The sequence below is a fragment of the Miscanthus floridulus genome, chromosome 2, assembly GCF_019320115.1.
Source record: "Miscanthus floridulus cultivar M001 chromosome 2, ASM1932011v1, whole genome shotgun sequence".
NCBI lineage: Eukaryota > Viridiplantae > Streptophyta > Magnoliopsida > Poales > Poaceae > Miscanthus > Miscanthus floridulus.
In genome coordinates, this window is record NC_089581.1 from 145,314,517 (window position 1) to 145,385,292 (window position 70,776).

Sequence of the window (70,776 nt, forward strand, 5' to 3'; positions counted from 1 at the left end):
TCGAGAAACAAGCAAGAACGGGATGAATGCAATCTGAAATTACAAATAAATATGAGGCTTATGATAACGAAAAGGAGTTCAAGTCTTTATTCGAAAGGACTAATTGCCACAGCCAAACAAGATCAATAACAGGGGCCCTAGTTCACAGCAAGCGGCCTTGGCAGCACAGTTGCAGCAAACCGATGTCTGTTTCATGAGAAAATCAAGAACTAAACAAAACGCAAACCCTAAGGAGAGCGACGACTGCTAATTATAGAGCCCCAGACATCACCCCCTAGACGTGCCCCCTAATGGGCTCTAAGACGATACACGGCCCAACGGACCAAAAGACGGTGTCACAGCACCCTGGCAGATTCTAGACGCTGACTTGTTTTGATGATTTCTATTGATTTCGAAGGGCTTTTGATGTGAGACCACTTGAATTAGATTTCTTATCTAATTAGCTTTCCATCCATATGTGGATCGTCAAAAACAGAGCCCGAACGTGCCTGTGTGACCAGTTTTATGATAGACTGGTCCTGGAACCCGAGATGGGCTCGACTTGATTTGGGCCTTCACCTTGGTGACTCAAACCGGATGAGCTTCGAGCCTCCTTCTTGGTTAGGACACCCTCGCTGATCTCCTCGTTCTCTATCTCCAAGCATGGTCATATGCATGGAGCTCATGTCCTTATCATCATCCCTTTCTTGATGAAAAGTCATCCTCGGCGTCGATTTTGCTTAAAGTCGATCCTACACAACAGGAGGACAAACGAGGTTTCCAAAATAATAGGAATGGACAATATTGTGAGAAAGAATATGACCACATGTCCAGGTTTGTAGCATGTCTTGTCCTATAGACATGTATTCTGCTCGATTAAAATACACACAATCTTTGTCAATACTATCCTGCAAAAGATTAGTACTAACAAGAAATATATGCTCCCTTTCTTTGGATTCCACTTGTGTTCGAAAAGCAAAACTAGAGAAATATAGCATAACAATAGTGTTGATTTTGTTGTCCTCTAGTTGATCATTACTTTGCACAACAAAAGGAGAATTCGGATTTATACAAATATAAACTCGTTGTATCAAATATTGTCCTTAGTTGTTATATTTACCAAAAACATGATATGTATGTCTAGAGAACTATGGCAAATCAGTATATGCATAAAGTTTCTCTTCTAAAGAACTAAGATTACACAGAACATCAAATTCAATGTAACCCAAAGTATTTAAAGAAGACAATAATTTTAGCTCATCAACTTCACTAGCATTATGAATAACAAGTCTATTTTAAGCACAAGTATTCAATTTCAGCACACATATAGCATGATCATTCTTCAATGATTGCATGGGTATAATATAAATATCATCATGCAAGTCATCTTCGTCACAAGGAACATCAAGCAAATCATCTTGTAACAAAGGTAAATCAAGCGAAGGCTCCACTAAAATTTGCTCTATCATAGCATGATTGGTGGAAAAATTCAGCACATTAAGAGAACTCTCACCTTCTGTGAGTTTAGCATCATGGGCATTACCTTTGCTCTCATGTTCAGCAGGAGTAATAGTTGATGGTTTTGAATTTTCACATGAGGCTGTGAGCATCTCATTTTCTGTCTCGTCATCCTCGCTCTTTTGTCCTGCAAAAAGTTAGGCATAGCAGGAGGAATAACAAGTGATTGATCTAGTTGATGTACCTCATCATTTGAATTAATTACAAGAGATGGATTAACAAAATTTTCTCTCATAAGATCTTTCATATCATTCCATGTGTGAGGTTTATCTGAAAAACTTAAAGACTCCCACCAAGTTGATGCAGATTGTCTCAAAACACTAGTTGCATTTTTTATTTTCCTCCATTCGCACATATAACTTTGTGCAAAAATATTATCTATTTTAGTTTCTCACTTACAGCCTATTCGCTTGTTGGTTTCAGCTAGCCCAAACCAGCCAGCCAACAGTGTTTTTCTCTCACAATAAACCAGCATCAGTCAGCCCAAACCAGCTTAGAAACCAACCAGCGAACGGGCCGTTAATGTACTCATCAGCACCAATACCATCATAAGTAGGCGGGGAAGAAAGAATAGATTGACCTATGGGAGAAGGTGTAGAAGCAATAGTGTGTGGCTTATGCATCATTGATGTCTCATATCGGTACGTGTTGTAACCTGTCATTGTTAGCATCAAACAAGAAAACACACAAGTATGTATTTTTCTATCAGCTACTATAGGATGTGGTCAAGGAGTAAAGACACACACTCTCAAGCATCTTACCACGGTCTTACAAGTGTTCTTACCAAAGCAACAGGCGGTGCAATCGGTCGGTGACTGTGATACCGTTATAGCTTGAGTGTAACGGTTGCAAGGCGAACATATACTTGGTTAGAAGAAAGTAGAGCTTGGACAGGCACAATATAGTAGCAAGGAATAGCAATATTCGCAACTAAATAGCAAAGCTGAATAAGTATCCCAAGTACTTGTCTTAGTTGCTGGCCTATTCATGTTCCAAGTATCAGATGAATCAAGTGATGTGAACAGCAAGAATATGATTAGGAACAAGGTGGAAATTAGCACACGCAAACATAGCTCAAATGGCGCTCTCTATGTGCTCCTCTAGATATTATTCCACTTTTGCCCCTCTTTTTTCTCTATTTTTGGGCTATAGTTGTTTTTTGGGATTCTTTGACTTTTTCTTTTTTGATATTTTTCTTCACTTAGGAGCATAAAATAAGTAACCATAGAAAATATGAGCTTAAACAAGTGAAAGACGTGGCCTGTGAAAAATTCAGAAGACGTGCTCAAAATTAACAAAAAGCTTGTGACCACGAAAAGAGAATTTTGTGACCAGTTTTTGGCTAAAATAAAAAATTTTGAACCCGACAAAGCAGGGGACAAACGGATCCAAAAATAATTTCTGATCGATTTTGATATATGGAACGTTGAAATCCGAGTTCGTATGTGAAAACTAGGCCGGTTTTGAGAACTGACTCCGAATTAGAGGACAAAACGGGAACAATACATGCAAAAGTTATTGCGGCGGCTATGGATAGATGCAAACAGTGAAGATAAGTGTAACAAATCTGATGGCATAGACTAGGGTTTGATGGATACAAAAGAAACACAACAAGACTTGAAGTTGTTCACAGATTATGATAAACAACAAAGAAAAAGATACAAACGGGACTCAAAAACGATCTATAACCAGCGACCAGAATTTGCCCCAGGACATAAACTCAACAACGCGAAACAGAGGTGAAATTACACGGCACAACGAGGCTATAGGATAGGGAATATGAGGTGGTGTATATATTTTTGGCTTTTTGTGGACTATAGGTAAAGCAAAAACAGTAACAATCTAAAAGAAAAAATAAAAGTATACCTAATAGGCAACAAGGTCTCTGATACCACTTAATATAGATAAGGCCCGATCTTTCGATAGGTACGATAGCGTCGATTAGTAGAGACTCGACGTTTATGATCTAGGCTTCGAACTAAGACTGATTAGGACCCTCGCAACCGTTACACCACTGCTCCGTTGGTTATCAACCACGCGAACGCGATTGACCTCGTCGAGAAGGCTTTCCTACAAGCGAATCGAGAAACAAGCAAGAACAGGATGAACGCAATATGAAATTGTAAATAAATATGAGGCTTATGATAACGAAAATGAGTTCAAGTCTTTATTCGAAAGGACTAATCGCCACAGCTGAACAAGATCAAGAACAGGGGCCCTGGTTCATAGCAAGCGGCCTTGGCGGCACAGTTGCAGCAAAACGATGTCTGTTTCATGAGAAAATCAAGAATTAAACAAAACCCAAATCCTAAGGAGAGCGACGGCTGCTAATTATAGAGCCCCGGACGTCACCCTCTAGACACGCCCCCTAATGGGCTCTAAGACGATGCACGGCCCAACGAATCAAAAGACGGTGTCGCAGCACCCTGACAAATTCTGGACGCTGACTTGTTTCGACAATTTCCGTTGATTCCGAAGGGCTTTTGAAGTGAGAGCACTTGCATTGGATTCCTTATCTAATTAGTTTTCCATCCATATGTGGATCGTCGAAAACGGAGCCCGGATGCGCCCATGTGACCAGTTTTATGACAGACTGGTTCTGAAACCCGAGATGGGCTCAACTTGATTTGGGCCTCCACCTTGGTGACTCGAACCAGATGAGCTTCGGGCCTCCTTCTCGGTTAGGTCAACCTCGCTGATGTCCTCGTCCTCTATCTCCAAGCATGGTCGTATGCATGGAGCTCATGTCCTTATCATGTAGGGACCTGCATGAGTGATCTAGAACTAGAGCGAGTAGTGGCTACTAGGATCATCTGTTATACTAATCACCTTTGCTCTAGTGTTGTGCCTTTGTAGAAAAAAAATGTTTATAAGCTATTCACGTCCTCTAGCCATCTAGATCCTTTCAGAGCCAGACACACACAAGTGCACAACTAATGTAGTCATGCATGCTTGAACAGAGGCACAACTCACAACAAACATAATAATAATAGACTACACTAATTGACACCATTTCTTCGTTCAAACTCAACAGCTTACGGGTCTTTGAAGTCATTCATGACATTAGGATCACTTTCTGCATATTCTTTGTACTTAGTTATGACAACTAGGATTACTTTGTTGTGCTATAGTGTGCTTAGCCATGAATGTTACTTGTCATAACTAAGGACCATATTCTTAATGTGATCTTGACTAAGGACATGTTGGATGGCTTTTTCTAGAAACTTATTTCAATCAAGTTTTCCAATGATGTTGTACAACAAACAGGGTTCCAAAAATAATTTCCTAAATAAGTTGGTCAACGAAAAACTATGTAGAAGTTTCCTATGATAATGTTCTCATGAAAGTTGTGTGAAGAAAGTTATTAGGAGAATTTATCTGATAAAAAGGTTAAATGTTGTGTATAAATATATAACTTTCAATTCAAAAATGAGAAGTTGTTTGTTTATGAAAGAATATTTGGGTGACAACTAGGATTACTTCTTTGTGCTAGAGTGTGCTTAGCCATAGACTTTAGTTGTCGTAACTAAGGATCATATTCTCAATGTAATCGTGACTAAGGACATGTTGGATGGTTTTTTTTCTAAAAACTTATTTGAATCAAAATTGTCCAAAGATGTGCAACAAACGGGGTTCTAAAAATAGTTTCCTAAATAAGTTGGCTGACAAAAAACATATGTAAAATCATTTTTATAAGTTCCCTACGACAACGCTTTCATGAAAGTTGGGCAAAGAAAGTTATTTTAGAATTTATCTAATAAAAATATTATATATTAAAGTTGTGTATAAATATATGACTTTCAATTTAAAAATGAGAAGAAGTGGAAATGAGAAATTTTAAAAAGTAGAAGGATACCCCATGCGTTATTGCAGAGATCATGAATAATTTAGAATAAAATTAGACAACTCATATTTACTTGTATGAAGGGATGTGGGTTGTTTGGTATGCTAACATGGATAACTAAATGTATGTTGATATGGATGAGGTGGCTTGTTGACATAGTTAGGTACCATAATTAGCGGGTATATTATCATGCATATAGTTAAGTGTCCGTGGTCGTTACATCTGCTCCGCACGGCAAGCAAGGCCCCTATCACTCCCTCGTCTCCCAAAGTCCCAAACAACACCAAACAAATCGATGTAGAATTAATTCTAAAAGTTTGCAACATCAAGCAATGCTCATGCGTTTCAGTACTTGGTTCCTATGCCGCTAGGGAAAAGCACTGGCTTGCTTCCGATAAATTCATGTGGTCATCTACATTAACTCGGTGACCACTTCACCACCCACCCAAACAGAAGAAATCCAGATAGAGCAAGGCCTTATTTTACCCCACTTCGGGGATAGCTCTTATTGCTAGTGTTATAAACACGGCTGCAAGGAGGTTCTCTTTCCTCCTCCTTAGTATCCTTTATATATAAATATAAATATATAGCTAACTAAAGGCGGTACAACTCATCAATAGACGTACGGATCAATAGTAGAATTCCACACACTGATGATACCAATTTTTGACCAAGCAACGGATTGAACAGCTATATCTGAATGGTGCAACCGATATGTTAACTATCTTGCAGTTTGCGCGGCTTCTCTTGGGAGATCTTAGATCCATCGTCTGTGGCTCCTTCAGTATCAGATTCGATCTCTACAAGTTTCTGTTTGACACCTAATCCAGATGACCGTTCTCCCAGTTCTGCAGTCTTCGCGCTGTCTCCTGTTCTATTTGGGTCCATGGTTGCACCACTATCCTTGTTTGCAGACTGGTTCAGAATAGATGATGGTTTTGCCGCTGTATCCCTTGAGGATGGATCCTGGACTTTCTCCGTGCTCGATTGACTCTGCTTTTCAAACATCATCTGCAGATACTTTCCTTGCTCTTCAATCCGCAACTGCAATTTTCTCTGAATCTGTAATATAGGAATATATGTATCATGTTAGGATAAAGTGAGCTTCATTGGCATTAATGTTGGGCACATGCTGCATCATGTTAAGAGAAAAAGCACTTATGGAATCAACACCAACTAAATTTAGAAATAGTACCTCAAGCTGTTCATGAAGACGTTTCTGGACTTCCATCTGAAGGCGCAGTGCTTCAGTAAGATCCATGCTCCTATACAAGAATAGCCAATATCATGAAAGAGTATTCCAAGAAGTAACCAACAAAGATGATGGCATGATGCAATTTAACATATAGGAAAACCTCAAAATTAGATTTTTTGTTTCAAAAGAAGCAAGAAAAGAAGTGAATGCAATGGGCTCAATACGCATCATGACAATTCCAGAACTAGAAGAGGGTGTTGACACATGCATCTACACTCAGGGCATGATCTATGCTCGGAGTATCTATTACTTGTTAAATTTCAGACCATGATTGTAATTGTAAAAGCATTGCTATTGTAAAAAGGCCCTTCAAGAATAGATTTGAAACAGCTTGTAGGCAATTCATAGCCCTCAAAATTCTTTAATGCATGGTAAATAATGCAAATCAATGGATGCAAATGTGTCAATTGAGAACAGTCCGGAAATAGATCAATTCTAGGGCAGCAAACCTTACAAGCTCAGACACACTTTAGTATCGTTATGAACAAAAAGCAAAGCATATTCCTAAAAACCACTATCATCCGATTAGACATGCATAAATTGGCAAGTAACTAGCAATCCAAATGGCAAAGACGATCCTTTTAATACTCTGCCATCATTTCAAGAGATGTACAAAGAATAATTTCCTTTAATTCATACTCCCTCCATTCCAAATTATAAGACGTTTTGGCTTTCCGAGATACATAGATTTTTTTATGCACTTACATATACCCTATGTCTATATACAAAGTGAAAGCAATGTATCACACAGCAACATGATACCAGTTACCACCAAATGAGACAAGTAGCACACCAGAAAGTGAAATTAGGGATTACATACGGTAATTATTCACTCACGTTTTCAGGTCCAGGACCAGCTCTTCAGCGGCTGTCCTTTTTTCCGATGTACCTGCATAATGAGTTACAAAAGTATAATATTAACACTAACAATTCACAGTTATTTTGATATTGCTACACGTATGCATGCTGTCTGCAACACAGAATTCCTCACGACATGGTTATCATGACACAAATAAATAAATTAGATGAAAGTTTCATGACCCCTAGACATTTGCCATGCAAAATGTAATCCACAACACAAAGAAGATAGGTTGGGAAGAGTCCAGGCGAGATATACCTTCAGACAGGTCTGGTTTATAGCGAGCTGAGCGGTACTTCTGCAACACAAACCAGTTCAGATAAGAAAATGAAAAGGTCTCCTTTGGACATGGATACTACTTAGAAAGCTAAACAGCAAACCTGCAGATGGCTTTTGACATGATATATAGTCAAACCATCAACTTTCATAAGCTTTAGCACGCCCTTGGGAGTAGCTTCTGAATAGGAATAAGAGAAAAGAACATATGCATTAAATGATGTGATATAGGGTTCATAACTTAAACTATTTGAGGGAAAATGACAACAGGGCAGACATACTTTCGCTACCGCCAAGCTGATTTACAGCATCTACAAAACATTCATGGAGTTCTGGGGTCCATCTCATCCGTTGTTTAGCAACTGAAGCATTGCTGCTATTGGGAGGACTAGCAACAGGGCAAATCTCCATACTATGAGATGAAGCTGACTGGTTTACTGCAGGTAGTGATGTAGCTGAGTTGGAAGTTTGAATCATGGCCTATAACAGAAAGGAGTAACAGTCATAAAAGAAACATAAGTCATTACAGCTAGTGTCACAGAAATTACAGGGCTACGAGCCTACGACTATCTTAAACACAGACAACTGGGTGCCTATATTGTACCAAAGAGGAGATGCGGCAACAGCACTTTAATTTTCCAGCGGTAACCATTTAGCGTTAATAACATGAAAAGTTCTTAAAGGATTCTAACATGGTACCTCCAGTGGTCAATCTAACATGTACAATAACACTATTCAAATGAAATATGTTGGGAATCACTTCTGCTATCTTCACCGCCAATTCAATAAGACATCTTAAACAACTAAAAACTGGAGCTAGACCAAATTACTTGTACAACATTAGGGCTTCTCAATTTCTCCTAAGGGGTAAGGGAACCTTCATTACAGATGTATGTCACAGAAGTATGTGCAAAGCAAAAAAAATCTCCAGCTTCAATGACTAAAATACATAAAATATTTGCACAAACCTAACAGTACGTTGAGTATCAAAACTAATGCCATAATAAAGAAGAGAGTATTTCTAAACTTCCAGAACAGAAGATGGAGCTACAAGTTTACTCATTATGGTTCTGCAGTTGCGTACTTTTGAGTGTGAATCAGTAGCTGTTGCGTCTAGAATATCTTTCCAATCATCATTCATTATATCTGCCCACCAATCATTCTGTTTAGCAGTCCCATCAGATGTCATAGCAGGACGTATACTCTGGATTCGATTATCATCAGGAGCAGCAATATTATCTGTGTAGAGTGGTGAAACATCCATAGAAGATGTGAACCAGGCTGCCTCAGTGTGTGTTCCTGGGGTATTATCAGATAGAGACTGGAAAGCTTCAAAACTGGATGACTGAGAAATATAGGGTGCGACCATTGACTGGCTGTCATGGTTAGACACAGAATCAAGTGGACTAGCAGAGTAGCCTGAATATGGTGCCCCGATAACACCAGCTCTTGGGTGCAAACTAGCAGACTGATGTATGTCATTACGCAAGGGCATAGAGTCATCAGGCAGCTGCCTCGACATAGGAATATGCTGGGGGTTACAAGGCCTTGGGAAGCTCCCTTTCAAAGGATTTGGCAGAATAGGTAAAGAGGATGACATTGCTCCCAAAACTCTGCTCTTTTGAGACTGCATCAGATTAAACCTCCTCTCTAAGAACAGTGAACAAGCTTTGTTTCTTTCCCATAAGTCACTTTTGGTACCTTTCATCACCTTGATAAAAGCATTAATCCATTACTCTGCAAACAGAAGAGAAGTTCAATTAAATAAGGGTAAAATATTGAGAAGTCATGAGAAAATAATGTAACTGAGCAAACATAATTAGTGTCAATGGCATTTGGTGATTGGTCATATGCAAGGAATACTTTGATCAATGTGGGTTCAACATCTTTGCAATTGAGGCAATAAAGAATCAGTAAATATTTTTTTGCCAGGGTCAAGGTATCATCATTCAATCCATACTTTCTTAGAAGATAGAAACCGGCACATTATGCCATAATAACTGATACCTTGACAAGGTTGCACTGACCTCAACTGTCATGTGGACCGTGGCGTCTCTACGATGAGAGGCGCAAAGAGGTAGGCCAGGTTCCTAGGTGAAAGCCTACTGTCAGAGCCATCAGGCCAAGTACAGGCCTGATGCTTGAATATCGCAGTTTACTTAGCAATTTCTTTGGCTTGTTGGCATGTTATTTGGCTTCATGGCTAAGTTTGGAGGTTTGTTATTTCCCGGCCGGTGTCATTGCTAACCCAAGATGTCAAGAGCGTCGAACCCCTGACGAGCAGGACCTCGGCTACGCAGCTCGTAGCCCTCGGCCGTCTTCTCCGGTGAGGTTATTCCCCTCAACCGTAGGCTTAACAGAGAGAGAGAGAGGTATTAGGATAACGATCTTGCTTAGCCTCCTTTCAGGTCCGGTTACAGGAATATAAGGCCTCCCGGCCACACACGCATGGAGCTAATTGCTCCTTAATCCTAGGCATGCAAACAAACCTTCCAACTAACTATCAATTTTCCAATCTTAGCCACTGGACCCTGCGGCTGTTGCCTCTTGGACGCGTTCAGCGCGCTCACGCGCACGCCGCATGTCACGGGCGCGCCGTTGCCTGACGTAGGGGCGGCCGTACATGACATCTCTCCCCTCCTCGAAGACCAGCTCGTCCTCGAGCTGGAACGCTGGATGCCGGGCGCGGAAGTCGTCGACGTCCTCCCATGTCGCTGACTCGGCCGGTTCGCCGCGCCACTGAACAAGCACCTGGCGGACACCACGAGCCAGGCGAGCCCGCACCACCCGGGCTGGTTCAGGCACCACCGCGCCGTCGATGGTCGGAGGCAGGACTGGTGGCGACGTCGGTGGCGCACCCACGAACTTTTTCAGCACGCCAATGTGGAACACATCATGAAGACGAGCGCCGGCCGGAAGCTCCAAGCGCACAGCCACGTCGTTGATCAACGCCGAGACGCGGTACGGGCCGACGTAACGGGGCTTGAGCTTCCCAGCTACCGTGCGCGGCAGTGAGGCAGCGGCGCGCTGGCGGAGACGTAGAAGAGCCCAGTCGCCGACCTGGTAGGTGACCAGCCGGTGCGACTTGTCGTAGTGGTGCTTCTGGACGGCCTGCGCCTGCTGGAGACGGTAGCGCACGTCCGTGAGAAAGGCCTCCCGTGCCTCCATCTCCTGAGCCACCGCCTCGACCCTTGTCTCGCCCGGCTCGTAAGAACGGATCGAGGGGGGGTCACGGCCGTAGACCACCCGGAACGGCGTGTCGCGGAGGGAAGTCTGGTACGCGGTGTTGTAGATGTACTCAGCCCATGGCAGCCAGCGCAGCCATTGCCGGGGGCGATCTCCAGTGAAGCAGCGCAGGTACATCACAATGACGCGATTGGCCGCCTCCGTCTGGCCGTCGGACTGCGGGTGGAACGCCGAGGACATGAGTAGCTTTGTCCCCATGAGCCGCATAAGCTCAGTCCAGAAAGAGGACGTGAACACCGGGTCCCTGTCGGAGACAATGGACTGCGGCACCCCGTGCAGCCGGACGATGTCGGTGAAGAACGCCTGTGCCACGGACTCAGCGGTGTACGGGTGCGCCAGAGGGATGAAGTGGCAGTATTTGCTGAAGCGGTCGACGACGGACAGGATCACCGTCTTGCCATGCACGCGGGGAAGCGCCTCCACGAAGTCGAGGCCAATGTCCGCCCAAACGGCGGAGGGGACCGGGAGGGGGTGCAGCAGGCCGGCGGGATGAAGGTGCTCCGACTTGTACTGCTGGCAGGTTGCGCACGCCCGCACAAAGTCCTGCACCAGGCGCCTCATGTTGGGAAAGTGAAAGTCGCGGCGCAGTCGGTGGAGTGTGCGGTGAACACCCTCGTGGCCGTCCTCGTGGACAGCGGCGACGATCTCCGGCAGTAGTGGGGAGGCGGCGGGGATGTAGAGGCGCCCGTCGAAGGTGACCATGCCGTCCGTCACGGCCCATGGGGCAGCGCGTGTGCCGGCGCGTACTTCGTCGTGGACAGCCACCAAGGCGGGATCCATGGCCTGGGCATGGCGCAGGCGGCTGATGAAGTCGAAACGGGGCGCCGAGACAGCCAACAGCTCGCCCTCCTCGGTGTCGCGGCGAGAGAGCGCGTCCGCCACGATGTTCGTCGCACCCGACCTGTACTCAACAGAGAAGTCAAAGCCCAACAGCTTGCCGACCCAGTGATGTTGCGGGATCGTGGCCAGGCGCTGGTCGAGCAAGTATTTCAAGCTATAGTGATCGGTCTTGACGACGAACTGCCGACCCCAGAGATACGGCCTCCAGTGCCGCACCGCCTGGACGAGGCCGATGAGCTCGCGCTCGTAGGCCGCGAGAGCGCGATGCCGGGGAGCGATGGATCTGCTGAAGAATGCCACCGGATGGCCCTCCTGTACAAGCACGGCGCCGAACCCATGTGACGATGCGTCACACTCGACGATGAATATCTTCGCGAAGTCCGGCATGGCCAGCACCGGTGCAGAGGTGACCGCAGCCTTGAGGGCCGCGAATGCCGCAGCCGCCCCATCGTCCCAGGCGAAGCCATCCTTCTTGAGAAGCGCGGTCAGCGGGGCCGCCACCGTGCCGTAGTTGTGCACGAATTTGCGGTAGTAGCCCGCCAACCCGAGGAAGCCACGTACTGCTCGTACCGAACGTGGAGCTGGCCAGTCGACGATGGCCTGCACCTTGGCCGGGTCCATGGCCACGCCCGCCGCCGAGATTACGTGGCCCAGGTAGGCTACGGACGGGGCAGCGAACGCACACTTTGTACGCTTGACGAAAAGGTGGTGGTGGTGCAGCTCGTCGAGCACGGCGCGGAGGTGTCGAAGATGGTCCGCCCATGTCTTGCTGTATATGAGAATATCGTCAAAAAAGACAAGGACGAACCGGCGGAGAAATGGGCGGAGGACGTCGTTCATGAGCGCCTGGAACGTCGCCGGCGCGTTGCAGAGGCCGAACGCCATCACCAGGAACTCGTACAGCCCATCGTGAGTGCGGAACGCCGTCTTGTGGATATCTTCAGGGCGCATGCGCACTTGGTGGTACCCAGAACGCAGGTCTAGCTTGGAGAAGTACCGCGCCCCATGGAGCTCGTCCAGCAGCTCGTCGACCACAGGAATGGGGAAGGCGTCCTTCACCGTGAGCGCGTTGAGGGCGCGGTAATCGACGCAAAAGCGCCAGGACCCGTCGGGCTTCTTGACGAGGAGGACCGGCGACGAGAAAGGCGAGTCGCTGCGGCGTACGATCCCTTGCTCCATCATGGCGGCGCACTGGCGTTCCAGCTCGTCTTTGTGGGCAGCCGGGTACCGGTATGGCCGGACTGCCACAGGTTGCGCGCCCGGCTTCAGGGTGATGCGGTGGTCGTGGGCGCGCTGCGGTGGCAGACCGGTCGGCTCGGCGAAGACGGAGCTGAAGGAGTCCAGGAGCGCGTCGAGTAGCTGCTCGCTCGCCACAGTGGCGCTGATGGCTGTGGGGCTGGAAGGAGAGACGCCGGTCCAGCAGATCGGGCGCCCTTGGAGGTGGAACGACATGCGCCGGCTGCCCAGGTCCCACACAATAGGACCCAGCGCGCCCAGCCACCGTGTACCGAGGACGACGTCGTACCCAGCCAGCGGCATGACGTAGAGATCGGCCGGGAACGGGGTGCCGTCGATGGTGAGGGGGGCGTCACGGAGGACCCCGGCGCAGGTGACCCGCTCGCCGTTGGCGACCATGGCGATGAGACGTGGCCGCTGGTGAAGGGGCAGTCCCGTGCGCTGCGCCGCTGCCTCGGAGATGAAGTTGTGGGTGCTGCCGGAGTCGAGGAGGGCGACCAGCGAGGCGGCACCAAGCGCGACGGCGATCTGCATGGTGTCAGCCACAGGCACCCCGGCAAGGGCCTGCAGGGAGAAACAGGGGGCTTCACCGTCGGCGTCCTGGGCCGCTTCGTCGGTGTCGTCAATCTCCACGCCCTCCACGAAAAAAATACGCCTGCAAAACCGGTTGTGGCCACGCGTGTACTTTTCATTGCAGTTAAAACAGAGGCCCATGCGGCGCCGCTCTGCCATCTCGTCGGGGGTGAGGCGCCGTTGGTTGCCCGCGCCGCGGCCCGTCTGGGCGGCCACCGGTGGTGCAGGGAGCGCCAGCGGCTGCTGGGCCGCTGGACATGGCGCCGGTGCGGGCAGTAGACCGCGCGGGGGCGCCCGAGGTGCAGGCTGCACCAGCCGGTCGGCCGCCATCAGGTCCACTTGGCGCGCCAGGCTCATGGCGGACGCGAGCGACTCCGGATTGTGGATGCGGACGGCATGACTGAGTGGTGGCAGCAGGCCGCCGGTGAAGAGCTGGACGCGCTGGTGCTCGTCGAGACGACCCGCGCGAGGGAGAAGGGCCTGGAATCGATTTGCATACTCTTCCACGGTCCCTGTGCGCCTGCACTCTGCGAGCTCGAACAGCGGAGCCGATCGGAGGGGAGGCCCAAACCGCAAGTTGAGGAGGTCCTTGAATCGTCCCCAGGGCGGCGTGCCCTCGTCCTCCTGGAGTTGGATGTACCATAGCTGCGCGACGTCCTCCAGGTTGTACGAGGCCATCCACACGCGCTCCTCCGCCATGGTGCGCTGCTGGCGGAAGTATGATTCGCACTTGTTGATGAAGAGCATGGGATCGGACTTGCCGTCGTAGCGGGGGAAGTCCAGCTTCTGGAATTTGGGTGGGCGATCCAGATCGCGCGGCACCTCTGAGCGGCCCCCGGCGCCGGACTCCGACGTCGAAGCCGACTTCTCCTTCATGGCGGCCATGTCAGCCTCCATGGTGGACATCTTGGTGGTGATTGACTTAAGCATCTCCATCACGTCCTTCATGGACGGCTCGGCCATGGTGGCTGGTTGCAGGACAGAGGCGGTGGAAGATTGGGGTGAAGGTGGAGGGCTGGTGTAGCGAGTGGGAGAGGATCGCCGGGACCGTGATACCAGGTTGTCAAGAGCGTCGAACCCCTGACGGGCAGGACCTCGGCTACGCAGCTCGTAGCCCTCGGCCGTCTTCTCCGGTGAGGTTATTCCCCTCAACCGTAGGCTTAACAGAGAGAGAGAGAGGTATTAGGATAACGATCTTGCTTAGTTCCTTTCAGGTCCGGTTACAGGAATATAAGGCCTCCCGGCCACACACGCATGGAGCTAATTGCTCCTTAATCCTAGGCATGCAAACAAACCTTCCAACTAACTATCAATTTTCCAATCTTAGCCACTGGACCCTGCGGCTGTTGCCTCTTGGACGCGTTCAGCGCGCTCACGCGCACGCCGCATGTCACGGGCGCGCCGTTGCCTGACGTAGGGGCGGCCGTACATGACACAAGAACAGTACTTTTAGAAGCCAAGCAGAGATTGAATCTATTGTCCCCTTCCTCCTTCCCAATCTCCTGGGTGCAGTGATTGACCACAGCACCATGGCACCTTGGTACAACCCCGCTCCTAGCTTCTTTAGAGCGGATTCTTAAGAGCCCTACCAAATAGTTCAAATGCAGCTGGATTCTGGTGGGAGCTGACGAGAATCACTTCTCCATTTACACTACGAGCTAAGAGCTAAAAAACCCGCTCTCCATAGCTCCCCATTCAATCACCATTAGAATCAATCTAGAATCACTTCTCACCTGCTCCCCACCAGAATCACTCCATCAGAGAATCAAAAGTGAAGCTCAATGATCAGGAAGGAGACCTCTACCAAACTGGCCCTAAGCCACACTGAGGTCTAGAGCCACATCCTACTACCTCCCACAACAAAATTCTATGCCGTCCTCCTTCCAGCAATATCCCTATTCATAACAGGAGCTCTCTTACTGCTAAGAAAGAAGGCAGTAGCATTTTTTATCTAATTACTATCTTATCATCACAAATCCAAATTAGTGTGGTATTTAATATTATGAAATTATTATGCACAGATAGTCTGTAAGACGATACAATTGGGAAGTGGCCACTGAGTGAATGACACGCGGGCCCACCTGAGTCTATGAATTGCGGATCGAGTGCTAAAATATATACATGTGCAATCAATTCACAGGACTAGGACAAGACCCTGATTGCTGGATTAAGATTAAAAACCCTTGGGGGCAAGCAAGATATTCCACCAGTCAAGGACACTATATGGCAGGTCCGCAGATGATTGAAGATATCACAGTACAGCACCTAATAATTGACCTGAAATGACCCCCGATTAATCCTACCCCACCCAGTCTGACATCGCTTTCCGTACCGCGATCACACGTTCACACCATCACAATCCCTAACCACGTGCACTCTCCCCCCACCAAACTCGCACGGAGCTAAGTCCCCGACCCGCATCCCCAGTCGTGATAAAAAAACCCTAGGTAACCCCTCCACTACTGTTGCATCTGGTCCGACGAGTCCACGACTCCAATCGGGATCGCCCCAGCGAGCCGATCGCACCCCACACGGACTTGGCGGCGTCCGCCAATCGAGACGGCCCGGATTGTACTGGATTGGACGGGGGAGACCTGACGGGGGGGGGGGGGGGGGGGGGGGGGGGGGGGGGGGGGGGGGGGGGTGCGATGTACCTGGGAGAGTGCGAGGAGGCCGGCAGGCCGCCGCGACCGGCGCGATGATAGAGCTGGTAGGAGGTGCGTGGGAAGGGGGAAAATTCTGGGTGGGACGATCGCCTTTTGCCGCCGATCGCGGTGGTGGAAAGAGAAGCTGCCGGGAGGGGGAGGCGAGAACCTGTGCTGCACAAAGAGGACGACGCCCACCAGTTCCAGTTGCCCGGCTCACGGGGAGGCGCACCTCTCTCTCTCTGGAGTCTCAAGTCTGGACCATGGTGGGGTACTAGGGTGGAGGTTTTTGCGGATAGGCCCATGCAGCATCGCCGTGGCCGTGTGTAACCTCTTGCCGTTGCCGTTGTGGTGCGTTTGGACTTTAGACGGCTTGGATGGCTTGTGAAAAATATGCCAATGACAATGAGCATCTCCAAGAGTTTTAATAAAGTCTCCCGTTAAAAAAATCTAGAGCATGTTTAAATCCTTGAATTGAATTCATTCTAATAATTATAATTTAGACATAAATTAATTAAACTAATATAATTATATATAAAATATATTTGTATATTTATTGTTAGGCATATAAGGGACATACTTATATGTTGCATTTCTATTATAGGGAAATGAGTTGAAGAGTGTTGTCGGGTTCATAAACCCGGGGTCCCTTGGGGACCGGCTTCCACGCCAAGGCTCGACCCAGAAGAACGGCCTTTTCTTCTTCTGGATCGGCCCAAGAGTCTAAACTCAATAGACTGAAGCACTCGTTTCAGGCCCTGGCTGCCATCGGCCCATCTTTCCGACCGGAGCACCTCAGGCTTATGCCAACTCCGAATGGCCTCTTCGATCGGAGCGTTGGCTTCAGGCCCCGGACGCCTTCACACGGCCTCCGCTCGAAAAGCCTGACCCGAGGACCGCCTCCAACCTCGACCCCGTGTCTCCGATCGGGGTTCATAGAAAAACACCGCCATCACTATTCTTCGATTGCCGCGCCAGAACCGACTGGGGACCATCCGATCGGGGACGTCCGCTCGAAAAAAACCAGGAGGCGTGCGGAGAAAGGCAAGGCATGGCTCACAAGTCAACACCACTGTACCAGGGACCATACCTTGCACGAAACAGTGCTCTGCAGCCACCCTGACACAAAGTATTGTAGGGGCCGCTAGAAACTCCCATATGATAAGTCCCCCCGCGTGTCTCTGGACATCGATCGCGGTATGGGCTCCAGGATTTGCCATACCGGGTAAACATAGCGCGGTTCCTCACGTGCCACTAGGCATCCAGAAGTATTTGTAGGTACCAGCGTCCATCCTTCTTGAAGAAAATAGCTCGACCTCCTATGCACATCTGACATCCTACAGCGACATCGACAGTATTGGGGGCGTCAACCATTATCCAGTTTCCCTCGCCGTAGACAGCGAGGCTTAGAAATGTCTGTACTCTCCCCCTCTCATCTGTAAAAGCCATCATCTTCATCTATAAAAGGGGATGCACTCCCTCCAATAAGGAGGGATCAACTTCTTTAAGCTCAGACTCACTAGATCGACATCAACACTCCCAACCACAGGAACACCCAGTTCTGACCGTGACCCTTTCGGTCGGAGCTGACCGAACCTCTTATATCCCCCCTCCTTTCTCCTTCTCGTTTATAACCCCACTACAGACTTTGAGCACCTGGACTCAGGAATAAAGTCACCGACCGACCCCGACTGGACGTAGGGCACGTTGCCTGAACCAATATAAATCCTGTGTCATTAAGTGCTAGGCCACCTTCGATCATAACGTACAGCAAAACTATAAATATTTACTAGTTGGTCACTTTCTGCACCGACAGTTGGCGCCGTCCATGAGGAAGACGTCGTACGTTCAACACCTTTTTGTCATCGGATGGCCCATTTTTCCACCACTCCCGCCATGGCGGGCTCGGACGATACGATTCGTTTTGGCTCGCTAGAGTTCCCCGTAGTCTCGCCCGTCGGGATGCGGTTTCCACCCATCTTCGAGCCATTCCAGGCCTTCCGCTTCGGAAGCCTGGACTTCGTCGCCGACCGGCTCGGCGTACTCCACCTCTGTGAGGAGGCTCACGACCCGACACCCATTGGAGGGATGTCCTCCATCGATTCCAGGACGCGCGACTTCGACGGCGCGGCATCTGCGCTTCATTCCGAGCAAACTCTCTGTTCAAACCCTGTTGTGAGTAATATACATGTTGTTATTTACTTACTGCGCTCTATCTTCCGCCAAATACCTGGTGGGTTACCGTTGTCCCTATCGCAGCCGCCATACGGCCAGTTCCCTAATGGCCTTGCGTCTTCCGTGGACGCATATGCCCGGAGACTCCAAAAGGTGCTGGCACCGCACCCCCTCATGTCTGAATTCGTGGGGATGGCGAGCTATGCTCCCATCTGTTTCCTCGACATCATAGACGATGACGTCGAGAGTGACGGCTCCAGCATCGGTGACGTGGCGCTTAGCCACCGTCGGTCCTGGGAGTACGCTGTGGTAGATGCCCTAGAACAGCTGCTGGGGGTAACGGAGTCCCTCCGGACCCACGCCCCACCGGGCCCCCACACGGGGACCCCTGAGCTCACACGTGAGCACGGGGAGGATCTACGATGACAGTGGTCGCACAACCACCAACTGCACCAACGCTCTCGGTGCACCACACTGTGCCCTGTGCGCATAGACCGGCGAGCGGCGCTCGGGGTCGCGCCCGTCAGCCCTAGCGTAATGCCCCAGTTTGGGGGACCAACCCCCGCAGTTCGCTCGGGCTAGTCAGAACGTTGCCGCCACGGCAATGCTCCTGCGTGACCTGTCCGAGCCGAACGACCCTTGTGGACGAGCAATCCACCAGAACCTCCGGGCACTGTTGGAGACCGTCGCCGTTCAGCAAGCGAAGTGCTCTGTATCGCGACGTCGACTCGCGACCTTACTCTCTGTCTAGGGAATAGGGACGCAGCAGATGGGGCACTACACCCTATCATCGCCACAACCACCGATTGCGGCACAAGAAGCCACAACCACTCCTTGTCTTGACTTGACGACCGCCCCATGCCAACCGCCCATCTATGTGCGGCTCGGGCCGAACCAAGACGCGCGCAGCGTCGACCAGAGTCCCAGCCCTGATAGCCTAGAACCACGGACCTTTGTCCAACACCCCCAACAAGCGCCTTTTTTGCCGCACTTCAATGTGGGCTACGACAAAGGTAAGGCTGGGCTCTAGGATCAGGACGAGGGCCCCTCCATGCAGAGGGGAAAAAGAACAGAAAGGATCGCCGCCAACTGGCTAACTTCACGTCGGCCCCCGCGGTAGATTACGTGGGCACTCAGCCCTAGCAAGACCCTCCGGGCCACTTTCACGAGCTCATAGAGAGCCCATGCACCAACCACAACTATCCCGTCAACCATCTCTACAAGGACTGCCAGCTCCTCAAGCGCCTGCTGAGGTAGGCTGGCAGGCCAAAGGAGGAAGAAGATGGGGAAGCAGCAACCGAAGAAGGGGCCACGGCGGGTAAGGATCTAGACGACCGAGGTGATCCAACCAGAAGCCTACCGACTGAAGAACGACGATGACGCTCTCTCCAAGGACCTTGGAACAGCTATGTCTTTTCTTCTTTTCCTAAGTTTCAGTCTTACCTTTACTTAGCGAATGCTCCTATAAGAGCACCTCGACCCAAACACTTTTTAGCTCGGGGCACTCAGGGGCTCTACTACCCCTTCGTTGTTGTTTTTACCTTAAGTACTCTTTTGATTTTGTATGAAGAAACTCCCTCCTACCTAAATAAAAGGGTAATTCGTTCCTTTGTTTTACCTTACGTAGCTTTGCTTTGAAACATTCCGACTGATCGCACCCCACCTTTTCCAACGGCTATGACCAGCCGAGCCTCGCGGGCCACGCCCTGAGCTCACAAAGTTGTGACCTACGGGACAAACGGGCAGGTACGAGATAGAAAGAAATTAAAAATAAAATTATGCTAAGGGAAAACTAAGGAACGAAAGGGAACAAACTTCCCTGAACGGAGCGACTCCATCACAAGAACAAAAACCAATTGCAGTCATTAAAACACACCATGAAACGTCTTACACAGGGGTTTCCCCCCACGAACTTAAAACTTCCTACATTTACTAACTACTATTATATTTTTACATGCTACTGGGCTGCCCCGGCGACATCCGATGATGGTGCAACGGACGAAGGCGCAAGCTGCTCACTTCCCGACGGCACGACATCTGGCTCGGCCAAGACTGGGGCAACATTCACCTCCGACCCAGGCTCCTCGCCACCCGAGAGCTCTGCAGCATCCTCTCCACGCGCGCTTTTGGCTAGGTCTTCACGATAGATGTCCATCACCCACTCGGCGGAGACTTGGTCTGCCACCAGCCGTGCATACGATAGCAAGCTGTCCCTGATGGACTAGATGTCCACCATGCTCATGCCTTCAGCATATCCGCTACATATGGTGGCGAAGTCTAGGTACGGATGGTGCATCCCCACCATGGTCAGCACCCCCGACGCTCCATAGAACAGCCTGGATCTAATAAGATCCTAGACCTCCCCCGGGACCTCCGCTAGCTAGATGGCGGGTGCGCTAGTGCTCGGCGCTGACCCAAAGATCTCTGAAATGATGTGCTGGGCAATGTTGCGGATCTGGTCAAGATCCCCCTCAAGAGCACGATGCTCCTCACGGGACTTGGCCAGCTCCTCCGTACGTCGGCCAAGCAATGCCTTGGTCATCTCCAGGTCTCGCTCTAGCACCTTCGCTTTTCCGCCCAGCTCTGCGAGAAGATCAACGAGCTCAGAAACAGGCTGAGGGAAAAGCCAACACAACAAAAAACAAAAAGGGTACATACCGACGTGAGAAGTCTCGAGGGTGGAGAGATCCTCCGCTTGCTGAGCCACCTACTCGCGTAGCTAGGCCACCTGCTCACGCAGCAGGGCACTCGCGTCCTCTGCCTCCATCACCTGGCCTCGGAGCATGACCACCTCTCGATCCGTCTCTGACTAGGCCCTCCGCTCCACCTTCGGGGCCTTCTCCGCTGACTCCAGGGCGGCGTGCTTAGGATCAAGGGCTGCCAAGGCCTCTTGAAATGCCACCTCGATGTTCGCTAGGGACGCCCACAACTCTGCCTCAGTCTCTGCCTGGCAGGCCCTTGCCGCCTCGATCCCTTGCTCGGTCACAGTCGCCTGCTCCTTCGCACACTGCCCCTCTGCCCATGCCACGGCCGCCTCGGCCGCTCGGTCCCGAGAGTCACGGTAAGCGAACTCCGCTCGATGCTCGAGCTCGGCCATCCAGGCGTACTCCGACCGGAGGAAGTGGGACTTGCGGGACGACGTCTTCCTTATCTCCTATGAAAGGTAAGCACGCTAAAAACAACCGACAAGGGATTCAAAGGGTAAAGGACAAGTACCAGAAACTCACCTCCGCCGTGAGCTGCATATCGCCCTCAACCAACTGCCGAGCGAACAAAGTCCGCTTTCGGGCGCTTTCAAGCTACGCGGTTAGCTTGGTGAGTTCTGATACCGCAACGTGCCCTTGCCCCCCAAAGATGTCCTAGAGCTGATGCTCCTGGGAGTCCCGAAGGACGAACCACGCGCTCACTAGGTGCTCAGGGTAGGGCCACTCTAGGTCACCCTTCGGCACCTCGCCGGAGGGCCCAGCCTCCAACCGTGCCACCGCCAAGTCTCGCAATGACACCACTGGCCCGCCAGAGGTCCCAACCACCGCCAGGCTCAGCGACGGCACCAATGGCTCCACCGCAACATCACCGACGGGTTGCTACAACAGCACCGATGGCTCTATCAGGACATCCGCCTCATCGTTAGACAGGATCTCCACCACCTCATCGACCTGGGCCACCGCCGGGCATCTCGACCCTAGCCCAGCCATGTCTTCCCTTGGTGCCTTCGGCTCCGATGGCAAGGGCGAGCCACGCGACCCTCTACCCGGCAAGGCAGGAAGCTCGATTTCCCTTGCCTCCGCCGTGAGAGTCACCTCCGATGCCACCGCCACCATCGGCATCAGGATCACCACTAACACCGACGCCATAGCCGCCGCCTCCTCAACAGCCGAATCAGAGGGCACCATCCCCGAAACGGAAGGTCTTGCCACCGCGACACGCTGCAGAACGAGCTTCTAGGTCTCTTGCACGGCAGTCAGGGCAATACTCATCCCCGGCATCCCCAAGCAACTAACGGAAGGTATGGGTCAGTCACACTCCAACAAAAAGCTCAGCTAGTGAAAAACCAAAAGAAAACAGAGAAAGACATACCGGGGGGGCGAGCGGCACAACTCTAAAGGCCGACCCTGATCTCGACGCGCCTGCGCATCGAGGACCACTCTTGGACCGCGACCCACACTCCTTTACTTTGGCGGGGGGCAAAGTCATCCCTACCGGCTCCTGCCCGACCTGCGGGTCATCCTGACCCCCGGCTCAGGAATCCTCGACCAGAGCAATAAGCGCAGTATCCTTCGACTACGACTCATGCAGCACACGTGCCCCGGTCTGCCCCTTAGATCGCCCGGCATGCTCGACTACGCCCGTAGTAGGCAGGTCCTCCTCCCACCACGAGTCATGCATTGGCGCCGGTCCGAGCGACACGTGAGTGTCAGTCCATCCCTCAGTAGACCGCTCGCCTTGCTCCACCACGCCCACAACAGGTGGGGGCGGGGCCGGCGCCGCTGTCAAGGGGCACGGTGACCGCGTCCGCTTCGACGTTCGCTCATCGACGACGTCCGCGCCTGCTGCATGTTTCCTCGATGAGGGATCCGCCGCGCGACGCACGACCACTAGCTCATCACCAACGGACGACATCGCGGTATCACGATGATCCACCGAGGTCACAACGACCCCCCCCCCCCCACTCTCCTCCTCATCGAAGAAGACCATATCATCCAGATCCATAAGATCGTCTGACATGAGTTCCAACTCGATGTCGCTCCTCGTTCCCCGGCCCTCATGCGCCGGACGATCTCCTGCTCCTTCCCCTGCTTCCATAGGATCTCCTTATTCTTCTTCTTCTTCCAAGCCTCGACCACCTCTTCTAAGCGGTCTACCGAGCCACGCCCTCTGGTCCCTTGGGAAGGTGCAGTCAGGACTTATACCTCCCAAGCTCCTACGGAATGAATGAACCAGATCAAAGAAATAGGAAAGAGCAGAGAAGAAGCACAAACAAAAACAAGGGAACACACCAATGTGGACGCGATCAAGGCGTTGAGCGGTATGGGTTTTCTCGCAACTGTCTCCCCAGGCCTCAGCTGCAGCACCCGGCCGATGCGACTCCAGACCTCACCCTCCGGCAACTCCTCCGATGATGCGTGGTTCGGGTCCGACCGTCCGCCGTACTCCCACATCGGCTGTGTCCTCTCCGCCAATGGCGCAATCTGGCGGCGGTAGAGGGTGTAGAACACCCACACTCCGTCGAGGCCACACCTCACGAGCTTCTAGAGCTCCTCTTCGATGGCCTCCACCTTGTGCCTCCCCTTACGGCCGCAACCCCACGACTAGCTTTCCCGCTCCTCCGGCCTCCTACCGGTGAACACCGGAAATGGCACCGCCTCTAGGTTCCTGATGTAGAACCACTCCCCGTGCCACCCCCCGGTTGGAACTATAGGGGGTGTACGTGGGGTATGAACCTCCTACGCTTGGCTTCCTCTGAAGGGTGAAACCCCCCACCGGCGCGGCCTCAATCGAGCTCCCCACCGTCAAGGTCCTCCTGGAGAAGAATCGTTGGAAGAGATTCATGTGCGGCTCCATCCCGAGGAAGGCCTCGTAGGCGATGATGAAACCAGCTATATGCAGCACCCCCATCGGATTGAGGTGTTGCAACTCTAAATCCCACTCATTAAGGAGCCCACGTAGGAACTAGTGTGCGGGGTATCCTAGCCCACACTCATGAAAGGTAAGGAAGGACACTACCTTGCCAGGACAAGGTCGTGGGAACTCCTCTTCCCTAGGGACCCTCCAGTGTGCCACCTCCTGCGGTGGTAGAAAACCCTTCTTGACGAAAGACTCCAGCACTGACCTCCTCACGGTGGACGACCTCTAGTCCGACATCTTGCTTCGGCTTGCAAAAAGGATCCGTAAGTTCTCCTCTTCTCCCTTGCCCTCTCCCCCTTCCTTTCCTAGAAACCTCCGTAGCTCTCAGGAACGCTCTCGACAAGGAGGAAAAAGAAAGGCGGTGGCGGCAGACGATGAATAGGCAAAAGAACAAGGCGAACACCCTCTCTCTTCTCCTACTTAAAGGAAGAGGGGTAGCAGTTAGGAAAGGACATGCCGATCGAGAAGGTGAAGTGGCAGGCAAGAAACTCTCTCTCTCTCTTCCCATTTAATGCAGGTGGGATGCCCCCTGATCGATGAGACGTGCCCAACGTGATGAAATGGCTCCTAATCAGACAGGACACGACCAGGACATGGCCCACCACTACCGCACATCGGGCACAAAAACCAAAGCATCACCACACGCGGATGGCTCCCCATCTCCCCAGGCATGACCTAGAGAGATCCAACAGTTAAAACCTCCGCCGGGAGAGACCAACTGGCCTCCTGAGTCGATCGATTCACTCAGGATAAACACCTGAGATACAAGTCCTAGTCGGACGTCTCTAACTGGAGCTCTTCGAACACTGTCTCTTAGGTCACTAAGGTGAGCATGTGTTCATTAATACATACAGTTCACACAAGGGCTAACCCATGATTGACGAGCGTAGGTACCGGCCAGACATTTTCGACTAGAGCTCTTCAAACTTCGTCACTCTAGTCGTGCAGGCGCCACCACACGAAATCTCCATCGAGAGACAACCAGACCTCCCTGAGTCGATCGAGTAACCCAGGATAGATCAGCTAGCCTCCTGAGTCAATTGATTCACTCAGGACAAGCACCTGAGATACAAGTAGGAAGCGAAGGGGTGCCCCATGTGGGCCATGCTGACTCCGTCTCGAATGACGAGCATGGGGCTCGGTCGGACATTTCCGAGTAAAGCTCTCCGAACCCCGTCTCTCAGGTCATCAAGGTGAGCATGTGTTCATTAAATACAAAACTATTCACATGAGAGCTAACCCATGATTGACAAGCGTAGGTACCGGTCGGATGTTTCCGACTAAAGCTCTTCGAACCCCGTCACTCTAGTCGTGTAGGAACCACCACACAAAATCTCCGCCGAGAGACCAACTGGCCTCCTGAGTCGATTGATTCACTCAGGATAAGCACCTATGATACAGGAAGGAAGCGAAGGGGCGCCCCATGCGGGCCATGCTGGCTCCGTCTCGAATGACGAGCACGGGTCCTGATCGAACATTTCCGACTAAAGCTCTCCAAACCCCGTCTCTCATGTCATCAAGGTCCTAGACGGACGTTTCTAACTAGAGCCCAACGAACCCTGTCTCTCCAGTCTTCAAGGTAAAACACTATCAAAGCCCCTCTATTTCAATTTAAAACATTCATACATCCATACACGCATTTCATTCCATACGCCTGAATCCCCTGGACGGTTAGGGCATGAACCGCCCGGGGGCTCAGGAACTAAGCATCGCATGTGCAGCAAAATGCACCAGAACGCTCCGTGTTGCGCCACGAAGCGGTGGCTTGCCTCATTCGACATGAGCAACCAAACAGAGCCAGGGGAGAAAACCATAAATGAGCACCGTGCGGCCTTCGCCTGGTCTGCCAAACCGGGTCATCTCAACCTTCTTGTTCGATCCTGAACCTCTCACCAAGCCCACAGAATCTCCATCGAGGGGAGGCCGTCAGGCCACCCAGGTCGCTCTATGGAATGACCTAGGCATCTATTGGGCTGTAGGTAAAGGAGTAGTGGAATGCCACAATGGGCTATGCCGACCCTGTCACGAATGACGGGACTGGATTCCGCTCGATCACACCCGTTAGCGAGCTCACCTAGCTAGTCTTCGAGCCCGAGCGATTGGGATAGGTGACGAAACTCAGCCCCCTCGGTTGTGAGGAACCGGATGGGGTAGTGCAAAAACAACTCACAACCCCCATGAAGGCCCAACAGGGCTCGGTGGTTTAAAATGCCATGGGACCGTGACTCTGAACTCGCATCGATGGGATAGGCGACATTTGGCTACGGCTCTTGGGACCACGACTCCTGAACTCGTGTCGACGGGATAGGCGACATCCAGCTATGGCTTGGGACCGTGACTCCTTAACTCGCGTCGTCGGGATAGGGGACATCTAGCTACGGCTTGGGACCGTGACTCCTTAACTCGCGTCGACAGGATCGGCGACATCCGGCTATGGCTCCTGGGACTGCGACTCCTAAACTCGTGTAACGGCTTCCTGAACTAACTAAACTAACTCTCTCAGTCCACGGCAAGCACCGACGCCTAGGACTACTTGCGACTCCACCTTTCCCGATCCCACGGCGCGCACCGACGCCAAAGATCGAACTCTATTGCATCCAAAACTAAGTTATTTCTGTTCACGGCGCGCACCGACGCCAGGGCTTGTTTCAAAACTTCCTCATCCGATCCCCGACGCGCACCGACACCGGGATCATTAAGTTCTGTCCCAATCCAATCCCCGCGCTTAAAAACACCTCGGCTGCACAACGACACCATGGTTAAACAAAATTCCGTCTCAAACTAAAAAACATGCATACACGCCTGCTGAGACAACACCCCCAACCGATTCAGCCTGAACCGCCTGGGGCTTGGGGGCTACACCCGCGGGTGTGCTCACGTGCACCCGCCGACAAGATAAAAATCCCCAGACGATTCTGTCCAAATTGCCCGGGGGCTTGGGGGCTCCTGTCGGGTTCATAAACCTGGGGTCCCTCGGGGACCGGCTTCCACGCCAAGGCTTGGCCCAGAAGAATGTCCTTTTCTTCTTCTGGACCGGACCAAGAGTCTGAACTCAATAGACCGGAGCACTCGCTTCAGGCCCTGGCCGTCATCGGCCCATCTTTTCGACCGAAGCACCTTAGGCTCATGCCAACTTTGAATGGCCTCTTCGATCGGAGCGCTGGCTTTAGGCCCTAGCCGCCTTCACACAGCCTCCGCTCGGAAAGCCTGACCTGAGGACCGCCTCCAACCTCGACCCCGTGTCTCCGACCGGGGTTCATAGAAAAACACCGCTATCACTATTCTCTGACTGGCGTGCCAGAACCGACTGGGGACCATCCGACCGGGGACGCCTGCTCAGAAAGAACCAGAAGGCGTGCGGAGAAAGGCAAGGCATGACTCACAAGTCAACACCACTGTACCAGGGACCATACCCTGTACGAAACAGTGCTCTGCAGCCACCCTGACACAAAGTATTGTAGGGGCCACTAGAAACTCCCATATGGTAAGTCCCCCACATGTCTCTGGACATCGATCGCGGTATGGGCTCTAGGATTTGCCATACCGGGTGAACATAGCACGGCTCCTCACGTGCCGCTAGGCATCCAGAAGTATTTGCAGGTACCGGCGTCCATCCTTCCTGAAGAAGATAGCTCGACCCCCCGTGCACATCTGACATCCTATAGCGACATCGACAGTATTGGGGGGGCGTCAACCATTATCCAATTTCCCTCACCGTAGGCAGCAAGGCTTAGAAATGTCTGTACTCTCCCCCTCTCACCTATAAAAGTCATCCCCTTCATCTATAAAAGGGGATGCGCTCCCTCCAACGAGGGGGGATCAACTTTTTCAAGCTCAGACTCACTAGATCGACATCAACACTCCCAACCGTAGGACCACCCAGTTCCGACCGCGACCCTTTCGGTCGGAGTCGACCGAACCTCTTATATCCCCCTCCTTTCTCCTTCTCGTTTGTAACCCCACTACAGACTTTGAGCACCTGGGCTCAGGAATAAAGTCACCGACCGACCCCGACTGGACGTCATTGAGTGCTAGGCCACCTCCGATCATAACGTACAGCAAAACTATAAATATTTACTAGTTGGTCACTTTCTGCACCGACAAATGTGCTATAAGTTGGAGAATAGAATTATAACATAGAGATCTATAGAATCTATTTCCATCTCCTACCCTATGAATTTCAGATAGGCTTATTTTTTAGCTTGATAATGTTATAGAATGTCAAATTCCAGGACAAATAGTCTAATCTATTATGTAGATTTTAATTCCTCCAAAATGAAGGGATCCAAACGGAGATTTTTGATAAGAATAAAAAAACTCATCTGTAAGAGTTCCCAATCCCACCTCCCAATCTTCGCAGATATCCACGCGTCTTCCACGGTCGTATCGGTCTTCCAGCCTAAGATAGAAGGACGTGGAAAAGAATAAAGGATAAGAAAAGGTTCCTGATGCAAATGTATAAGAGAGAAAGAATATGTAAAAGTGGTTAGTATAATTTAGAAATAGTATAGTATTCCTGAAGTAAAATTATCTTCTATATTTTAGAAGTATAAATTGTTGAAAATTGTTGGAGGTGGTCTTATTTATTTCTCCCAATACTTTTTGATGAGTTAGAAAAATCTATGGTTTTAGAAAGATATTCCTATAGAACTCTGAAGCCCCTGTTATTAATGTTAAGAACATTCCTGCGAGCTAATTTATTCAGATCGGGTATTTCCTTTACTTTAGCTAAAAAAACTAATATTTGAAATAGAGCACGTATGGCTAACTAAACAGATAAGTACATAGAACACTTTTTATATAAACTATATAAGATCATGTTTGGATCTTATGGTTTAAAGTTTAGTTGACTAAAATTGAGGGCCATTTTAGCTAACTTGTGTGATCCAATAAATTAATGATTTTTTTGTGAGGTTTGTTAAACTTTAGAGAAACTCTAATAGTCTCTTTATATCTATCCTAACTGATAGAAATAGAGATAGGTGGGAATAAAAAGTCTCCAACCAGCGGAGCCTCTTAGAGGCTAACCTGGGCTCTTGCCCCCCTTGCTTGCATGTTTTTATTACTGCATATAGTACTATTCTCACTATATTGCTCTGTGAAATTTTTTTTCTGGAAGCTATGAAGCATATGAAAAGTAGAAAGCCTAGGCTGCAGCCTGCACAGAACAAACACAAAATGGTAGAAGAGCCTAGTATGCTCCGTCAGATAGCTGCTACCAGTTATGATTGCCATTGAAAAAAAAAATAGCCCCTGCTTGTTTTCTCTGCACGCTCCACCACCATCTCCAACGGCTTCTTAAACTTCTATTCCATATTTCTTGCTAGTTAAAAAGACGGAGATGGAAATTAGCTCTCTAAAGTGTGCACAAGATATAAAGAATCTGTTGAAGGATAGTAGATATAGAGAACATTTTTTATTCAAATAACTCTCCAAATAATAATTAGAGAGTGGGTCTAGGAGAGACTCTCGGAGATGCTCTTCAACCACCAATTTGAAGCCTCAAGAGTTAAGAGAGTTTTAAATTTAGTGGTTAAACTTTAGATCATGGAATCCAAATAGGTCCTAAGTCATCAAAGTGGCACGATATTGAGTCGCGCCATCGCTAATGCCTCTGGCTAGCTGAAGCACACCAAAGTAGATGACATGACTGAGTAGGTGAGTCATACCACCACCTACGGCGTGATACATATTTTCGTCCGATGGTTCTTAGTTGTTAGGTGTTTTGATTTTTTTAGTTTTTTTGTCGATCTAGAATAAAGGACCTATGTATATCTAAAAAGTTCTTCGAATTTTTCAAGTAGATGTTATAAAATAAGCATGATCCGTTTTGCTCACTACTCACCTAAACGATCGTTTAGCCCATTTATGCACCATCAAAATGCTACACAGTGGTATGACATTTTCATTTAATCGGTCGTTATCCAGTTTTAACAGTTGTTTTGCCCGAATAATGAGTAAACAGCAACTCACCCACTCTTACTAAATAGCATTTAGGAGAATAATGGTTTTGCGTGCATCATCATACCTCTTACACTTTTGAAATAATAGTTTTTTTTCGTACCGCTGTATTGGAGTCCTAGGTTAACTTGATTAGCCTCAAAATTAACTGCAAAAATCCCAAAAGAATCTAGTTTCATGGTTTGGAAAAGTATAATTTGTCATGTAATTGCTCAATATTTGTGTTGAGGCAAAATCTGAAGTTTCTTAACAAAGCACATGCACAAAAGTCATGATATATTGTACATTGAATGTCTCCAAACACCAAACAACTTACATTCATCCTATAGAATCCTGACTATTCACAAATATCCTTTATACCATACTTTATCACACATCTTCAAGGGCAAGACACCATGGACCAATCTTGTTTCAAACCAATGTGATTATCCGCTACAAAAATACACATTAGTCCACAAAAGCACTTGTGTCAAGTCAAGATGCGTTCAATGTGTGAGTTGTGAATAGGTTATTGACCTGGAAGCTGGAACCAATCCAAGTGATCCGGGCCATGTATCATATAAAATCAGCGACCAAGATTACAAATAGGTAGAATTCATTTTCAAACATTTTCAACCCTAAACTATAAATTTGGACACGCCTTGCGCTCTCTAACTATCGAAAGTGGACAAAACACAGCCCCATACCAACTCTATCTTAGTTTCCATCCCATGCGGTGTTTTGCATGGAGTGCTTTAGGCAGGTCGACTATTGTTTTTTAAATTTAAGGTGGTAAATTGAACTTTAATGACAATTGGGTGTTGAAATCTAAATGTCACTTTAGAGCATCTCCACCAGATTGAGAAAACTCAATCCCCTTCCCCCATAACCAGTGATATAGGGGATTTGGTAGAAAAAAAAACTACCTCCAGCAAATCCCCTTTCAGAATCCTTTTTTCGTTATATTTTCCCTCGGTCCCTCAAAACCTCCCCACAATCCCTTGAAGAAAGGGGAAGAAGCTTAGATTTTTCTCAATCCTCTTTCTTCCATTGTTTGCGAACACCATTGGATTTTCGGCATCCATGGCCAGCATGCACAAAGAAAGGGAAAGGGAAGAGAGAAGAAAGGAGATTTCTAATGATTGACATGTGGGTACATTTAATAAAGGAGATAAGATTTTCTCAATCTAGTGCAACAACACTTCACTATAGCTCACAATTGTGCTTTCTCAATACTCTACAACAGATTTCAAGGAGAGGGGAACAAAGATTTGGTGGACATACTTTTAGTCCCAGTTTGAACACGCATGTATCCACCTTAATCCATGTATGTCGGAGCGAAGTGAAACTTAGTTTAATTTCCATTCCAATCTACTTAACACAAATGGAATGTGGTAGATATATGTGCATCCAAACAAACATTTAAAAGAATTGTGTTACACACACACACACACACACACACACACACACACACACACACACACACACACACACACACACACACATATATATTTGCAAATGTATCTTTTAAAGTTCATTTGGATTTGTCCTAAGTAAAATTATTTTTTAGTTTTGACAAAGAGTATCTAAAATTATATTTATTTATTGATACGTGATTTTTAATACAAAATTAAGGTTGTTAAAAATACTCATGGTTTTAATCTATATATGACATATATGCTTATATTAATAGAGTGGTTGTCAATCGAAGTAGTGTTATAGTCATATTATACGTAATATTAATATTTCAAAAATCATATGCTAATGAAAGAAAAATACAAATTTAGATATTCATTGTCAAAGGTAAAAAAAAGGTTTTACTTATGATAAATAAAAATGTACTTTAAATAATACATTAAAAATATATTTTCTAGAGGTAACATAATTATAATAAGGTGACATCTAGATTTGAATCTCCAATTACCATGAAAGTTGAATTTCTAACATTCAATTTAAAATTAATAGCTGGTGTGTCAAAAGCGTTCCACACAAACGCCATGTGGGATGAAAAAATTAGAACAACATTGCTATGTGATGTGCTGGTTTTGATGATAGTTATAAGGAGTGTAGGTTTTTTGGTATTATACTATTGAAAATCAACTTAGCTGAAGGTTGAAAAATAGATTTTACATTTAAAAAATTTATCAAATGTAAGTAGGAAACATGTAGCATTGTTGGCCATAACCAACGTATAGGTTTTGAGTTGCTGTAAAAAAACGTATAGGTTTTGAGTTTTGACAACAGATCCTGAATATTAATCTAGCAAATCATGTACTATTCCTTTCAAATATATAAAAAAGTAATGCCACGATGTCCAGAAACGATCAATTAATTTTTCGTTTTAAAGAAAGATCTCATTTGCAGTTGCAGAGGGTTTTGCACTTTGGAGGATGGGTTCGATTCACTCACTTGAGACGGCAGAACTTTGGCTCGTGGAACCGGGCTTACCGTGGCCCTTCGTTGGGCATCAAGATTCGTGCTCCTGTTCCTCCCCAACGTGTGCTCTCCGTCCCCGGCGCGCAGGCGGCCTGCCAATCTCTGAGATCCACAGAGACGCTGCCGATGGCGAAGCCGAGGAAACCCCGCACCTCGGCTCCAGATCCGCCCGTATCCGCCGCTCGGCTTCCGTGGCACCCACCGGCACCGCCGGTCCCCACGGCCGTTCTGATCTCGCTCGCCGCGCTCCTCGTCCGCGTGCTGGTCTCCGTGGGCCCCTACTCCGGTCAGGGTGCGGCGCCCAAGTTCGGCGACTACGAGGCGCAGCGGCACTGGATGGAGCTCACCCTCCACCTCACGCCCTCCGACTGGTACCGCAACACCTCCGACAATGACCTTGCCTACTGGGGCCTGGACTACCCGCCCCTCTCCGCCTACCAGAGCCTCCTCCACGGCCGTATCATCAACGCCTCACTACCCGAGGCCGTCGCGCTCCGCTCCTCCCGTGGCTACGAATCTATGGAATCGTACGCGCCCGCCCCAGTAGATTTTTTCTGCTCGTTGCGTGTAAAATCGTGTGTTGTTAAGACTTGCTGTTGAATTGGTCCACTAGGAAGTTGCTGATGCGGTGGACAGTGCTTTCGTCGGATCTGTTGGTGTTCTTCCCTGCTGTTTTGTGGTTTGTGTGGGCATACATGAAACTTGGAATCGGTGGAGAGGAGAGACGGAAGGGGTGGATGTGGCTGCTATCCATGGTCCTGATCAGTCCTTGCTTAGTATTGATCGATCATGGCCATTTTCAGGTGAGTTTTACTGCACTAACTAATAATGTGTGTGATTTAGGTGGGGCAAGTGCGCTGACCAGCAGAGTGCTTTGTGTTGCATTTTGTTTGTTGGCTAACAACTAGGTGTTGTATTACAGTATAACTGCATTAGCCTTGGACTTACTCTTGGAGCAACTGCTGGTGTTCTGTCGAGGAATGAGCTTGTTGCTGCAGCTCTCTTCACTCTTGCAATCAATCACAAACAGGTTTGCCTTATGTCTAGAAAATTATGTTCATTCGGTGGTTCATAAGCTTTGTTACCATACATGTATGGTCAAACATCCTAGAGAATGCTATGCTTTTGTAAGTCCACGCCTTTCTAATTACACAATGTTATGAAACAGACCCAGTGGATACTTCCTTACTTAGATCAGGAGGTTGTCACTGAGAATACAAAGCAGACCCTATGATCCAACTGAAAATCGCGTCAACAACCAACAAAATTGTTAATTTTATTCTTTACCTTTATGCTTGAGTCCTAGTAACAGTGATTGGCAATGGACTGTTAAGATGTGATGCTGAACTGGGGACTACCTACTATCTTGTTTTTTTTTTACATTTCATCCTGAAATAATAGTTAATAAAATATGCTATCATAAGGCATGCATATGTATTGGTGCAGTATTAGTTCTCAACTGTTGATTCATACATCATAATTACTGGATTGTCAGCTCACTCAAATTGGCAATAGCCATTGAGTGGGAAGCGGGGATCATTACATCCTGTCAATTATTTTGATGAGATCATGGGAAAGCCACAATGATACACATGCACAGTTGCACACATACCCAATCTATACATGAACTTTAGTCTATTATAATGTTTACGACCCTTCCAAGTGACTAACCTAGGGCACTTGATGCTCATTAATACAAAGAATTTGTTGGATATGGTTTCAAGTTCTAATATCCCATTACTTTCCTATATATCTTACAACTTTATAATGTGCTGCAGATGAGCCTGTACTTTGCACCAGCTTTTTTTAGCCATCTTCTGGGGAAGTGCCTCAAACGAAAGTATCCTATTGTCGAAGTAACAAAACTTGCTTTCGTGGTCTTGGGAACTTTTGCTCTTGTCTGGTGGCCATTTTTGCATTCTCATGAGGCTGCCCTACAGGTAATGATTAATTATACTCTCCTGTTTCTTTATGCTCAAGGAAACCATTTTATATTGCTGAATTACATAAATACAACCAGTAGAGTTTTGTTTTCAACTATCTGGTGCTATTCCTCATCATGATACTTGTTTTATACTTTTTCATAGACTTACTACACTGCTTCTCAGTTGGTACTGAACTTGTGAAATCTGTAATATCAGGTGATCTCTCGATTAGCTCCATTTGAGAGAGGCATATATGAGGATTATGTTGCAAATTTCTGGTGTAGTACTTCAGTTATTATCAAGTGGAAGAAATTGTTCACGATAAAGCCGCTGAAACTTATGAGTCTCTCTGCTACCATACTGGCTTTCTTGCCTTCATTCATTCAGCAAGTCAAGTCTCCAAGTAATCTTGGCTTCCTTTATTCTCTGATGAACAGCTCTTTCTCTTTCTACCTATTCTCATACCAAGGTATGCTTTACTGTAAATTGGCTAGTGTTTTTTTTTGTGTGCTGTAAGTATATTAATTTCGTTTTCCCCTTTGTTTTCTATGTGCAGTTCATGAGAAATCAATTTTGCTTCCTCTTTTACCTGCAAGTCTTTTAGCACTGGAAGAACCTCGGATGTATGGATGGTTTGTGTACTTTGCCCTTTTCTCAATGTACCCACTTATCTGCCGTGACCAGCTTCTTCTACAGTATATAGCTGTTCTTGGCCTATTTTTTCTTATATACTACTCACCTAGCGGAAGCTATGGAAAGAGATCAAACATGTCATGCAGGGCAAAGTTAGTTCTTAGCTTGCCACTTTTATGCTCACTTCTACTTCACATTACCTACCAGCAAATAGAGCCTCCCAAGAGGTATCCCTTCCTCTTTGATGCACTGATAATGTTCTTCTGTTTTTCACAATTTGTCATCTTAGCTCTGTACACCAATTACAAGCAATGGATGTTGGACACACATTCTAGATCAATAGGTGTGAAGAAGGATCTGTGATCGAAAATTTTGACTGCTAATTTTACGGAGAAAGTCGCTGCACCTTGTGTGTATTCCCTTTTAATATTGTTTATTGAATGAAATGTGCACGTGGTGCAAATTTAGACATTTCTATACATTCAGAACTGGAAACTAGAATTTAGGTGATGCACACACTAACACTCAACACTAGCTTTTGTGGCACAACATATTAGGATCTGTGATTTAATCATCTTTCGAAGTGTTTGTGCCCTTGAATCTGCCAATGCTGGTGTCCTGTTTGGTGTTGGTGCATGTGTGGAAATTGTAAGCTCTGCTGATCTCTCCCAGTTTGAGGCAACTTCTCTAAGTCTGTTTGCTTCCCATGTTCTCTGAACTCTCCCTTTTGGATAGAGAGCTGTTTAATACTTTAATTTGCCATAGGGGGGGAGGTGCTCAATTCAGACTCTGAGTTGCGCTGTTCAATTTGGATTTGGGAGGAAAGGAATTCGAATTGAGTTAAGGACTCATTGATCGGTTGGTAGCTCGATTTTCAGGCAGCGTGTGATCAAACTGGCAATCGTTATTAGGTGTCTGTATTGGATCTCCTTAGTGAAAGCAGTGAGAGTGAAGCAACTAGCCACACAGGAGAGTCAAATAGGCCCTCTTGGAGTGGCAACGACATCCCTTTGCTCGTGCTGATGGAATTGCTTAGCGCGAGCTGTTGCCCATGGTCCAAACACGCCTCTGTTGCCATCTTTGCTCTATGATATTCCTCTAGTCCGTAAACAACAGTTAGCAGCACTTTAGAAGCAGATGGGTTTGCTCTTGATGTGTCTCTCCTATCAACCATACAAGTCATTAGTCTCCCACAAGTATTAAGCAAAGTACAATAAAAAAAGGTTGTCCATATCTCTACATATTCGTCAATCCACTTGCTGGGGAGGAAGGAAAAGGCCGAGCGAGAAGATAGTGTCAATCCAGAAACCAGCTACTTCGGTTCGTCCTTGGATTGGAAAGAATATCCTCCGCTGTAGTCGAACGAGTCAGTGCTCACGTCCTTGTCCTTTTTTGGGAGAGGATCATTGTAAGGATGGCGAGGAGTCCCCTTGGTGACGTCGAATTTGGTCGCGGACGTCGATGCAGACGTGGAGGCGCTGCTGAGACCCTCGCTCTGCAGCATCATCTCGATCTCCTTGACGACCTCGCTCATGGACGGCCGGGCCGTGGCCACCTCGTCGACGCATCTGAGGGCCAGCTGAACAAACTTGCCGAACGCCGCGAGATGGTTGGTGTTCATGATCCTTGCGTCTACCATGTCCTTGAGCCCGCAGAACTCGGTGTCGTCGGCGTCGAACACCCGCTTCGCCTCGCGGACGATGTACTTGCCCTTCTCGATCGGCTGCTTCGCGACGATCAGCTCCAGCATGACCACGCCGAAGCTGTAGACGTCGCTCTTCTCGGTCAGTTGCTGAGACATGTAGTATTCAGGGTCCAGATAGCCCTGCAGGTGAATGAAACAATCAATGCGGCAAAGGTCAGATCACCGAAAGAGTCGGTCGTTGGCGGTAGCGGATGACCAGATGCTGCAGTGACAGCCTGATGAAAATTTGTTGGAGTACCAGTGTTCCTTTCACTTGTGTGCTGACGTGGCCCCTCTCGCTGTCGGACACTAGCTTGGAGAGGCCGAAGTCGGCGACCTTGGCGGTGTGGTGCTCGTCCATGAGGATGTTGCTGGTCTTGACGTCCCGGTGGATGATGGGCGGGTCGGCGAGCTCGTGGAGGTAGGCCAGCCCGCGCGCCGCGCCAAGCGCCACCCGGAGCCGCTTCTTCCAGTCGAGATGCAGCCCGCTCTTGCCTGCAGTTTCCCACCCAGCTGACAGCTTCAGCGCCGGCATGCATGCAGTTTGCAATTCTAATCTGATGACACACAGAACAGATATGATCGTCGTCCTTACCGGCGAGGCTGTCGCGCAGCGTGCCGCCGGACATGAACTCGTAGACGAGCATCTGCTCCCCCTGCTCGAAGCAGAATCCGAGGAGTCCGACGAGGTTCTTGTGGTGCACGCGCGAGAGCAGCTCGATCTCCGTCTTGAACTCGTGCCCGCCCTGCATGGACCCCTGCTGCGCCCTCTTGATGGCGATGAACTGCCCCGTCGGCAGCATGCCCCTGTAAACCTTGCCGTACCCTCCGTAGCCCAGCTCGTTTGCCTCGGCGAAGTTGTTGGTGCTCCTCTTGAGCTCCTCGTACGAGAACCACCTCGCCCCTTTCAGCCGCGGCGCGCCGCCACGCTCTTCGCTCCGAGCCCACGACGCTGCCGCAGTGGACAGTTGACACAGTCGTCAGTCTCAGTGTGCGGCAATATATTGTCAGATGAACTGAACATGACACAAAACATACCAAAAGGGCCGCCAAGCTCCTCCTTGGCCTTCTGCGCCCGCCGCCTCTGAATGAACGCGTAGGCTGCCGCTCCGGCGAGCGCAACGAACAGGATGCCGCAGCCCACTGCTATGCCGATGATCACGCCCTTGCTCTTCGACGATGGCTCGCTTTCTGCAACAATCAAAAAATTGATTGTCAACACTGCTATGCCGCCACTGAATCTCACTTCAGCAGTTCAGTTTCGATCTTGATCTTGACCTGGGAATGGGTACGGCGATGCGATGAAGTAGTAGGGGCCGAACTCTTTGGGCGGCTTGAACGTCTGGCTGCTGAGGTCGAAGCCGATGCGCATGACCTCGGAGCGGTTGAAGTAGGCGCCGCTGCTGCCGGCGGGGAAGAGCTTGACCTGCACCTGCATGTAGGCGTCGCTGTTGAGGAAGGGGTCCTGCAGGTAGACGGAGCCCGGGGTGAGGGCCAGCTTAGTCCACAGCATGCTCTCCAACGCCTGGAACGCCGTGTCGTTGGTCACGTCGTGGAAGAAGGGCGCGCGGAAATACATGACGCCCTGGTACGGGTACGCGCACAGGCAGCTCTGCGGGCTCAGGCTCTGCCCCGCCGGGCACGACCCCGAGTAGCACTTCACCAGGCTCGTCGAGTAGGGCGCCGACAGCGGCCGCTGCGTCACGTTGCAGTAGACCGTGTTGGGCAGCCGCTCGCACACCGGATTCCCGGCCAGCCTGCAGAATCCAGAAGGGATCAGATGGAGATGTCACAGATTCCAGAAGCAGGAGCGGGGCCGGACACTCACGCAAGGGTGCCATTGTAGCTGGAGGTCACCGTCAGGGAGGAGAACTCATTGTCCTTGAAGCTCACCAGGCTCAGCTCGCTGCTGATGCTCGTGCCCATGTTCAGGGTGCCGTTGAACGCATTGCCGTCGAGGATCCTGCAAAAAGTTACCAGTTCGTCACGTCATTTGATCATTTCACCGAAGGTTGGTGAGTGAGCTCTTTCTTACACTTGATTCAACTGCGGGCTGCTGAAAAGCTTTGTCGGCACGGTGCCGTAGAGCCTCCCAGACTGTATGATCCTTGATGAACATACAAGATCATGTCAGTTTTGTTAAATACTATATATGTGAATCTGCAAGGTTTGGGGAAGAAACTTACAGGGCTGAGAGCTGTGGCAGACTCCAAGACCACGCTGGGCATGGTGAAGGATCAAAAGTGTTGTTGCTCAGGTCGCTGAGGTGTAGTTAGACCAGAAGAATTTCAGATTAACCTTATCCACTGATGGGTTCAAATAACATACTAATAGATTTTCATGATGCTCATTATTGCTTACACGTAATTCAGAAGATCCATCCCAGTTAGATCTGGCAATGTTCCGGTGAGCTGGTTGTTGGCTAAGTTGCTGAAAAACATACCCACACTCTGTTTAGTATTACTGTATCTTCTCTTGCACAAAAATGCAATGCTACTAAGTACTCCCTCCGTTCCAAATTATAAGTCGCTTTTACTTTTTGGTTCATCCATTTTGCTATGTATCTAGACATATTATTATATCTAGATGTATAGTAAAATGGATGTAAAAAAAGTCAAAGCAACTTATTATTTGGAAGGGGGAGTATTGTGCAAGTCTTGAATAACTTACAGCTCATTTACTTGGGTGAGGTTATTCAGATTTAAAGGAACTTGGCCAGAAAGGGAATTTCTGTCCAGCCGTCTGCTCAAAACAACACGCAGAGAAGGGGAATGTTCGTCAATTTCATATTTGGTAGTAAGAAATTATGTATAGCCTTCACCTGTACAATTTCTTCTAACGAAAGGAAACTTACACAACTTCAAGTATACTAACAAACCCAAGAGAGTCTGGGATATTCCCGGTGAATTTGTTTCCATCTAAGAGCCTGCGCCAAGTATCTTAGGGTGTCAGTAAACTTCGTGGAATTGCAAAAATAGTCTTGAAACAGTGGGATTCACGAGCTCACAGATGGATCAAGGTCATCTCCGGGCTGAAGAGAGCGTCAGGGATTGGACCAGACAACTGATTCTTGTTGAAGTGACTGCAGAGAAACATTCAGAAGAACGAATAAACCAGGTCACACTTCGGTTAGCCATTCATTCGTTTCAGGTCAGCTGCTGGTAGAGGAACAGCAGTCAACAAAATCACTGGACCTACAAGTGTTTGGTTTGGATAAGCTTGTCTAGACCCATTCCGCCACTTGTCGAAACCGGCAGGGGACCGCTCAATTGATTGTCGGCGATATCAAACCAGTAGAGGCTCGAGAGATTTCCCAGCGAAGCTGGTATTTTTCCAGAGAACTGATTTGAATTCAGTGCCCTGGAAGGGAATGATGTCAAACTTTATCCAAAGACAGCAAACTTCAGAAGAACAAAAAGGCCGGACAGCTGACCACTATACACCTAGAACAAGAAATTCTTACATGTAGGACAACTTTGGCAGACTCCCTAGCTCATCAGGGATGGTGCCATGGAAACTGCAACCGGCCAGAATCCTGCAGAAACAAGCAGTTTCTGTTAACATCTCAAGACAAGCGAGCAGAAACCAAGATGGAGAAGAACACAGGACGCATCAAGAACTCACAAGGTGGTGAGCTGCTTCAGGTTTCCGATGGTCGGAGTGAGTACGCCGCCGAGGTCCTTGTTGAATGACAGGTCCCTGCATACCCACACGATTAGCCAATGGTTCACCGTGGCAAACTGCAAGAACAGAAAGGCTAATCGAAGTATTAGCTAGCTGGGTGATTCCACATACAGGGATTGGAGGTTACTGAGCTGGCCTATGTCAGCAGCTAGAGTTCCTTTAATGCCCATGGTGGAAAGTTTTCTGAAAGAGTCGCATGCATGGAAGTCAAGTAGGCTCATCAGTATCGTAGAATGAGTGTGCAATGGAATTTTTTTTTGGTCAGAGTTGTGCGGACACCTACATGGAGATCACTTTGTCGCTGCCGCATGTCACTCCTTCCCATGGCGAGTCTCCGCAGGGATCGTCGGACTGTCCCCAGGACGGCGGCGTGTTCTGCCACTGATCCATCAACGCCCGGAGCACAGAAGCTGCAACAAAACTCCTCGGTTCATTTGATTTTCCTACCTGAGTAAATCTTTCACTTTTTACTAAGAGAACAATTAGCATCACAGTTCCCTGATCCTGACTGTGGACAGAGAAAGAAGCCAGAGCAGCTCGAAGCTCTAACCTGACTTCACATGACAGAAGACAGAAGAGAACAGTATCTGAAAGCAAGTGAATGCATGGTTACTCACTGTCCTGGCTGTCGGTCATGGCAAGGCACTCTCGGGCGCACGCCGAGAGCAGGACGGCCACGGCAAGAAGGAACCCCATCGTCCTCCCGCTGCCGCTGCACCCAGCTGCTGGTGGCTCCATGCGCGCGAAACGAAACCCTGCCGAGCTCGCGGCCCGAGGTGCGGTTTTAGGTCGCCCAGCAGACACTGCCACTCAGCAAAAAGCTCTGCTCGGGGGCGCAGCAGAGCAACAACCACCTGCACCACAACCGAACTCCATGATGCGCCTTATGATGGGGTGTGCACCCAACGGAGCCAAATTAGCAATACCGGAGGGGGAGACGGGGAGGTGGCGTCGACTTGACTTGAAAGCGAAGCCAAGCTCCGATGGAATGGAGCCCTAGCTAGCTAGCTAGCTAGCTCGCTGGCTAGACAAGGCCTTGTTTAGATTAAGTTTTTTCATTCTCTCTTCATCACATTAAATCTTTGGACACATGTATAGAGTATTAAATGTAGATAAAAAATAACTAATTACATAATTTAATTGTAAATTACAAGACGAATCTTTTGAACCTAGTTAGACCATGATTGAACAATAATTGTCAAATACAAATGAAAATGTTATAATGTTCTCAACCATCATCTAAACAAGGCCCAAAGCACGCACGCCCAGCCGGCCGGCGGCCCGACCCAACCGGATCGCGCCGTGTCGTGTCGTGTCGTGTCGTCCCCCCACCCCTCTCGCTGCCTGCACAAGAAAGAAAGAGCAGTCATCAGCACGCGGCATAACCCTTGTTCTACGGCAAGTCGACCCTGAACACTGAGCATGCTCGTACTGCGCTAGTGTTTGTTCGTGTGATGCTGCCTGGAAAGTTTGTTTCCATGGGGATTAACGGCGAGGATGGGAAGATTAGCGATGATGACGGGTGCGATTCAAGGGACGTAAAGTGGAGAGCCAATTAGGTGGGGATTAAATAAACACTATTGCCCATCATTTGGCATGCTTGATGCTTTTGTAGAATTTTTTTTGCTCCGGGGAAAATGTACCGACACAAAGGATTTCGGAAGCAAAAAGGCTGTTCTAGGTGACCCTAATAGAGCATTAAGGTCTTTGAGCATGTAGGAAAATCCATACTTGTTTTAGAAGCAAGAAAGGATAGTGACAAAGGCCGGCTAAAAGATACTGTAGCGTGACTTGTCATGCACGGCAAGAGACTTGGCTGAACCGGAACGCGCCGAGAGAGTGGTCCGGCGACAGGGAGCCACGATTTGCGAAGATACCCACGGCCATTGGAACGTGACTCGCTGACGTTGGACTGATAGTCCTTGTGCCAACAGTGAAGTCAATTTAATGCTGCCGGGATGGTGTTGCAAAAGTCCAGATAAAACGACAACTAGATGGACCTGGTAAAGGTTTTCTCTGATTTTTCTCGGATGGAGAAGAGCTGCCTGCCTGACCTCGAGGTCTTCTGTTTCTGATCTATATCTCTGATCTTTCATCACAAATCACTCTGGCGTCTTCTCTGATCTTTCATCACAAATCTACACACAGCTATTTTCTTCGTTTTTTCCGCGACCGCAGCCTGGCTTACAGCTTTTTCGTTCATAATTTTCAAATATTGTTTTCAACTCGTGTGTTCTACTGGATTTGAGGAGTGTAAAGCTAAACACAGAGGTCCTTCCTTTACCACTGGTTGTTTCTCATGCTTTTAAGACCATGATGGGGATTTGTGATGATTGAAGCCTGTAAAATTGCGGTGGCAGGATAGTTATCTGAAGAGTGATTTCGTGGCACATAGTTAGCAGTAGCACCCTTTTTTAGGTAGATGTTTAGGCCATAATTTGGGAAATGCATAAGTTTAGCTACTCTGTGCCATTTTTCTTAAAAAGGTGACCTACTTTGTGCTGTTTTTTTTTTTTAAAAAAAGTGCAACGATCCACTGAATTGCCTGTTGAGTCTGAGTGTTCCTACCATAAGCTCTCTTTATTTTTATTTTTATTTTAAAAAAACAGACCCCAATTAGTTACTCCCTCAAATCCAAATTTAGTCAAATTTGAGATACTTTGACTCTCCAAAATTTTTGGAATGACTTATAATTTGGGACGAATAGATTACTAGCTTAATTTGAGTGTGTATATATATAAGCGGGTGCAGGTACAAGTATTGCATCTAATAGGTGTGAGTGTAGATATAAAACTCCACTCACAAGTAAGATCGTCAAATTTATGGGTGCGTGTATATCTTTTCACCCGTTTGTGATCCTAATATATGGGATTCCATCTATGGTGTGAATATAAGTGTATAGATAGATACAAAATTTTAAATATGAGGAAATTTTTCACGGGTAGATATTTATTTCTCCCACATCTTATCCGAACCGCTGTAATCCCTATACAAAACTACATAAGAAAACAATCACCATCAGAAGGTTGCACAGCAAGTCTCGTGCCTTTGATGACATGATGCCGTTGTTGAAAACAACGTTAGAGCATAGCCTTTTCCCGGAAGCTTTCATTCCAGATGGGAGAAGGAAACACATAAGGGCACGTGCAACGGTCGTTCCTTTCCTGTCTCCATGTTGGTAATTTTGCGAAAAACTCCTCTATTTCACTTGGAGACGGACTCCCCATTGCCTCACGAGACGACGCCGAAGGCCCGTGCTCCGAGGCCCAATCGATGGGGAGAGCTGCGTTGTACGACCGCGTCTTCTCGAGTCGACGCCGCGCTCAGATCCCGTGTGGGGGCACTCGCGGATTGTGGTTTGCGCGCGGGATGGTGCTACGCTCCTCCTCATGCGGTCATGCCGGCCGCGTTGCTCCTTGCCACGTCAAGCCAAGCGCCACTACGCTCGTTGCCACCGGCTGCGATACGAGGAATGGCAAGGCCGTAGGACCCATTCATCGTGGAAGCTGCTCGACAGCCATAGTCATCGGACGCAGACGTCCTCCAAGAGCTACTGCTGCATACTGCCCTGCAGTTTGGGTCCGGCGAGATGTTGAAGCACAGGTTGTCCTCGCTGGCCATCCTCCGCCTTTGGCCCTTGCAACATGGAATCCCTGGTCAACCAGGTGTTGATGTGATTGCTTGTGGGTGTTGCTTTCATGATTTGCCTCTGATTGTGGCTGATACTTTGAGCTTCGTGTTCGTGTTGCGAGCTTGCTACGGCATGTAGTTTAGGTGTTTGTTGAAATGTCCATTCAAGCATCTAAAATATATGCTGGTTTTTTCAGTGAAGAATGCATCTAAAATACAATATATGCTATATGATGAAACCAACCAAACTTTTTTTTTGGTTAATTTATTATTCAACAAGTTGTTACTCACAGAGCAGTCTCCATGCAAGTTCAGGCTATCTGAGTCGGCCTGAAACTAATAGATGGAGCCAAGTTGGATAAGATTTGTGCAAAGTATAGGGTTGGCAAAGTATATGGCAACACTACGAAAACAAAGAAAAATAGATAAAAGGCGATGCAACTATATGTAATATAATTATATATTGATGCTTTTAAAAAATATTGTAATCATATTGCTCTTATTTATCCTTGATATATTTTCTATCAAATAGCCACATAATGGTATGTAAAAATTTATTTATAGTTAATCCTAGCTACATGCAAAACATTAAATAGCTTAGAGACGGATCCCTGTCTATAGGTTATATGACATGTCTTTATATCTATCTCTACGATTGATTCGAGACATTTAGAGACGGACCCCGTCTGTAGGTTGTACATGCCCTATGCAAGTTGGGCAAGGGTTACATGTAAAGAACCTCGACATAAGGAGTAGAAACACACTGTAATTGGGACCTTACCATTTGTCGTTTTGGGTTCCACATCATATTGCTTTCCTTAATTTTCATCATTCCTGCTACGTTGGAAGTTTCCTTTTTATTTGCTCAGCTGGACAGCTGAAAAGAAAATGTTGCAATAGAACAAGGCATAGGGGCCGAGCCCGGGATTTGTGGCAGGCGTTCATCTTCCTCTTCACACAGAAAACAATAGCAGCCAACTAAATACCAAGTATTAAAAGATAATCACTCATTCTTGACGCAAATTTTTATTGCCACCGTCTCCAGCATACAAGATGGCCATCTCAAAGTCGGTCTACCACTCTTTCTAAAGAATGAATCCACGGTCACTAGACTCTTAGAGGTGGAGGCCTTCGTGATGAATTCGTGGAGCTCAAGTTCATGACGAGGAAGTCATCGTTCGGTTCGTCTGGACTGGTTTGGCTTATAAGCTATGGCTGAAAGTACTGTTGATTGGTTTAGTGTGAGAGAAAAATACTATTCGTTGGCTGATAAGCCAAATACGACCCAGCGAATAGGCTGCATGTCACATACTTAAATATACACTATGGCCCTGTTCGCTTTGTTGAAAAGTTATGGCTGAAAGTATTGTTCACTGATTTGTTGTGAGAGAAAAACAGTGTTCATTCGTTGAAATAGTACGGCTCATAAGACAAGCAAACAAGGCATATGTCTCGATACATAATAAAATCAATATATCTGAATAAGCCAAAAGGTCCTATAATTTGAAACGGTGGGAGTATTTTCTTTACTTCCACGTGATATATTTTATACAAATAAACCAGATTCCAAGTGTAGCACAAAACCATTCCAAGCAGCTTGCATAGCACCTAACACAAGGCACACAATCTCGAAGAGTGGAGCAACCATGGTAAAATTGCAGGATATTTATGTATAACCAATTAACCATCTGCGTGCAACTCAAATGAATGTTTTGTCATATGAATGAAAGGATGTGATTAGGATCTAAACTGATATCTTGGACTTAAACAAAAACAGCTATACACAAATCTGAATACTTACTCACGAAGAGATTCAATAGGTATAATACTATGTGTCTTAAGGGCTTCCACGTGAAAATTGGAGAGGATGAGAACTAATTTTAGGCTCAATTTCCTCCAATCCCCATGGGGAATGATAGATCCAAACTAGTGGGATTCTGGCTATCTATCTAGATAAAAATCGCTTATATTTTACAACAGAGGTAGTTGCTTGTATCTGCAAGAGATAATTGCTCCAAAAAATGGTGCAGTTTCACTTGTCACTGCTTGTGAGCATGCGGAGGGCTTCTATCATTGCTAGCTGAGCGGGCGGGCTCTGCATGGTTCTTGTGGACATGGTCGCCGACGGGCTTATCATCAAACTAGGTCAGGCCTCATCTTCATCGGAGCCCAGCGGAACTTGAATGCCGATTGCGATGGACATCTAAGGTACCAAGTTCCATGCGGTCTTTGTCTAAACGATAGATGCCAATATTAACCTTTTAGTTTTCAGTTTTCACTACAGTCACATTAGACGAAAATATCGAAGTATGAATAATTGCTCATTTTCCCTAGCTAATAGCTTAAGTTTATATTGGTTAAATTTGTTAGAAATTAGCCCCCACAGCGGCGAGCTGTCTGCTAATCTCCGCGCACGGAAGCGTCATTGGATCTATCAAGACGAATATGAAAGGTCACATAGACACTAGAGGCATGGTATTTGTTAACGAGGTTCAGCCGAAGCTTACGTCCCCGAGGCACGACTACAGATGCTCCTCCCTAATACCGGGTTGCTCCAGGTCCCCGCAACGTGCCGCCACCCTCTCACGAATCTGTCGCTATGTCATCATGGTTACACAGCAGCCCTTCTCTCGTATTTATAAGAAGACCGGGTTATAGAGTCCAACATCAACCTATACTGCCAAATACAACTCGGAGTCTTAGCGTAACCAAACTCGTACATAATACTCGATACACATTCCAACAAAATTGGCTGATGCATTCACGATACCAGGGACAAAGCTCTTAAAGTTTGAATCCTAACTAGCACAATTAAATAAAATAATAATTACAACCTACTCATGTTTACACGTTTGAGCCCTCACGCAACTTAATAGAAAGGGAAATACTAGCGCCGAACATCCGGATATGAACAATTGATCCGGACGCTTTCGCTCTACCCGTTGTACTCGGCGCTCCTTCCTTTTCGGATCCAGAGGCTTTCGCTACGCTCCTTCCCTTTCGGTTCCAGAGGCTTTTGCTCTACCCGTCCTACCCTAGCGCTCATCCCCTTCGACTCCCTTCTTTCTCTTGTGATGCAAAAGTAAACCACGGTAATGGTGGTTGCGCTTCCTATAGCGCATGCAGACACCGCACCTTGTCGTAGGTGAGGTAGAGAGATGGAAAGAGAGACAAAAGGATTAGATGTTAATCATTGCTTGCAACATTAAAGAACAAAGGTTTGCAACATACTGAAACCTCATGTAACATCAAAAACACATGTTGCAACATCTTAAATCGACAGTTGCAACATCCAAAAACACATGTCGCAACGTCTTAAATCGACAGTTGCAACACCCAAAAAACATGTTGCAACATTCAAAAAACATGTTGCAACATCTCAAATCAACTATTGCAACATCCAAAAAATACATGTTGCAACATCTTAAATCGATAGTTGCAACATTAAAAAAACATATTGCAACATCTTAAATCGAATGTTGCAACATTAAAAAAAAAACATGTTGCAACATCTCAAATCGACTGTTGCAACATCCAAAAAAAACACATGTTGCAATATCTTAAATCGACAGTTGCAACATCTAGAAAAACATGTTGCAACATCTCAAATCGACTATTGCAACATCTCAAATCGACGGTTGCAACACCGTAAAATCCATCACATGCTACAACATAACCACCGTAGAGTGCAGTTCCGGTTGCGCTTGCCTGTGAAGGAGCCCAGTCACCATGGAGGAGATTGTTGCCAGTGTGGCCACACCTCCGACGTGTAGTTCGTCGTCGAGAGACACCCGACCATGGAGGATATCATAGTCGAGAAACACCTCACCATAGAGGTGTCCACTTAGATCCACTCGCCGACATGGAGGCAAGGTAGGAAGGCGAGCGGGTGCAGTGGTGAGGGAAGAGCAAGGACGGGTGCGGGCGAGCGGGGCTGTGAGGGAGGAAAGTAGGCAGTGACGAAGTAAGGCGGTCAGCGGTGTCAATATGAATCTCTCGGGCAGTATATATCTGCCATGTAGCTCTTGTTGGACTTCGCCGGAGAACGGTCACGCCTGGACGCCGGCGAGCTTGTTACTAAACAACACACAGGCAAACACGAACCGAAAACAGTGAGAACAGAACGTGAGCACTCTACTTGTGGCAATGTTTTCTGAACCTTTCATTAACTATATAAAGCGATAACTATAAGCCAAAAACCAAGGCATTACCCCGGCATGCACGCCACACCTCTCCTCAACAAATGCCATCCCAGACGTCTCAGATGTGGCACATGAGTAGGGATGAAAACGGATCGGATACGGACGGATATCACCGATATTATATTTGTTTTCATATTTCTGTACGGATTTGGATTCGAATATGGATAGTGTCAACTATGTCGGTTAGGATACGATTGGATATCGACATCATAAATATGCGATTTGAGTATTCGGATACGGATACGGTATCGGATGTTGGATATCCGGACTCGGATACGGACAGATCTCAACCCCTCTAAACGGATTCGGTTTCGAATACGGTCGGAAAATATCCGTACCGTTTTCATCCCTGCACATGAGGCACTCCCGCATGAACATAGCGCACGTCAGAGCACAACACACGCACGGGCAAACACCAGCCATGCGCACACCCACTAAAAAACTGGTAATGCAAAGACTAAAGGGGTGTTATAGTTGCCTCTCCTAAATTTTAGTCGATGTTCCATCGGATATTTAGACACATGCATGAAGTATTAAATATAGACTAATTACAAAACTAATTATATAATTTGCAACTAATTTACGAGACAAATCTTTTGAGCCTAATTAGTCCATGATTTGACAATGGTTTGCTACAGTAAACATGTGCTAATGACAGATTAATTAGACTTAAAAATGTCTAGTAGAGTATTGACGGATTATGTAATTTATTTTTTTATTAGTATCCGAACACCCCATACAATATCCTCCCAATACACCTCCTAAATTTTAGTAGCCGGATCAAAACACCCCCTAAGTTACATGCACAAGAATTATTCAAACAGCTCTACTGTCACCTGTCAGGATAGAACAACTTGATCGAGGCGATTGGCAAATCTAGAAGCGAGAAACACTAAAGAATAATGCTCGCCTAACCAAAGAGCGTACCCAGTACAGAGAGCTTCCGCTCTGTGCGGGGTCTGGGGAAGAGTGTCAGTAGCAAGACTTACCCTCGCCTGTGCAATGGGAGGAGACCACGACTCGAACCCGGGACCTTCCGGTCACAGGCGGTAAGACTCTACCGCTTGCACCAGGCCCGCCCTTCAATGCTCGCCTAACCAATTGGCAAAAAAAATCAGTTACAGGCACTTTCAGACAATTATCATGTCAGTTGCGGCCTTGATTTGATATCATTCTGGGCATTCCTATTCGAATAAAAAATAGCAAGGGATATGAAAATAGGACCTTTTTAGCCTGTCAGTGAAGAGAGGCCACAAGGGCGCTGGTGCTCAAGTAGCAGACCCTCGACTACGAAGCTCGTAGCTTGGGTTGGTAATGACGTGGGGTTTATCCCTGGACGCCCTATGTTGAAGGGGATGAGATTAAGAGCAGCAGAGGTAGATTAGGAGATAACTTGTTTCTTGATTGCCTTCTCATAAGCTGATTACAGGGTATATATAGGACTGCCCAGCCCCTAGGCGCCAGCCACATGCTCCTTGGTTCTCTCCCCATTAATCATCTTTAATCTCTCATTAATTCTATCCTTTCCCCAGACTACTCATTGTCATTAGCTACAGCTGGTGCCCCCTTTTAGACTGCCCTGGCTGCGTCTCGAGCCTTGGAGCGCCTTTGATATTGGCACCCCCACATGACACTGCTCATCAATCGTCGTGTCCTTAATGCTTATAGCTACTGAAAAAGCGAAGTGGAAATTATTAAAATAAAAATAAAAATGTATAATAAAATACTCAAGCTGGACTCAGATGTCACCATAGATATAAACTTAGCAAGATTCTGACTTGAGGTTAGAGAGCCTACCAATATCCTTTTTGCAGCTTATTGTAGTTTACCTCTTACCATGTGAACAGGGACATGATTACTTTAGAAGAACCAATAAAGAGAATGCTTGCAGAAGCAATCATTGATTTTAGTAGGGCTGGTACCCACAGAGGCTTAGCAAGTTCATAGATATGTATGTTTGATCTCCTAGATGCTAGATTAGCTTAATTGGGAGTTCTAGGTACCGATGGCCTCCTAGGCAGCATGGACAAAAATGCAGCAGCCTGAATTAACACAATACTAAATACTAATAAAGAAACCAAACACGCCATTTAAGCATTCAATAGAGAAAATGTTGGGGATCATACCATGAAAACATAGCAGTCAATATGAACTAAATTCATAGTTCTTGATTTCTTCAATCTGTCAGATGCTTTAGCATGGTTGCCACATCCTAAGTTTGAAATTAGTAGTCGTAATCATAACAGTGTGGCTATGTAATTCCTTTCCCCCCCTTATTTGGCATCCGATCAAAGACTGAGTTTTTGCATATAAAGCTGAAGTGTTGACGTGACTTTGAGATTAATAGCATTTATCTAATAATCATTTTTTCTTCCACCGTTTCTTATGGTTATTTCAGGGCACCATGACTTGTATATATATTACAAAATGAAAGAAATTTCAAGGGTCTACACTGACATACAACACAACTTGCTGCAGGTTAACCCCTCAGAAAAACAGTGAAAGTTAGCAGCTGAAAGGTAACAGACATCTGGGAAGTTCAACCAGGAGCCTTGTGTCGAGCGGTAAGCAGAAATGATCCTCTTGAGAAGCATATAACATCTAAAATATCATTGTTTTAAATGGTTGCACATTCGTCATTAGCACATTGCTTTAAATGGTTGCAAATGCCTTACCAGAGCAGAGAAAGTAGGTCGCATTAACAGCACATTGCTTTTCTCTAGTTCGACATGGTTGCCGTCATCAGGTTTACCATCAAACCCACCCAAATCTGCTCCAAACCTACCTCTTTAGCTTATATACCACATAATTAGTCACTGAGCCATATTTATGAACTCCAGTTTCTATGGGTGCAGAAATGAATATCATTCATTATATGCAGAAAAGACAAATTGACACAGCAAAGTGAAACTGGCCCCTTTTGTAAAGTTTGATGGTATATCCGTTTATAGTGGTTGTAGCCTGCAACAGATAGCACCTGCAGCTTTACAAGGCTGTCAGTGGAGGACAAATTCAAGCAAATATTCTCTTGCTGAGTACCCAATACTGAGATAAAGCAACCTAGATTATCATGAGAACTGGAATAAAAATTATGTACTGTGAAACTTTCACAATTCGTGGCTAATATATCTCAAACACACAGACATATCATACACCAACGCACACTAAGTAGAAAAGTCTTCTACTTAGGATTTAGATCAAATGACAGTTCAGACAAGACAGTAAAAGTCCTCTACTTAGGATTTAGATCATACACATAGTTACATGCAGTTATAATGGTCAAGCCCATTAATTGGAATTAGCTTAGTTTGAAATTAAAATAAAAGAAAAGGAACCATGTAATCTAGACGGAACTACTACAGAACCCCAGAAATCTTATGGAAAGGCCATAACCATAGTATAAGTGGTAATTATGCCTTGATTCCTCCAGGAAAGGTAGAGAATCTTCTAACGACATGCAGTGAAGCAAGGAGCTTTTCTTACTTTCCAGGGGGCAGCATGACGCCGTCTTGAAGATAATGGAAGAGCGAATTGGGGTTCAACATCCAGGCATCGATAACACAACCATATTGGTCCAAGTTCTACACAATCACAGGAGTACCTCCCCCCACGGAGATCCCTCTGGGTGCAGCATGGAGGGGGTGGATCGGGGCTGACTGCTGAGAGACCCTCTGCAGGGCAGGGAGGCGCATCGACTGTACAGGGCGACGACAGGGCATTCAGTAGAGGAGCAGCGCTGCTAGGAGACGGCCTCTCCGGCGCCACTCAGGATGGATTGCGCCACCGCGAGCTTTTCTTTCTCCATGGCGAGGATCAGGCTGAGGCCGTGCCGTCGTGGAGGCAGGGAGGGAGACCAATGGAGGGAATCGGGCGGAGAAGAGATGGGCGAGGAGCGGCGCCGCCACCAGAAAGGGCACAACACCATGGGGCCACTCGACATCCGATCTCCGGCTCTCGTCGACGGGGTAGGGAGGCACGACGGCGGCGCGGCGCCGGGTCGGGCCAGGCATGGCAGCGGCGGGGAGGGATGCGGGGAGTGGATGGGTGCGTAGGGTCAGGGAGGTGGGGGAGTCGGGGTGATGCATTGGTGGCGGCGCGAAGTAGTCTGTTGACGATTCCCAGTATCTTTTTAGGAGTAGAGATAGAGATTAATCTGCAATAGGCAGAGACATATGATTATAGGATCTCTATCAGTTAGATGAACAAGTAGAGCAAATAACATGAACCGTTATACCAATGGTTCTAAGTGACCTCATATTGTTTTTTGTCGAGTTGCAGTGATCAAAGGCTAATGAAAATTTAGATCTTTGTCAACCATCGGAGCAAACTTTGAAAAAACTCAGAAATCTCAGTCCTTCCTATAGTCCTATCTACCTGCTTAATAAGCATCACTCTCATGTAGTCCTGTGCAATAACCAAAACAAAAATAGAAAGAACTTTCTGCAATGGAATTTAAACAGATCTGACTCTAACTTTCTGCCTTACTCAACCACATCAAAACCAGAACAGGTTCACTCATGCAAGTGACAGCAAATTTATAACCCACAAAGAAAAATTTGAGGATGGTCACAGAAAGAAGCAGTTGATCATATCCAAATCATTCATGGGACACCCCTCCCAAGTTACAGAAATAAGCAGCAGCAGTACATATTTGGTATTGGTAGGTACTGCAGACAAGAACAGCCACACACCACTATTTTTAAATCACAAGCATGCGAACCAAAGTAAATCACAAAGTGAATTTAATTATACCATAGAGTGAGGGTGTCACTGCGTTACAGAAATAAGCAGCATCAGTACATATTTGGTATTGGTGAGTTTAAATCACAGTGTCAAATTAAAAGCAGGACTGTACCAAAGAGAAGGACTGTACCAAAGATTTACAAGCACATTGCTACTGCTACAACCCGTCAGTTGAAAGACAATGCTGAAATGCATTTTAAACTGGACAGTTTAAAATGCAATCACTGGAAACAACATTTAAAATGCAATCACTGCAAATTTACAGGGATGATCATGATCACTGCATATTTACAGGGATGATCATGATCACTGAAGCAAAGAGAGCACAGTGATTTAGCAAAGAAATGATTCTAGTTTTCTGAACTTGGGACCTAACTTGTCAAATTTCTCTGGATATAACTTGTAGGCAGAAATGATTCTTAGTTTTCTGAAAAACAAACGCAAATGCATGAGATGCAGTTACTTATGACCAATTGTATTTTCATACCACGGGTTCATTTTGACGTATTCATGTACTTTGCTGATATTTTGACAGGATGAGGTCCTGAACTCAGACTGAGGCTAAATTCACACAAAATAACAGTATGTATGACACACATCAACAGTCAGCACTACTACTTGACACACATCAACAAACGTATTCATGTTTGTAGTTTCCTGGCCGGTTTCTTTGCTGGCCGATTCTTTTTCTGGCCTGGCCACATGTAAAAAGTTAAAACACTCTTATTTCTTCGATGTGCACCACTGTCCTTATCGAGTCCTTTTTACTGCCGTTGCCGCGCTTCTCCCTTGCTGTGGCACATAAAAATGAAAGTCGGAGTCTACGCTGTCGCTGAGACCCAAGACTAACTTAAGCGCGCTTCTCCCTTGCTGTGGAACATAAAAATGAAAGCTGGGGTCTACGCTGTCGCCGAGACCCAAGACTAACTCAAGTGCTTGTTCGTCCAGGCCCTATACAGCTAAGTTAAATACAAACCAATACTTCTGAAATTCCATACCACTAAGAGTTGACCATATGAAGCAATGCTTTCAGTTGATTCAGGCAAACTTTCAGCCTTTCAGGCAACAAACTTGTACTGCTTTTATTTCAGCCTTTCAGGCAACCGGAATGGTTATCGTAAACAAACTTTGGTTATCATAATTTTTAGACAACAAACTTTCAGCCTTGCTTTTATTTCAGATTCATTAGGAATGTGTATGTCGACAGTATCATGGTACAACACATGAAAACAATTGAATTAGCATGTTCTCCATCTAGAGAAGAAGAGATTCGGAGATACTTGAAATACCTGAGGTCTCAATCAGCTTCTTCGTTTCTTCTCGTTCTTCACTTCTTGTTTCTCTGCAAAGAAACACAGCGCCATCAGTCCATCACAAAAAAGAAACACAGCACGATTGCAGCATACTGATGATGATGAATCAAAACAGGTTCAGCTAGGTAGCCTATTTTTTAGAACAACAGTAGGTTTCAGTGAAAAAATGTGGATCCGACAACCAAATGCCCAATACACTTGTCATTGGGTCAGTAGAGAATAATTAGGCTCCACTGAACAACTGGGTCAGTAGGTTTCACTGAACATACAAGAATCACAGGATATAAGGTAGAATGTGGCTTACACTGCATTGGGCCACAGTACAGATCGGGTGCTCCTAGGCGCAGTGGTTGCCTCCCTCCCTGCTGCGCGGGCACGGCCGCGCACCTCCGGCAGGAGCTCGTGGCAGAGGCTTTGGGAGGGCGGGGCTGCTGCTGCTGCTGGTCGGCGAGAACCAGGAGCCAGAAGCGACGGCGTGGCGGCGGCCCTCGGTGGCGGCGCCCTGACCCCGGCAGCAGGCTTTGATGAGGGCGGGCGGCGGCAGGTGCTTCGTTGGAGCAGGGTGGGACGGAGAGGCGCGGGGCGGAGGGGTGCTACAGCGGCGGCGGCGTGCGGTCGGGGGCACCCTGATAAAGCCGAGGACGTCGCTGCCGAATGGGAACCGGGGGCGAGTTTAGTTCCAAAATTTTTGGTAAAATGGGCACGGTAGTATTTTCGTTGTTATTTGGTAAATAGTGTCCAATCATAGTCTAATTAAGCTTAAAAGATTCGTCTCGTGGATTTCGTCTAAACTGTGTAATTAGTTTTATTTTTTATTTATATTTAATACTTCATGCATGCGTCTAAAGATTCGATGTGACGAGGAATATGAAAAATTTTGCAAAATTTTTGGGTAACTAAACTGGGCCCGGGAGCGGCACCGCCGCTGCCGATTGGGAAGGAGGGATGGGCAGGCCGAGGGCTGATTGGGGACGTCGGGGTGCCATGGATCGATGACGTGGAGGCTTCTGGCGCCGGTGGATGTGGGGAGGGTGCGGGAGCGGGCGGGGGTGATTCCTGGCCACAATCATTCATGGTCTTGTCGTTTCTTCGTTATTTTCTATAGGCCCGAAAACATTCCAGGCCAGGATTGACTGGGAACGGTGTAAACGAACGGAGCCGGGGTAGAGATATATGGCGTATTTGGTTCATGGAGTCATGCGATGCGGAAGCATCCGATCCTACAAGTCCGAGCCTAAGGCCTCGTTCGGCAGCTAGGGATCCAATCCAGGCCCGGAATCTAGGTCTGGAATTAGTTGATCCACTTGCGGTCACTCATTCCAGGTCTAGGTTTCGTTCCCCAGCAGAACCAATCCAGGAGGCTCTTATTTGTTGCTCGCTTTGGCCAGAGATAAATCCCGGGCTACTGATAGCATGTTCACATATCCAGGCATTTAACTAACACAGCAAAATATGATCAAGCTTGAAACAATTCAAATTACCATGCAAAGCAAAACCCAACAGAAATTTCATGACCTGACAAACAGATGTAAGTGCTTGTCATCAACAAAAAAATGAGATTAATATGCAGTACCAAAGCTACAGCAGGGTATCGAAGACCTGAATCCAAAACAAACATGAAGGTTGTTGAACTTGAACATAAATAATAAGCTGTAAGTCCTATTTAACCATGGTATATTGGTGCCCAACTACCGAACTACTACTAATCTACGAGAAACAGTAAGCAACTTCACAACGGTCACTCTTGTAGTGATAGACTTTTGTAACTCCCACTTGCTCGAGTAATTCAGTTCCAAATGGTGCTGGAGGGATCTACGAGTAACAAGAAAAGGTATTTGTTAAGAAAAAAATATTGCTAGATAAATAGTAACAAGTGGAATAGTTCATTGCATTGCATAGCTAGATTTGGACTTGCAGCTTTATTAATGATACTGACAAAGTCCTATAAGAGCAAGAGTGGACAGCTAGACTACGCCTACTTGCAAGGTCCAACTGCAGACATCATTTACACATACTTACCCCCTGAGATAGTGTACATAAGCATGCTCATGAGATAATTTGTGGTGACTTTTGGCATGCACAGCATGACCATGTACTGAAGTACTGAACTGCTCTAGAATTCAGAAACTCACTTTGTGGCCAACCACATCGCAGAATTCAGAAACAAACTGAAGTACTGAACTGCTCCAGAATCAAAATAGAGAGATAAAGAACTGCAAATATAGTATATCAAAATAACATGAATAATTGATGGGAACTAGCCTGGCTCTGAACTACCTTAACTGAGAGTGAGATACTGGACCATTCGCCTCACCAGTGTGATTTGTAAAAACTCTACTGGTCGACCTATTAGTTTGATTGACAGTTCAAGCCCTGCCCTTAAATAATCCTAGCACTAGTAGGCACACAGCTGCATATAACTCCTGCTCCTGTTATATTCATGCAACCGGCTATAGAGGTGATAATTGAGTATTTGAAATAACTTTATTACTGCAGTCACTACTACTTCTCGGTAACTGGCATAACAGCAATGTTATCGGTTTGTTAGTAACCAAATAACAACAGAACTGAGAAGAGACGAGCATATAGCATAAACCAAGTCCACGTCTGAAATTCAAAAATTTTATTAAGACTAACACACATGTTAGAAAAATAGAATATTCAGATGTTGCAAGCAGCAGCATAAGCTTATGCCCACCCCATTATCCGGATAAAAAGACAGTAGGAAGGATTTCAAAGTTTTAGACTGATTTGAGCATTTCAGAGTTTTAGACTGATTTGAGCTACTTTTGCATGCCATTTGGCAAATCAAGACATCATCTAGATAATAATACAAGTAACAAGAAACCATCTAGTGAAACTGAATAACCAGCTAGCGCTGAACAAACAACACAAAAAATTCAGTAACTAAACCCACCATTATATCTGAGTAATTCTAGTGAGATCATTGGAAACCTGAGACAAGGACACTACTGCATACTGGAACAGTTCTTATAGCAGTCAAAATAATACTAAGAAAATCTCATGGTGTAGCTCCAATACAAACGGTCAAAATAATACTAAGATGATTGATACTAGAACAGAAGCACAGTGAACAACTTAGAAGTGCATTTTCTTAGAAACAAAGTGAGCTAATACAAACAATATGTTCATGTTGCGGGTTATTTCAGTATTATTCACAAACAATGAAGCACCGTCCTTATGCATTTTAATTTGTGATAAACAAACAAATGAACAAAGATACAACAACCATGGAGCTGTCATTTTTTGGAGTTGCAGTTTCCAAAATTCTTCTCATTAGTAGTTTCAGTAATCAAAACTGATACATGGTAACTTTTTGCAATACATAACAGGATTTTTTTTAATACAATACCAGTATTTCTAGTTCTACTACATGCTATAATCACTGATTTCTCACGGTTCCTTTTATCGGTTACGTGCATTCACAAAAAATGAGCAAATCAAAATAATAAGCTTGTAATGTGAATTCTCAAAAGGAGAAGAGGTGTAGCTCCGTATCTAATTGCATTGGCTGACTACCCTACCTTCCCAAGGTTTTCCAATAGTTTTCCATAAAAGTGCAGCACACTGTTTTTTCTAACGGAACGTCACGAGCAAGCTAGCACCTCCCCACATCAATCTAGAAACAACAATCATAGAGAATGTGGAAATGCTACAATCGACAAGAGCACAAAAACAAACACCAGAAATCCAGAAATACATCCCGATCGTCACTAACTAGGTATTTCACTACTAGTAACACTACTAGTACTCATGTTCAGAAACGAGATTATCAATCATCACCCATCCAAGAAACTGCAGCCCGGGGTTGCTTTAGAGCAAATGACGTTTCACAAAAATCATCAATTTGGATCTAGCCAATCAACAGGGTTCGAGAACAGTAGTGCCAAATAGACTAGTTTCAAAAGCTGGAACCTAGTAGCAGGTTCTAATTAGTGCTTGGGAAAAGAAGCTAGTAAGGTAGAAGTAGAAAATAGATACAGTATAACCGAGCGATGGCTCCCCAAAGTGCTTAGGAAAAGAAGCTAGTAAGCTCTGGCTCTCCCCTGTACACTGAATATTCTCATGAACTTGGACGAAGACATGTAATTCAGTAGCAACGATTTCCAAAGCACAAGCAGCGTGGTGTGCATCGCCGTCGCCAGCCGGCCAGGAAGGCTGCGAGCTGCTTCTTATAATGGAAATACTAGCAAGGAGAAAAGGAACAAACACAAGAGGGGAAGCACTCGTAGGCGTAGTGTAGCAACAGGGGATTGGATATACTGAGGAAAAGGGCAAGAACCTTAGCGCCTGAGCGATGAATCGAGCGACAAATCTAGCAAGCATCTAGCGATGGGGAGAGAAGGGGGCAAGGAAGATGAGGGCGACGCGTTCCCGGCGAGAAGGCGGCGGAGAGCGCGGACGTTCGATGGGAAGCGGTCGCCGTCACCGTCGCCTCGTGCCGCGCCGTGGCCTCGTGTCCGCTCGAGTCGCGCCGGCTCACGTCACCTGGATAGGTTCCGGGCCAAAACAAACAAGGTCTAAATGTTGTTTGGTTTGCCGCAACAGACCAGTCCGTCCGTCACCAACGCGTGCACTCCACCAGCAAAAATCCATTCATTAATTCCACGGCATGGATCGCTTCCAGCGGAAATAGTCGGACAACCGCATGCTGCATATACTGCGACGGGGCTGCTCCTCAAACCAAGCAAAAGCATGTTCGTTTCGGTTGGATTGGCTTATAAGCTATGGCTAAAAGTTTTACCGGCTAGTTTGGTGTGAGAGAAAAATAATGTTCGTTGATAAACTAAGGCTTATAATTGGCTGATAAACTAAGGCTTATAAGCCTGCAGGATGATAGTTGGAGATTTACCGATCTCGTCCAGAATCGTTCGATGATCCGCTAGACCTGGAACTGTAAGAGGGGGTGTCGATGAGAAAACCAGTTGCTGTACTTACAAGCTTCCAGGGTTCCAACTTGCTGGTCAAAATTCTGCCTTTTCTCCAGATTTTCTCTTGCAGGAATTCCTTCAAAGAAATGCCAACGCACGGGCGGGCGGGCGGGCATCTTCCTATCTTCGGGGGCCTTTTTGCAGCCTGAAATACATGGGCAGATTGGACCGCCTAGATTGAAGTTTGGGCTCTGGTTCATAACCATAGCAGCCCATCAAATTTGAAGCCCACTAGGAACGTGGTGGGCTCTTACAGATTCGTGCTCTGGCCGTGGATTGTTTGTCTTTTTGGAAATGAGCTGTGGATCTGTCAATTACTACGAGGGATGGCCATGGCGATGATGACTGAGCTGGGGAAAACGGGAAGAGGAAGACAATGCAGAGAAGGCAGTCGACCGACGACCGTGAACCAGATGGAGGCGGTAGACGAATAGACGACAGTATAGCGGCGAGCCGAAGGAACCCTATCGGGTGACGTAAATGCAGGCCGGCCGGCAACCTTCGACTCGAGTCCATCACGGCATCACGTGATGAGGATCGGCCTTTGTTTTGGTTTATTCGTTCGTATCTGATTTATAATCTATGACTTGAATAATATATTTTTTTTCACACCAAACCAGCCAGCAGTACTTTCAGTCATGACTTATAAGCCAATTGAACCGAAACGAACAGGTAGACAGCAGCAATAGCCAAAGCCCCTCGCTTGGCGCGTTATTACGGCTCGGGCCCGTGCGCACGCGTTGAACTAAAACTAAAGATGGCAACGGGCAATATCAACGCGGATAGTGGCTTCACACGCCCGCGCCCACGGGCAAAATCTTGTGCCCGCACCCGTGCCCGCCACCCGCCACGGGCAGCAACTGGTGCCCGTACCCGCTATCCGCGGGCATGCCCGCGTACCCGCCAGATGGGGAAGACAATGGTGGCCTGCTGGGCGGACATGGCGTCCAGCGCGGCCGGGACGGCGGTGTGGGGGGCGGAGATGGCGGCCTGTGGGGCCAGCACTCCAGCAGTCATTGCCCGGGAGACGTGTGGGCCGCGCCGTCGTCGAGCCCCAGCCTAGAGCGGACGGTGGCCGAGCGAGCTACGCCGCCTGCGCGGTCGCGCCGAGCCCCTGGAAGCCTGGATGAGCGGCGAACGGGAGGGGGTTGGAGGCCAGCGGAGCACAGGGCGGGGCGGCAAGCTACGGCGCCGCGATGATCGCAAAGGGCAGGGGTGCGAGCGGACTGGCCGCGGCGCAGTCGCGCAGTGTGATTCCGCGAAGGGATGCATCGTGGGCGAACCCTGGTTGCGGCGCTGGGGTGGCCGGGTGGGGATTCTAGGGTTTCTGTCTTCCAATATATACTTGGTTGGCCGTGACCCCACATGTCAGGTAGGTAAGGCGGGTTTGCGGATACGGATATGCTATTTTCTTACCCGTTAATAAATACCCGTTGGGTTTAAAACTCTGCCCGCACCTGTGCCCGCGAATGCACTCTGTCGCCCGTATCCACGCCCACCCGATTTGATATCCAGGGTACGCGGGTATTTTGTGGCCGTTGCCGTCTTTAACTGAAACCCGTGTCGTGGCCCGCGTGACGCCGCCGCGGTTCCCGCCTGTCACACGCTTTACTTCGCTTGCCGGGCGCCAGGGCCGCGCCCGCCCGCCCCGCTGCCTGTCTCCAGCTGTCCGCGCGCAGCCCTTCACGCAACGCAAGGCTGCCGCCTGCCGGGACCGGACGTTAGTACTGCTATTTGTCGATCAATCGCGGCTCGATCCGGGCTCGAGTATATGGCAGGTCTAGTTGCTTTGCAGTACTATGATGGATCGTGCCACGACGCCCACTGGACGGCGACAGCCACGCACGGAGGATCGAGCGAACAGCGCGTCGTTGCGTTCGAAAGAGCTAAGGAAAGCTACCACGAATAAGTAAAAAGGGTTTTCGCTAGCTTGAGCGAGAAGGTTTCGGCACTGCTCAAAATTTTCCATATTGGCGTTGCACGCACGCACACCAAGCGAGTGGGTACAAACGGCAAAGCCGCGCGCATAGAGATGGTCACCCCGTCGCGTCGCCCTCCCCGTTTGGTCCGTCCGTCGTCTACCTTGCCTTGCAAGAGAATCGTCTCGTCGGCATCGTCGCTCTGCATCTGAGGCAAATAAAGTAGTATTTCCTCCGCTAATCCTTTGACAAGCAGGCTCATCTATCTACCATAGCTAAGCTAAACGGTCTGATTCCTCGTTAAAGGTACCGTATAGTGGCTCGTGCGTAGTCTCCGTCGCCTTTGTTTTGGCTGCTGCGTTGGGTGTGTTTCCAGCGCAGTTTCACCTAACCAAATCTAGGGGCTTCCAGATTATGCGTTGATGAGAGGAAGCAATGGCCACTTGGGCAGGCTTTGGATGCCGGCAAGGTGTCCTGTACGCAACCAGAATTTTCTACTTCTCCTGGTTGGGATTCTTCAAGTGTTTTAATATTTAAAATTTAGTATGAATTTTTCCTACCAAATACCTCCTAGTAAGAATTCTCATATGTTATGACTAGTGATAGTATTTTACTACTATTTAAAAATATTAGGAGAATTCCACCATTTTAGTAAAGCTTTTTACCTATATGACCCTAAAAAAATTACATCTTCCTTGTATGACTTCTTTCTTTAACTTACTTTTATAGCCTTGAAACAAAATTTTCTTCCTTCTATGGCCTTTTGTCAACTCTATTAGGGTATTCTGTTAATTTGGCCACTGGTTGAGACGTGAAAGGTCAAAATTACCCTTATGCTACTTCTCCCAATACCGCCGCATGTCCGCATCGTACAAAGACCGAGACTGAGCGAAAACTGAAGTCCGGCCGAAAAAAAGAACGCGATGGGGGAGGGCGACGCCATCGCCGCCGCTGGCCAGGGCGCCACCGGCGGGACCTCCGGCCCCGGATCGACCTCGTCCTGGCCCCAATCCCAACGTTGGTTGCCGTGGGGAGGCGCCGCCGCTCTTCTGGTGGAGCACGTGCGGCCCCGACTGGTGGGCGGCACTCCACCAGGCACCCCCTCCGGCGCAGCCAGTGGCCAGCCCAGCGCGGCCACCACGTCCAGTGTCCTCCCCCGCAGGCAGCCCAGCGTGCCCAGTGCGTCCATCGAGCACGAGCAACCCGACGCGGCTGGCCCATAATGTTTCTTTCTAGTTTCATGATATTGCATTGTCAATTCAGGGAAGAAGCTATCCAGATATTCCAACAAGAAGGCATGTGCTCTTTATTCATTAAGTTTCTCTTCCATATTTCTCAACCTCTACAGCAATTTTACATTTTTTTCCATCCAAGATTCCTGCGGTACCTGGTTGAACAGCTGCATCTGATTTTGAAGAATATTGCCTTCCAGACTACTGCCTACTTCATTTGTCACCTGAAGGCGAATAAACTAGAGTGATTCAAGCGCCACACGTACTCCTTTTTTTTGGAAGATGTTCCTTACTTTGTTGTTGTATGTCAAATGTCAACCTGTGAAATCATGTTTTCTGCTGCACAGATAGGAGGAAAGCTGAAGGTAATTCTTGCTAGGTGCTATTTACACAGGTGTAGAGTCGAGATTAGAGGGGGTGAATAGTCATTTCTAAATTTAATCGCGCCGTCTAACCAAAATAAGTGCGGAATTAAACTATCGGTCTAGTCAAGACTACACCTCTCTATATATGTTCTCTAGCACCTTACAAAGATCCTAATTAAGCAATAAAAATGCCAGGCTAGCTAGAGCTCACCTAACAAATTCTAAAAGCAAGGTCACACAAACATATGTCACTAGTATTTCAAGCAATGAGGGAGCTCCTACACATGCTAGTAAGCAAAAGCACAAAACCACCTAAGGTCATTAGCAATGCTCAATAACAAGACAACCAATGCCAAATTAGAGAGCGCAAATACTTAGCTACACAAACTAAGCAATGTGACTAACAAGGTTACACAAATCAAATTATCCACGCAAGGGAGCTACTTCTATGCTACATAAGATAGAAGATAACTAGCAAGCTACGCAAGCTAACTAATTACAAAAGCAACTACACAAGCATAATATATATAAAAGTAATTATAAGCTTGTGTAATGAGGACGTAAACCAATGAAAAGACAAGGATGACACGATGATTTTTTTCGAGGTTCACGTGCTTGCCAACACGCTAGCCTCGTTGAGACAAGCTCCAAGGTTGCCACCGGTCCTCTTACTAGTGATGACCCATAAGTCACACTCTCCCACGTGGAGTGCTTAACATAAGCTCTAGCACTTAACCCGGTCGGACCACTTGTCGCTCTTCGCGTCTCGCTCTACTAGAGTTGCTCTTCGCAGCTCCCGCGGGGCGAGCACAATGCCCCTCACAAAGCTCTTCTTCGAAGCACCGCACAAGCTTCTTGCGGGCTTTGATGGAGACCACCACCAAGCCGTCTAGGAGGTGGCAACCTCTAAGAGTAACAAGTACCACCGGCTTGCAAGACGACCACCTAGTGCCACTCGATGCAACCTCATGATGCAATCGCACTAGAATCACTCACTCACTCGATCGGATGAACACTATCAAACTCAAGTGAGTTAGAGGGCTCCCAAGCACTACCACATAGGGCACCAAGGATCTAGTGTGCTTAGCTCTTCTCTCCCCTCGGCCAAAGGTCGACCAACACTTCTATTTATAGTCCCACAGGCTAAAATAGTCGTTACCCCTTCGTTGGACTTTTTTTTGGGCTGCCCGGACGCGCTGATCCCTATGTTCGATCGCTGCCACACTTCCACGTGTCACTAGCCATTTGAACTAGCCATTGGCGTGCAATGGCTCATTCACGCGCGCTCAATGACCATCGATCGGATGCGCTGCTCAGCTTGATCGAACTCACCACACCTCAGCGTCCGGTCAACAACAGAGAGCTGGACGCATTCGTTCGTATGTGACCGGACGCACCACCGCCTGAGTCCGGTCATTTCCAGAGAGCTCCCTGAGCCTCTATTTTGTGACCGAACACGTCCGATCATAGGTGACCGGACGTAGCTTAGGGTCCAGTCCTCACTCGCTTCTCGTGCCTGCCTACATCAGTGTACGTTAGCATGACCAGACACAACCATTGAGCGTCAGGTCACTTCTTCACCCAACGTCCGATCGAAGACCAATGCCTGTGCCTTCACTACTGCCACTGACCTGACGCGCCGGTCCTACCAAGGCCAGCGTCCGGTCACTCACGGTGACCTCCTTTTGCCTCTTTTTCTTCACCGAGTTGATCCACATCAACTCCAACTTCTTCTCCTTTTGAAAATGTGATAACACCACCAAGTGTACACCACTATGTGTATGTGTGTTATCTTTTCACAAACATTTTTCAAAGGATTAGCCACTCAACTTGCCACGCCACTTGATCCTAGCGACGATGCAAAGTTAGATCACTCGAGTGGCACTAGATGACCGATATGCAAACAAGTTTGCCCCTCTTGATAGTACGACCATTTATCCTAAACCCGGTCATAAACTTCTCTACACACCTATGACCGGTGAAATGAAATATCCTAGGTTATACCTTTGCCTTGCGTATTCTATCCCATCTGCTCCATTATTGATGCAACACATGCACCAACCAATCACCAAATGATATGATCCACTTCATATCATCACGTGACGGTATGGGTTCATCGATCTTGACTTCACTTGCTTTTTACCATTGCCTTCGTCCATCGGCGCCAACTCTTGATCAAGCTTCACCGCCACGCGGTCCATCGCTCCAAAGCCTCCGACTTGCCCTTCACGCTTGCAACCGGTCCATCAAGCCAAGTCATGTCTTGATCTTCTCCACCTTGATCACATGACTCAATGTCATGTCTCATATGCAATGAGCTCCTTCATCATCACATGTGTGAGCTTTGTAACATCTCCAAGCCAGACAGAGTATACGTTCGAACACTTAGCGCACATTGGAGCTCCCATCACTCTTGGCCCTTCGGTCCTGAGTCCGACCGGAACTCTGGCACCCCCATCTTACTCCATCTCGTTTGTAACCCACAGCAAACTTTGAGCACATAGGCTCAGGAATAAAGTCACCGATCGACTCAAATTGGACGTATGGCACATTGCCTGAACTAGTATAAACCCTATGTCATTGAGTGCTAGGCCATATCTGATCACAATGTACAGCAAAACGACAAATATTTACTACTTGGTCACTTTTTACACCGACAGTTGGCGTCATCCGTGGGGAAGACGTCGTATGTTCATGCTTTTTGGTCATTGGATGGCCCACCTTTCCATCGTCCTCGGCATGGCGGGCTCAAGCGATATGACTCGCTTCGGCTCACTGGAGTTTTCTACACTCTCACCTATTAGGATGTGGGTTCCTCCCATCTTTGAACCGTCCCAGGCCTTTCTCTTTAGAAGCCTGGACTTCGTCGCCGACCGGCTCGATGTGCTTCGCCTTCGCGAGGAGGCACTTGTCCTAGTGCCCGTCGGAGGAAGAGTGTCCCCCATCGGCTCTAGGACACCCGACGACCTCAATAATGAGGCGCCTGCACTTCGCTCCAAGCCTACGTTGGGCTCAAACCCCACTGTGAGTAACGTGCATACTGTTCTTCACTTGCTTTTTTATTTTTTTCACCGACTCTCCGGAGGGACCCCGTTGTCCCTGCCGTGACCACCATGCGACTGGTTCCCCTACGGCCTCGCGTCCCTAGCGGGCGTGTACGCATGGGGGCTCCAAAAAATGCTAGCGTCGCCCCCTCTTAGATCCGAATTTGTGGGGATGGCGGGCTACGCTCCTGCCTCTTTTCATGACCTCATGGATGATGATGTTGAGAGCGATGACTCCAGCATCACCGACATCATGGCACCTAGCCACCCTCTGTCCTAGGAATGCGCTATGGTGGATGCTCTGGGACAGCCGCTAGTGGTAGCGGAGTCTCTATAGACCCACACCCCTCCAGACCCTCGTGTGGAGGCCCTCATGTGTGCGTAGGAGCACTGTGTGGAGCTACGATAAAAGGTGGCAGAACCAGCCACCGCTTGCGTCGGAGCGTTCGACGCAACATGCTACACCACACGCACGTAACCCGACGAGTGGCGCCCGAAGTTGTGCCCGCTAGGTCCAGCGCAACATCATGGATGGAGGGAACTATCCCCCACAGTTTGCTCAGGCTGGCCAAAACATCACCGCCACAGCGATGCTCCTGCGTGGCCTTCCAGAGCCTATCGACCCCCAGGAGCTGGCGGTCCACCAGAACCTCCGGGCGCTGGTGGAAACCATCGCCGTTCAATAGGCGGCCACGTCGCAACACCGACTCGCGGCCTCTGTCCCCACCAGGGAAGTAGGGACACTGAAAGCTCTAATTTGATTTTGATGAATTGATAAAACCCTAAATGCTAACCTAGTTTATCAAGTAATCATGAGATAGGTAGCACACTCCAAGTAGTGAAGCAAACGAAGATCATAACATAATGATGATGATCAAGTGCTTGGACTTGGAAAGAAGTAAGAGAAAAACAAAAAGCTCAAGGCAAAGGTATAAATTATAGGAGCTATTTTGTTTTGGTGATCAAGACACTTAGAGAGTGATCACATTTAGGTTTGATAGCCGTGCTATTAAGAGGGGTGAAACTCGTATCGAAATGCGGTTGTCAAAGTGCCACTAGATGCTCTAACTCATTGCATATGCATTTAAGATCTAGTGGAATGCTAACACCCTTGAAAATATTTGTGAAAATATGCTAACATATCTACACAAGGTGATACACTTGGTGGTTGGCACATTTGAGCAAAGGTGAAAAAGTTAGAGGTGAAAAGGAGTTAGTCTTGCTGGTCACAAGGTGATCGAACGCTGGTCTCAGAAGGACCGGCCCGTTCGGTCAGTTGTAGCAGCGTGGACGCTGGCGTCGGTCAACTAATCGGACGTTGGGTTGTTCAGCGACCGGACGCTGGAAGGATGCGTCATGTCATGTTGTCGGACAACACAGAAGAAAGTCACCATGTGACCAGACGCTGGCTATGTCCGGTCAAGCATGACCGAACGTGTCTGGTCAAAGAAATTCGTTTCTAGAACCTTACTAGAAATGACCAAACACTAGAGGCTCAGCATCTAGTCACTTATGCCGCAGCATCCGGTCGGCTGTTGACCATTGAGATCAGGCGAACAGTATTCAAAGAGAGGGGACACGTGGCGTGTATCATGTGACCGAACGCTGAGGGCCAGCATCCGGTCACTCCGAGTTGTGCCTAGTGAAGGGGTACAACGGCTCTATTTCGTGGGGAGCTTCTATTTAAGCAACATGGCCGGTTGAAGCTCACACCTTTGGCCATTTTCATTGACATAACAACCTTGTGAGCTTAGCCAAAGCTCTCCCACTCATCTCCATCATTGATTCATCATCTTTGTGAGATTGGGAGAGAATCCAAGTGCATTACTTGAGTGTTTGCATCTAGAGGCACTTGGTGTTCATGTTTCGCTGTGGGATTCACTTGTTACTCTTGGTGGTTGCCACCACCTAGACGGTTTGGAGCAGCGAGGATCATCGAGCGGAGGTTGGTGATTGTCTTCGGCTTTGATCGTGGTGATTATGAGGGGTTCTTGACCTTTCCCCGACGGAGAGCCAAAAAGGTACTCTAGTGGATTGCTCGGGGCTTGTGTGATCCTCATCTTGTGTTGGTTGTGCGGCACCCTATTGAGAGTTTGGTGTATGAAGCCAATTAGCGCGTGAACCTCTAAGTGAGTGAATCACCACAACGAGGACTAGCTTGCTGGCAAGCAAGTGAACCTCAGTAAAAAATCATTGTGTTCATCATTTGATTTCAAGGTGATTGGTCTTTATTGTTATTCATTCTTGTGATTGATTGGCTTCTTCCTCAACTTGGCGGTATAACCTTCTTGCTCACTCTCATTACATTACTGCAAACTAGTTGTCAAACTCTTTAGTGTAGCAAGTTATGAGAGCTTGTTAGTTTAGTTAGTGTGGCTCTCTAGTTAGTTTTTGAGAGCACACTAACTTAGTGTAGTGTCATAGCTATTGTATGGATAGAAACTATATAAGCTAGAATTATAGTAGGTGGCTTGCTATTTTAATAGGCTAGCGCAACACTTGCTTTGCCTCATAATTGTCTAACCGGTTTGTTAAGTGTTGTTGTAGAAATTTTTAATAGGCTATTCATCCCCCCTCTAGCCATTAGGACCTTTCAAGTGGTATCAGAGCCGAGGTCACCATGATTTGAGGCTTAACAACCTTCGGTGTAAAAATGGCTCAAATCAACAACACCAAGAAGCCACCCCAATTTGATGGCACAAATTATCCGTATTGGAAATCAAAGATGACCACACATATCAAGTTAATCAATAGAAAAGTGTGGAAGGTGGTAGAAACCAAAATTGAGATTGGTGATCCAGAGAATCCTACCGCGATCGAAGAAGTGCTTCTCCAAAACAATGATATTGCTCTAAGTGACATTCATGATGCAATTGATGAGAGAACATTTGAGCAAATCAAAAATATTGTGATGGCTCATGAGGCTTGGAAGAAGTTGGAAGAATCATTTGAAGGCACTCAAGCCGTGAAGGGTGCAAAGGCATACATTCTCAAAGAGAAGTTTGCAAGCTTCAAGATGAAGGAGGATGAGAGTGTGCCAAAGATGTTCCATCGGCTTCAAGTGCTTATCAATGATCTCAAAGCACTTAAAGAAGAGGTGAAGGACAAGGACTTCTCCCACAAGTTCTTGAGATGTTTACCTTCAAGATTTGGCACATTGGTCACTATTCTAGTGAGAAGTGGTTTGGACACCATGACACCAAACCAAATGTTGGGAGATATAATGACCGATGATACATATAGAGATGATGATGAGAAGGAAAAAAGAAGAAGAAGAAAGATGAGAAGAAGGATGAGAAGAAGAAGAAGAGCATGGCATTCAAGGCCACATTATCCAAGGGCAAGGCAAAGCAAGAAACATCAAGTGAAGATGATGGCTTATGGGATGATGATGATGATGATGATGAGAAGATGGCTCTCTTTGTTAAGAAATTTGGCAAGTTCATGATGAAGAAAGGGTACCATGCTAGAAGAAAGAAATCTTCATCCAAGAATAAGGAAGAGTCAAGAAGGTGCTTTAAATGTGGAAGCAAAGATCATCTTGTTGCTCAATGTCTATACAATAGCGACAATGATGATGACAACAAGAAGAACAAAAAGAAGGACAAGAAGGAAAAGAAAGATAAGAAGGACAAGATGACCTTCAAGAACAAGAAGGGTGGTTCATATGTGGTCACTTGGGATAGTGATGCTTCCTCAAGTGATGATGATGATAGTGATGATGATAGGACCACCAAGAAGAAGGCTCTTGCAAGCATTGCCATACATGAGAAGTGTCGGTGCAGAAAGTAACCAACTAGTAAATATTTATAGTTTTGCTGTACGTTATGATTGGAGGTGGCCTAGCACTCAATGACACAGGATAGTGATGCTTCCTCCAGTGATGATCATGATAGTGATGATGATAAGACCACCAAGAAGAAGGCACTTGCAAGCATTGCTATCAATAAGAAGCCTTCTCTCTTTGACACTCCATTATGCTTCATGGCTAAGGCCACTAAGGTACAAATTTGTGATGATGAAAGTGATGATAAACATAATAATGAAAATGATAGTGATAGTGATGATGATGAACCTACTAAAGATAAACTATTTGACATGCTAGAAGATGCTAAAGAACACTTTGACATTAAGAGAAGGGAATACAAGAGCTTGAATAATGTGATCTTGGATTCAAATACATATTTGGGATAGATGATGTAGAGATCATAAGTGTAGATGGCTCTAATTTGATCTTCAAAGGATTTAGATATGAGAATCTATACTTGGTTGATTTCAATGCTAGTGAAGCTAGATTATCTACATGCTTGTTCACTAAGTCTAGCATGGGTTGGTTATGGCATAGAAGGCTTGGTCATATTGGAATAAAACAATTGAATAGATTGGTTAAGCATGACTTGGTTAGAGGCTTGAAAGATGTTGTGTTTGGAAAGGATAACCTTTGTAGCTCTTGTCAAGCCGGAAAACAAGTTGGAAACACCCATTCTAGGAAAAGTATGATGAGCACTAGTAAAGCATTTGAGTTATTATATATGGACTTATTTGGGCCAACACAATACACTAGCATTGGTGGAAATAAATATGGCTTTGTGATAGTGGATGATTATACTAGATACATATGGGTATTCTTTCTAATGGATAAAAGTGATGTGTTTGCAACATTCAAATCATTTATCAAGGGCATTCACAATAAGTTTGAAACAACCATCAAGAGAGTTAGAAGTGACAATGGTAGTGAGTTCAAGAACACTAGAATTGATGAGTTATATGATGAATTTAGAATTAGACATCAATTCTCGGCCAAGTACACTCCACAATCAAATGGCCTTGTTGAAAGAAAGAATAGAACACTCATTGATATGGCAAGGTATATGCTTAGTGAGTACAATGTGAGTCAATCCTTTTGGGCCAAAGCTATCAACATGGCTTGCTATTGTAGCAACCGCCTCTATTATCACCCATTAAAAGAGAAGACACCATATGAGCTCTTGAATGGTAGAAAG

The 70,776-nt window shown here is 47.3% G+C and overlaps 3 protein-coding genes and 1 long non-coding RNA gene across 11 annotated transcripts; 1 reads left to right on the forward strand and 3 right to left on the reverse strand.

Annotated features, from left to right (window-relative positions):
- Positions 1-5,677: 5,677 nt before the first annotated feature.
- Positions 5,678-16,566, reverse strand: LOC136531960 (protein PHOSPHATE STARVATION RESPONSE 1-like). Of its 3 annotated transcripts, none has more exons than XM_066524625.1 (8): positions 16,281-16,566; positions 8,816-9,468; positions 8,013-8,211; positions 7,836-7,909; positions 7,714-7,753; positions 7,434-7,485; positions 6,537-6,606; positions 5,678-6,403 (listed from the first exon to the last, which is right to left on the reverse strand). In XM_066524625.1, the coding sequence occupies exons 2-8, from the start codon at positions 9,437-9,439 to the stop codon at positions 6,059-6,061; spliced, it is 1,404 nt and encodes a 467-aa protein (XP_066380722.1). In that variant the 5' UTR covers positions 9,440-9,468; positions 16,281-16,566; the 3' UTR covers positions 5,678-6,058. The 3 variants fall into 3 exon arrangements, with proteins under 3 accessions (XP_066380722.1, XP_066380719.1, XP_066380713.1); XM_066524622.1 differs by having other exon boundaries at positions 5,680-6,403; positions 7,836-7,912; positions 16,441-16,507; XM_066524616.1 differs by having other exon boundaries at positions 5,681-6,403; positions 7,836-7,912; positions 16,281-16,565.
- Positions 16,567-32,465: 15,899 nt separating this feature from the next.
- LOC136532007 (probable dolichyl pyrophosphate Man9GlcNAc2 alpha-1,3-glucosyltransferase) lies at positions 32,466-35,432 on the forward strand. 3 transcript variants are annotated; one of them, XM_066524660.1, is made up of 7 exons: positions 32,466-32,974; positions 33,061-33,250; positions 33,370-33,477; positions 34,226-34,387; positions 34,589-34,841; positions 34,929-35,004; positions 35,295-35,432. In XM_066524660.1, the coding sequence occupies exons 1-7, from the start codon at positions 32,574-32,576 to the stop codon at positions 35,338-35,340; spliced, it is 1,236 nt and encodes a 411-aa protein (XP_066380757.1). In that variant the 5' UTR covers positions 32,466-32,573; the 3' UTR covers positions 35,341-35,432. The 3 variants fall into 3 exon arrangements, with proteins under 3 accessions (XP_066380757.1, XP_066380750.1, XP_066380745.1); XM_066524653.1 differs by having other exon boundaries at positions 32,468-32,974; positions 34,929-35,157; XM_066524648.1 differs by having other exon boundaries at positions 32,468-32,974; positions 34,929-35,432.
- A 642-nt stretch (positions 35,433-36,074) lies between these two features.
- Positions 36,075-41,403, reverse strand: LOC136531990 (leucine-rich repeat receptor protein kinase HPCA1-like). Of its 2 annotated transcripts, XM_066524641.1 has the most exons (19): positions 41,300-41,403; positions 40,991-41,227; positions 40,657-40,783; positions 40,485-40,556; positions 40,314-40,388; positions 40,153-40,224; positions 39,888-40,049; positions 39,697-39,771; positions 39,544-39,615; positions 39,360-39,431; positions 39,051-39,119; positions 38,876-38,950; positions 38,725-38,796; positions 38,518-38,652; positions 37,968-38,446; positions 37,728-37,880; positions 37,285-37,641; positions 36,949-37,184; positions 36,075-36,830 (listed from the first exon to the last, which is right to left on the reverse strand). In XM_066524641.1, exons 2-19 carry the CDS (start codon positions 41,109-41,111, stop codon positions 36,318-36,320), a joined length of 2,937 nt encoding a protein of 978 aa, XP_066380738.1. In that variant the 5' UTR covers positions 41,112-41,227; positions 41,300-41,403; the 3' UTR covers positions 36,075-36,317. The 2 variants fall into 2 exon arrangements, with proteins under 2 accessions (XP_066380738.1, XP_066380733.1); XM_066524636.1 differs by lacking the exon at positions 41,300-41,403 and having other exon boundaries at positions 40,991-41,286.
- Positions 41,404-47,664: 6,261 nt separating this feature from the next.
- LOC136532030 (uncharacterized) lies at positions 47,665-54,921 on the reverse strand. Of its 3 annotated transcripts, none has more exons than XR_010778160.1 (5): positions 54,566-54,921; positions 54,238-54,290; positions 49,430-51,182; positions 48,215-49,298; positions 47,665-48,080 (listed from the first exon to the last, which is right to left on the reverse strand). It is a non-coding gene; the product is annotated as an uncharacterized lncRNA (long non-coding RNA). The 3 variants fall into 3 exon arrangements; XR_010778158.1 differs by having other exon boundaries at positions 49,430-52,358; XR_010778159.1 differs by having other exon boundaries at positions 47,667-48,080; positions 49,195-49,298; positions 49,430-52,358.
- Positions 54,922-70,776: the final 15,855 nt, after the last annotated feature.

Coding starts and splice junctions, on each gene's coding strand:
- LOC136531960 (XM_066524622.1), bottom strand. CDS start 9,439: ATGAAAGGTACCAAAAGTGACTTATGGGAAAGAAACAAAGCTTGTTCA. Junction 7,754..7,835: donor ATGTCAAAAGCCATCTGCAG/GTTTGCTGTTTA, acceptor TTTGTGTTGCAG/AAGTACCGCTCAGCTCGCTA. Junction 7,486..7,713: donor TAAACCAGACCTGTCTGAAG/GTATATCTCGCC, acceptor CTCATTATGCAG/GTACATCGGAAAAAAGGACA.
- LOC136532007 (XM_066524648.1), top strand. CDS start 32,574: ATGGCGAAGCCGAGGAAACCCCGCACCTCGGCTCCAGATCCGCCCGTA. Junction 33,251..33,369: donor TCGATCATGGCCATTTTCAG/GTGAGTTTTACT, acceptor GTTGTATTACAG/TATAACTGCATTAGCCTTGG. Junction 34,388..34,588: donor CTCATGAGGCTGCCCTACAG/GTAATGATTAAT, acceptor CTGTAATATCAG/GTGATCTCTCGATTAGCTCC.
- LOC136531990 (XM_066524641.1), bottom strand. CDS start 41,111: ATGGAGCCACCAGCAGCTGGGTGCAGCGGCAGCGGGAGGACGATGGGG. Junction 38,797..38,875: donor CTGCCACAGCTCTCAGCCCT/GTAAGTTTCTTC, acceptor ATGTTCATCAAG/GATCATACAGTCTGGGAGGC. Junction 37,881..37,967: donor ATCGCCGTACCCATTCCCAG/GTCAAGATCAAG, acceptor TGATTGTTGCAG/AAAGCGAGCCATCGTCGAAG.